This window comes from Sorex araneus, chromosome 6 (assembly GCF_027595985.1).
Source record: "Sorex araneus isolate mSorAra2 chromosome 6, mSorAra2.pri, whole genome shotgun sequence".
NCBI lineage: Eukaryota > Metazoa > Chordata > Mammalia > Eulipotyphla > Soricidae > Sorex > Sorex araneus.
Genome location: NC_073307.1, coordinates 150,587,733 through 150,659,821, shown reverse-complemented (window position 1 = coordinate 150,659,821; position 72,089 = coordinate 150,587,733). Strand labels below are relative to the sequence as shown.

Here is a 72,089-nt window from a genome sequence, read left to right as displayed (position 1 = left end):
AAGTATTACATAAACTTTGCCATTTGAACCCCTCCAACAACAAAAAATCATCTAGAGAAATGCTAATCACTGGATGAAGTGCATAAAATTTAATCGATATTTCCTATTGTTTTTTAGTTTAAATAATTATCAGGAAGATTGACCAGGACTTTTTCTATCTATCTTGCATTCTAATTCTATGTAAAGCTCTGTTTATCTTTTTATCAAAATTTACTTAATATCATTTGTTTTATATTCTTAAGCTTTGAATTTCACTTTGATAAATATCTATAATTGTGATGGGGTTTACTATGAAGTAGGGTCCATGTATTCCCTGCCTAGTAGAAATTTTAACTGCACTATGGCCCTCCTTACTCTCAATGTATTAATTTGCAATAATAACACAAATCTGAAAAAAAGTGTTATAGGTTTTATTAGTCACTATTTTAATAAGGATTTAAGAATAAAAATGTTTAGATATGCATATGTTGCTCAAATAATGATAATGCCCAAAATGTTGTCCTTAATTCAATGGAAAATACCAACTCTCTATGTTAAATAGAGGAAAGAAAATCCACTTTGTATGTTTGGAAATCCATAATTGTGATGGTGCTTTCCTTTTTTACACTTATCTGACTGTGAATCAGAAGGTTAAGTGAGGCTAGTCCAAGAATAAAATACACCGCTACTTTTTCATTTTGAGAATAAGTGCATCTGAATACACATTAAAAAAAAAGAACAAGATGAGAGCAAAATGTGAGGGTGATTATGGAAAAAATTCACACTACTTCCTTCTCCACAATGCTTACTGACATTATGAAAGCTGAATTATTATACAGAAAAAACATGATTATGGGACCTGTAGGTCACACCCACAAACTGCCTCTGGCTGACGTATATGCTCCTTAATGACCATGATCAGAGACACACAAAAGCCTCTCCAAACTGAGCAGCTCCCTGCAGAGATATCTAAAAACAGTACTTACAGGATCAGGAGGCCAAACTTGCTGCAATGCAACAACTTATGCTATTCATAACGAGCAATACAAAATAAAGTATGGGGGAGATTGTCTGCCGTAGAGGATGGATGGACGGGGGGTTGGGGGGATACTTGAGTCTTTGGAGGTGGAAGATGTGCACTGGTGGAGCTTTGGGTGACCAATCGTAGTATGACTGAAAGTGAAACAGGGACTCTTTGTAACTGTATCATGGTGAGTCAAAAACTATTAACAATAAAAAAATAATGATTTAAAAATAAAAAATCATTGATGTAAAGAGTTCGGTACGGCAGGATGATACCATTTCATCAAAACTCTGGAATGGGAAGGAATGGGAGTGAAGATAGATGGCCGGCAATTACACCACCTTTGTTTTGCTGATGACACAGTTCTCATAACACCAAACATTAGCCAAGCAGCACAAATTCTGACCGACTTCGACCTCGAGTGTGGAAAGGTCGGATTGCAGCAGAATCTCAACAAGATGATGTTCATGAAAAATGAACTGGTCCCTGAAGCTCCATTTGCTCTCAATGGAACGAACATCTTCGATTGCAGCAGCTATGTGTACCTGGGTCGAGAAATCAACATGAGGAATGACTTGATGCCAGAAATGTGCAGGAGGAAGAGAGCAGCATGGAATGCATTCAAGAGTGTCGAAGAGGTGGTTAAGAGAACGAAGAACCTCCGACTCCGGGTACATCTTTTCGATTTCAGTGTTCTTCCTGCACTAACATATGCCTCAGAGACCTGGTTCCTAAGCCAACAGGATGAGAATGCTTTTAGGGTATCCAAAGAGGAATAGAAAGAGCTATGCTGGGAATATCATGTCTCACTCAAGTGAGAGAAGGAATCCAGAGTTCTGACCTCCATCGAAGGTCAAAAATCAGGGATGGCATCTCATTTGCCATGGCCTCAAAAGTCAGATCGGCCAGTCATGTAATGCGATTCAGAGAGGACCGTTGGACTAGGCCTGTTATGGACTGGATTCCAAGAGACATCAGAAGAACTCATGGCCGCCCACCAACTAGATGGTTAGATTTCTTGGTCAAATCTCTGAATTAACGATTTGAGGATCTTCCTCTTCCTGGAGGAAGAGGTATCATTGGCTACACTTTCGCTCAACAGGGACAAATGGAGATGTTTCTGTTGCCCGCTTGAGCAATTCGAAGATCAACAGGACTATAAGTGATACAAGTGAATAAAAAAAAATAATTTTAATATACTAACTAAAAAAAGTAATGTGGAGTTCATGCCCAATTCAATCAGTTTAATCAATGACTGAATAAATAGCAGTTCTCTGACATCTTATTGCCTAGCAATCCCTCTCAGAGAATTTGGTCACGGATTCTTTCGAAGTGCAGAAGCTTCTTAGTTTGATATAGTCCCATTTGTTTATGTTTGCTACCACTTGCATGGTTAGTGCTGTTTCCTCCTTAAAGATGCTTTTAGCTGCAATGTCATGGAGAGTTCTGCCTACATTTTCTTCTATGATTCAATAAAATTTAATTTTTTTTTTAAAAGAGAACTTGGTAAGGTACCGAGAGCATTCTGTGGGCAAGGCAGAGCCTGGCAAGCTCTCTGTGGTGTATTTGGCATGACAAATACAGTACAAATGATGGGTCTCATTCCCCTTACCCTGAAAGAGACTTCATTAGGGCACCACTGGGGAAAACGAGAAAAGAGAGGCTACTAAATTTTCAGAGCTAGGATGAATGGACACGTTACTGATACCTGCTCGAGCAAATCAATGATCAAGGGGATTACAGTGATAAAGTGATAATACAACATTAAAAAAATAAAAAGCAGGATGAGGAAATTTATCATACCATAGACCCTATAAACTAACCATGTTAGATCCTATGAAAATGACCTAATTATTATGCAAAAATATTTCAAAAAAGCTTTCTTATCACAGAAAAAGGGAACTTTGGGAAATAATGAATTCAAAGAGAAGTAACTGATTTAAAAGATGAATTATTTAACATTATTAATCTAAAATCACACCAAACAATAGATACAATCTGATGCATCAGAATACATCAAAGATAATGAGTATATAGATAGATAAAAATATATCTATGTATGAATTTAACTCACTCACACTGAAATAAAGCTCGTTATTTACAGTTAATATAGAATATGCAGAACTAAAATCAATGCCTCTACAAAGAAAATGGGAATGGGTTGCCAAACAAAAAGTGTTTTCTGTCTCAGAAGTCTAATGTTTCTTTCTAATTGCAGTAAGAAATCTAATTGGCATTTCAAAAAATATAATGCCTTAAATCAGACAGGAACTTTTTCAGAATATTTTAATTTATTGCTTTCTTTTACATTTTGTGTGCTTTTAGGGGAGGGGCAGAAACATGCGAAAGGTCTGAGGGTTTATTCCTCACTTTGCACTAAGAGATCAATCTGATGCAACAAAGTTACATTTAACCTTTTTTCAAATATTAAGACTTTAGTTTTCAACAGAAACAATAAATAACCGGCTGCACAGTTTGCTAATGGCATTTTTCACCTCCTTATTTCTGAAAGCATAAATCAAAGGATTGAGTAAAGGAGTTAGGATAGTGTAGAATATTGCCACGATTTTGTCAAAGGAGAAAGAAACTGGAGGCCGCGCATACTCAAATATACATGGAATAAAGAACAAAACCACAACCGTAATATGAGTTCCACATGTGGAGAGGGCTTTCCTCTGTCCTTCAGTGCTGTGATTTCTCAGGGAGAACAAGATGACCCCATAGGACACAAGCAACATGGAGAAGATCAGGATGCAAAAGAATCCACTGTTGGCCACTATCATAAGGCCAAAGGCATAGGTATCAGTGCAGGCAAGCTTCAGTAATGGGTACAATTCACAAATAAAGTGATCAATAACATTGGGACCACAGAAAGGAAGTTGTACAGTAAAAATAATCTGTATAATGGAATGCAGAAAGCCCCCAGCCCAGGCTACTCCAATCAGAATGCCACAGAGTCTTGGGTTCATGATAGAAGTGTAGTGCAAGGGTTTGCAGATGGCCACATACCTGTCATAGGCCATGGATGTGAGGACAATCACCTCTGCTCCAGAAAACAAGTGTTGAGCAAATATCTGCACCATACAACCTCCATACGAGATGGTTTTCTTCTCATAGAGACAGTCTATGATCATTTTAGGGCCAATTGCTGAAATAAAACATGCATCCAGGAACGATAGAAAAACCAGGAAGAAGTACATCGGGGAGCCCACAAGTGCTGGATTGCTGATGATGGCTGCCACAATCAGCAGGTTGCCACAAATGGTTGCAATGTAGACAAACAAAAATATGACAAATACAATTTTCTGAACATCTGGATTCTGTGAAAATCCCAGGAGGACAAACTCAGTGACAAAGCTTTGATTTTTCATGATTTTCCAGAAAACACTCAGAGCTGCCACACAGATCATCTCAAACTGCAATAAAACTGACAAGGTTACATCAGATTTGTTTGTTATTATAGGCACTCACAATTTTGTTCTTTCATGTGGTTCTTTCTATTCTGTGCTTCTTTTTTTTAAACCAAAACAAAAAAATACCAGAATGTTCTAAAAAAACAATCATGTAAGATAGGGTCAAATTCAATTTTTAAGATATAAAATAGTGCTAGCGAGAGAGCATCTCTAGAGGAACAAACCCAGATGTGACAGGATTGGGAACCTATTTTATTTCAGTTACCATCATAGAGTACTTAGTCATAGTATCCTAGAGAATGTTGTTAAAGGAGACTTTGAAGCCATATCTTAGTTCTGAGGCATCAGGACATCAATTTACTTGTCGTGTTGATCATCAAGTTTTAACAATAGCAAACACATGTGAGATGTCTGTGATCCAAAGAATTTTTTATTCACAAATGGAAAGATGTCAGTGGCATTTTAAAATCAGAATCTTCACAACAATTTCTGGATTAGTCTGAAGTGATAGGACCTTTAAGATAAATTAATCAGGCCATATGAGAGGAAACTTCTATTAAAAATATTGAGCTCTATAAATATACAGAGCACATTACAAAACATGTGAGAACTCTCAATCCAGCAGGAGCCATATACTGGCTTATGCAGCAGGCCAGGAACTTCTCTTTTGGCTCAAGGCTGTTATATAAAGTGCTGTATAAAAGGCATTCGCCTGCTGGGATCCACACAACCCACAGAAGCTTGAGGTCTCTTTAGTTAAACACTGCTTCTTTACTCCTGCATATTCCAAGGGGACAAGTGGGACATTTTCACTGAACTGCCAAACTGGAATGGTTTGGCAGCCTCCTACCATACCACACTAACTCTAGCTTTAGCTTGATACTAGCCTCAATCTCCTATTTCCACAAAAAAAAAAAAATAAATAAAAATAAATAAAAACGAAGGTAACCATGGTGGTAAGAAATCCTAGACTCCTTAGCTACAGCTGAAGTAGTGTCATAGCCAAAGACATTAAAAGTCACCCTGAAATCCTTGCACAAAATTCTAAACAACTGCTCAGTGACAAACAAAGATGTTGGAATAATTCCCATAGGGGAATAACTCTCAAGGATCACAAATCACAAAAACCCCTTTAATCGTCGATTTCTCGAGCAGGCACAGGAAATCTCCATTCATTCTTTCCCTGAGATCTTAGAAGTCTCTCTCAACTTGGCCCCCCCCCCCCAATGATGTCCCACTGGAGACTCTTTCAGGGTCAGGAGAATGAGATCCAGCTTGTTACTACATTTACCATATGAATACACCATGGGATGCTTGTAAGCCTGTCCCATGTAGGCAGGAAACTCTCAGAAGCTTGCCCTTATCACCCAGAGGGAGAAGTAGGCTACAAGGCTTATCCAAACATGTGCAGAGGAGTCTCAGGAATGGCTGTAGCTAGGTTCTGGTGCCCTTTGCCGCCGGGATCTCTGTTCAAGATGGGGATGGAAGCTGGAGTCCATTCCCTCCCAGGGGCCCCAGGGAAGAGAGCCAGGCAGACTCTCTAGGATAACTGAGTTTATTAATTCTCTGGCTACTCTAGAGAGTGCCCTGGCAGGAGAGCACAGGTGATGAATTTGAAAGACTCAAATCTAGATGGCAACAGATACAATGCATAAGCTGCATAGAAATACCACCACACTTTTGAAATGAAGATAGTAGCCTGGACAACTCAATCACAAGTGGAACCTCTCACATAAAGATTATAGCTAGAATATGTTGACAATCTTTAATGAGCTCACAGAAACAGTGGTGCGAGATTAAGAAAGCATGAAAACAGACATTTCAAACTGGAAACAGAAGTGAGAGGAAGAAAGAGATTACAGAACATGAAAACTCAGTGGATGACCTTGTCATCAATAACTATTGATGAAATTGAAAGGGTAATCAACCTGTTCCCGGCCCTCCAAAAATTACTGTGGTAGATAATTCACTAGCAAGTTTTTCCTTACTTTAATTTATCTAAATTTATTTAATTGTTTTTAAATATTAACAAATCATCAACTTTCCAAACAAATCTAGAATTAAAGTTAATTAGATAACAGAGCTCTAATATAAAAATCAATGTTTTTATAAAAATCAATTTTTATGTGAAAACGCTTATGTCTTACCATGGAGTTGTTAAGTGTTAAGTCCTTGTCTAAAGATTTACTAAGCTCTTTGTTGCTAGTTCAGTCTTCTATGTTATTTTTGTTTGTTGAGTTTAATTGTTTATAATGTTACTTTGCCATCTAATTTGATGTGTTTCTACTTGAATTTTAATACAAACCATTAAAAAGAAACCTACTCCCAATCCTTTCCAGGATCTTTCAGGAAGTTGTAGAAGTAGGAATCCTCCCAATTTCAATGAGGCAAAAGTAACCATAGCATCAAAAGGAGAGAGAGATATCACAAAAAGGGAAAGCTATATCCCACTTGAACATACAATGCAAAGATTCTCTACAAACTATGAGCCAACCAAGTACAAAAAATTTTGGAAAGATCACGCAATGGAGAATTTACAGGTGCCTGCTCCAGCAAATTGATGAACAACTGGCCAACAGTGCTACAGTGAAATGCTGTAATCTATATTTATAGATTAAGCATACCTGAATTCCACACGTAATAATAAGTCCATTTACTAAACCTAAGAAATCTTAGGTAAAAAAAACGCTAACAGATTTCACTCTCCCCAACTTCAGTCTGTTTGATAAATCTATAGTCATCAAAACTAAGGACAAACAGTTGGTCAATGTTGCAGAATTGAAAGTAATGTCTCCATTGTGAGACTTTTGTTACAGTTTTTGGCATATCGAAAACGCCACTGTAGCTTGCCAGCCCTGTGGGCAGGATATTTTCAGTAGCTTGATGGGGTCTCTGAGAGGGACCAAAGAATCGAAACTTGGTCGGCTGCATGCAAGGCAAACACCCTATCTGCTCGGCTATCACTCCAGTGCAAACATCACTGTAGGTAGAAGTATTTTTTGGATTACTGAGACATGAGAAATCCAGAAAACAAAAGTACAGCTGAGACAAAGGCAAAGTGAAGAATATGTTGCATTTTACCTAACTTCAATTGAACTTGAAAATGAACATAAGTAGAGAAAGCAGGTTTAAGGTCTTGAAAGAACAGTTATTTCAATCTCTCCACCAAATTTTTCATTCTTGTACGCAATACTTATTGAGTGCTTAAAGCATCTTCAGTGCTGTCTTATTGATGCTAAATATTGTACGTCACTATGTTTTCCTTGAATTTACAAAGATTATATCTCTATTTAAAGTGAAAATCCTGAGACAGAAAGAATCTGGAGTATCCCAGTGTGCAGCTATGCTGCAGTATTTAATCTTACAACCAAATTTTAGAACGTAAAATTCTATTAAACTTGATGGTTGGATTATAGCATCTATAGTTTTAAGTCCTAATTTTCAATTTGAATTTCTTCCTTAAAATATAATAGTGTAATTATAAATCCTACCATGTTTCAGTTTTTGGTCCTGGCAATCTCTAATTCTCCATTATGTGACCAACAAGTGACTGTTGTGTCCACATCTTATTTCTTCATCAGAGATATAGAGGAAGAGCCACCCTAGTTGAAGATGCAGAGAATGTTCTCTACTGCTTGTGCAGCACTGTGATAAACATGGATTTGGGAAGGAGAGAATAAGAAATAAACAGTTTCTTTTCAATTGATTTCCCATTGGAATTGAGGGATGTTTCCCTGAGACATCACAAACAAATAGAATTGCATCTCAATTCTCCCAAGGTTGGGAATTTCCCACCTGTATGATTTAAAGTATTTTTAATGTTTTGGTTCAAGTGTTGGCAAAATGTTTTGTGCCTGAGCAATTATATTTTTACAGCACATAGGTATCTGTGCTCGTGTTTCTATTTGAAGATCCTTTTATTACCTTCAGAAATAAAATATTTTTGATATGGAGATGGAATATAGATTTTGTGGTAAAGGACAAATCTTCTATTTGCTCATAAAAATGATAGGGTAGTATTCTGAGATAAGGACCCATAATCAATCTGTAATGTCAAAAAGAGCTAGTAGTGTGCCTTTTTATGTTTATTTAATAATAACGAAAGCTAGACATTTTGATAAGGAGTATGCATTAAATTAATAACCTCTATTTTTCTGTTTATGATTTTTATACTGCAGAACTTACAAAAAAAATATATACTTTTCCAAAGAGCAAAGCATCTTTCTTTTCAGTACTTCATATTGTAATTAATCTGGAGTTTATTCCCAGGTAAATGTGGTAGAATTAAAGTTTAATGCACCTAGTCCCTCTTTTGAAAATTAACACTGATAAATATGAGAATTTACCTCTGGGATACAGATTATATTCTTCTGATCTCTCTATTTTCATTTCAGGGCCACAGTTTTGATAATTATTACTTTATACTATAATTTAATGTCTGGGAATGTGACTAACCAATTATTTAAAGATTTGTTTGCAAGAATTTATTTTCTCTTTTAACTGTTATGGCCATTAATTTGCCTCATTGTTATTTAGGACACATGAGGTTATTTTTCTGTTTTTGGTCTTTTGCCCACAGCCTGATGTTCAGAGTTTAATAATGACTGAACTCAGGAATCACTGAAGAATTAAATGAAAATATAATACACGATTTATTTTAATATAAATACTACAAACTTTTCTAATCCAATTTTCCATTCACCAAGATAAAACTAATCTTCAAATAAAACATAAGGAGTATTCCAAATATTAGTTTAGACTAAAGAAATACAGATGCTATATTAACCTTCGTCTGCAAACGGTAAGATTTTAATGTCTTAAAACTATAAAGATTCAATTGATGGTTACAAAATTTAAATGCACTTAGTTCCTACAGAGAAATAGAATGGAAAACATTGTTTTCTTTGAGGAGAGGGGTGGTAAATCAGAGTTCCAGACTTTCTTTTAAATACTCCTTGTGTATTGCCTCTAGTTTATTTATAAATTAATATTTCATATGAATCAGATTTCACATTTGTTTTTCTTCTTCTGATAGATTTTTTTACTCTGGCACCCTCCAGTTTCCTTCAGTTTACTGAAAGGAACAAGATTTTTCTTTCATTTTCTTTCTGATATTTTATTGATTAGGTATTTCACAATATTTGATGACATTTTATATTCAAACAACAATCACACTACCATTACACCTTCCAATTAGCATGTTTCAGATGATTCCATCTGAATCTCAATTTCTGCCCCAAAGCAGAACCAAAATAACATATACTGTCTTGCTTGTTATGAAAAAAAAAAAGCTGAAAATGCTACACAAAAGGATCCTTAAAGAAAGAGAATGAAAATTGTTCTATTTTGACAGGAGCGATTAAGACCTTCTATAAGAGATCATTAAGTGTTGTAAAGGTTGAGCGATGTGTGCTTTTACATCTGTAATGTACACACACACACACACACACACACTCACAAAAACACACATATATATGGGCTGGAGCAATAGCACAGCAGGAAGGGCGTTTGCCTTGCATGCAGTCCACCCAGGTTTGATTCCTCTATCCCTCTCGGGGAAACAGGCAAGGTACTGAGAAAATCCTGCCTGCATGGCAGAGCCTGGTAAGCTACCCATGGCATATTCGAATGCTAAAAACAGTAACAAGTCTCACAATGGAGACATTACTGGTGCCCACTGGAGCAAATCAATGAACAAAGGGACAACAGTGCTACAGTGCTATATATAACTATTATCCTCTAAGTTTGGTTACCTACTACTTTGAAACCCATCATATATCTTGCGGTACTCATGGAGTACCACAACCCACTACCCAACCACTGCTATGCTCCAGGCAGATCTCTGAACACTTGAGACAAACCTCACAAATGAGTGAAGCCACACAGAACCAGGTAAGCAGAACTTTGAAACCTTGGACTCCAGCCTCAACAAGACCTGGAAACAAGATCCACTGTCTGACTCTTCCAATCTCCAGCACCTTAGGGAGGGGTCCACTCCAGATGCCCACCCTACTGAAGCCAGATAAATACCTCACAGCCAGACCCCAACTACCTCCCCTACCCAGCCACAGCCATGCTCTAGGCCCCTCTCCAGACACACCGTAAGGCACTTAGTACATATTTTCCATAATTTCTGTACCCCATAATTTGATGGGGTTCAAATATAATGTGAACCATGCGAACATCTCTAAGGGCAATTGGAGGCCACCATAAAAGCATCCAGCCTCTTTGAGAGCCTGAAAAGCTACCAAGAGTACACCGCCCTCAAAGCAAAGACTGGCAAGCTATCTGTGGCGTATTCGATTTGCCAAGAACAGTAACAACAAAGGACCTCACTCGCCTGACACCCAAAGACCCTTCAATATGGCAGCATCAAGAAAGATGAGCAAGGAGAGGCTGAAAACATCTCAGGGATGAACTAGACTGCCAAAACGAATAAAGACTAAAATAACTGTAATTTTAATGCACCTACACTGGAATCGGTAGCATCCATCCAGGACCTGATGGTGCAAGCACAGAAGATCAAGTACAACATCATTGGTCTGACTGTATGAGAAGACATCAATCACATCACGCAGTTTTCGAAACTGGAGAAGAACTATTCCTCAGAGCATGAGAAAACAGAAGCATCGGTGGCATCGGTGTCCTTCTCAACACAAACTTAGCCGTGAGCAATGATTCATTCGAATGCCTAACAATTAGAATCAGATGATTATGCTTGAATAGATGTGGCTCACTGCCTGCAGTTTCTATCTTCTTCATCTACGAATCAACATGCAACTCCAATGAAGAAGAAATTGAGAAGTTCTACATGGAGCTAGAGAAGTTCTATAAAGAAGACCACACCTCCAACAAGATCATTGTTGGTGACTTTCATGCCAAGATAGGACTGAGAAAGTTGCCCGAAGAAACCCATATTGGGACACATGGCCTAACATGGAACGAACAGGGTGAGAGACTGTCTGAGTTCATCATGTCGACCAAAACTATCCATGGTAACTCACAGTTCCAGAAGGCTGAATCTAAAAGCTGGACATGGGAGTCTCCCAGTGGACAGTTCCACAATGAAATTGACCACAACGTATTCAATTGAGGTTTTTGCCTGACTAATGTTGCTGTTTTCCCAAAATTTCAAAGGAGATCAGACCACCATCTCCTTCGGGTAAAATTCTACTCACAGAGAGAGAGAAAGTCTTCAAAGTTTAAGTTTAAGAAGAGAACACTCAAAATGAACACCAACTGGGAGCTCTTTGGCACTATTGCGACAATGTGGTGAGATGCCATCCTTGACAACATCGACAAGGCATATGATCGACTGGTTCAGCACCTCTATGACTGCTCAAAGATTGCCGAGAGTGAGAAAGCCACAAATAGATGCCTATCTTCAGAAACTCTGGAGCTCATTCGCAAGCCTCAGGCAACTGAAGTCAAGCGACCCAAATCCTCAAAGCTATCATGGTAATAATACATGATCTGCAATTATAGATGTTGGGGACTATTCAGGACCCTGAACAAAAGAGGACCCCGAAACCCTTACCCTGGACAAAACGGAAAATTCTATTACCTGCTTTGCATAACCTGAGGCACAGGTGCCCTTGTGGCAAAGGAAATAGCTAAACTCAAGAAGTAAAAGTAGCCCAGGGCAGGTAACCACGAGACCCCAAAAAGCCCGTAAAGTAGAATGCCTTCCTCTACACTAAAAGCCTTGTACATTCCTCCTGCCAGATGCTCCTGCCAGATAAACCCTTGCCTTCCTCTCCCCACTATTTCTCAACCTACTCTTGGAGAATGTTGTAAGCCCACCAAAGTACACCCCGAACCTTTGCTTATTTGGTCTGAGAAGACACTTGCCTGATGATTGACAACTTATGTACCAACCCCCTGCTAAGAAAGGTATAAAACCAGCATGGCTGTTAATAAAGACGCTCTTAATCGGTACTTATCGTCTTGAGCCCCCTTTTTGTTATCCTCACCATTTTATTTTCAGATCGGGACCGCTCATACAACCCACCCAATTAGAAGCGCTTTCCACTGTTGTCTCTCCGCGGGCCAGAGAGATCTCCGGGGGAACGTGCAGTAGAAATAAATAATGGACATTGTGCTAGCTTTATCTTAGTATTTACAATTTCATTAATTTCATTAATTAATATGAAAATGTATTTTGTGCCTCTGTCATCATATAGATACATAATCACATACTTGTTAAAGAGTGAAATATCACACAAAATACAATGGTGACATCAGAAGAATGTTTATCTACTTAAAAAATAACTAGCTAGTTTTTCAGTACTTCATGTATCATGGATCTAATTCAACCATTTATTTGGAATCCTCATTTATTAAAAGGAGCAATGGGGCCCAGGTCAGAGGATTCAGTGTAAAGGTTATATTGAGGAATGATAAAGCCAAGTATCAAATGTCCAGAGCACTGAAGTTAAGAGACCCAAATTTTAACAAACACACTTAGAAAGTTGCCTGTTGGAAGGGCAAGCTGGAGGGGTGGGAGTGATATGGGAGGGAACTTGGGAAAATTGGTGGAGGAAAGTTAAAACTGGTGGTAGCATCAGAGCTGCAATAATGTAATTTTAAAACTCAACTATAAATAATTTTGAAAATAATGGTGCTTTAGTTGAAAAAGAAAATAAAACCATGAATTAAAAAGGAAAACATAATGAAATAAACAATCAAAATAAAAAATAAGAAATGTGCATGGTAATTATAATATTTACTTAACCTAAAAACATAAAACTATTTTTGTAAAACATATATACTGTTAAATTTTACTCACCCAAGTAAATTGAGTTTCCTTTTAAAATACATTTGGATGTATGTTTATTGCAGCACTGTTGACAATAGCCAGAATTTGAAAACACCCCAAGTACCTGAGAACAGATGACTTATTAAAGAAACTTTGGTACTTCTACACAGTGGAATACTATGCAGCTGTTAGAAAATACTGGAGCAATAATACAGTGGGTAGGACATTTGTCTTGCACAGGGTCGGCCCAGGATAGATTCCTCCATCCCTCTTGGAGAGCCTGGCAAGCTACTAAAAGTGTATCCCACCCACATGGCAGAGCCTGAGAAGCTACCCATGGCATACTTGATATGCAAAAAAAAACAGTAACAAGCCTCACAATGGAGATGTTACCGGTAGCCGCTCAAGCACATTGTTGAACAATGGGACAACAATACTAACAGTGATAGAGTTCGAAAAGATAATGTCATGAAATTTGTCTATAAGTGGATGGACATGGAGATTATTATACTAAGTGAAATGTGTCAGAAAAGGAGAGTCAAACATAGAATGACAGCACTCATTTGTGGAATATAAAATACCATAATATGACACTAATACCTCAGAACAGTAAAGAAAAGAGCCAAGAGAATCTCTTTGTGGTTTGGAACCCAGCAAAATGTGCTGGAGGAAGAGGCAGTTGGGATGGGGAAGGGACATCTAAATGGGAGGGATCTCTTGAGATGGGAGATGTGGGCTAAAAGTAGATAAAGGACCAAACATGACAGCTTTTCAATATCTGTAATGAAAACTGTAATTCCCAAAAGTAGAGAGAGAATTAGAAGGAAGGTACCTGCCACAGAAGCAGGAGATATATTTGGATGGGGATGGCAGGAGGTTAATTGGTAACTTTAGTGGTGGAAAACGTACACTGGTGGAGGGATGGCTGTTCAGTCTTAATATGACTGAAACCCTGTCATGAAAGATTTGTAACTATAACTCACAGTCATTCAATACTTTTTTAAATTCCATTTTGAAATGTGCCATACTTAAATGGCAACAATAGAACTAGTAGTAAACTTATCAAAAAACTTTTAAAAAATGTTTTTTTATAAAATTTTATTTTATTATAGCACTGTAATTTACGAGGTTATTCATAGTTGGATTTTTGACACACCATGTTCTGTCACCAAGCCCACAACCAGTTTTAGCTTCCCTCCACCACTGTGCACAGATTCCCTCTCCTATCAACCTAGCCCTGCCCAGAATGTCATCATTGCAGGCACTTTTTAAATGCGATTATTAAAGGTTGGATCTCCTGATTTCAATGACATTGATTCTGTGCTTTGGATATTTAGCTCGATCATTTGAATTTCCTCTATTTCTCACTTAGAATTTAAAGAGGTTTCCCTGAGATACTGTGAGCTCATACAATTTCCTCTCAGTTCCTCCCAGAGTTGGGAATTTCCCAGAGCCTGGTTTTCTAAAACTGAGAACTTTGGTTTTGATGAATTTGTATGCTCTGAAACAATTAAATTTTTCTTTTTATTCTTTGCACACTTTTTAACTACTCCTGATTTTCTAGCTGAGATTTATCTCATTCCCTGCATATCCTTCAGGAAGGAAAGACTGGGTACCAAGGGATGGAATATGTGCCTTCTGTGTACTTATCAACTCTCCAGAAAGAGTTCTCGCATCAGCAAGAAGCATGTGACAATAAAGAAGCAGCAAAATATATCAGAATTACATGCCACTAAAATAACAATTATTATAATTAAGCATATGCAAATATGCTGATTAATTGTGTATTTTCTATTATTCCCTGTTTGTTTTTAATACTTGCACCGCACTTGATAGTGCTCTGGGTTTATTCCTGGTTCTGTACTCAGGGATCAGTCTTGCCTTGATTCCTGCCTGTACTATCACTCTAGCCCATGCTCTGTGCTCTTGACACTGATACCCCACACCATTAAATTTAAGGCATAATTTCTTTAGAAATAGAAATATTGTTTTACCAATTTGAGGGGAAAAATGACACCAGGTCTGTTTACTCTTATGGAAAGTAGAATGTGATTAAAATCTAAATCAAAACTTGTCCACCATATTTCACCTAATACCATCAGATAATGGCCTGTCTAGAGAGATGACAAGTCTTTATATTTTAATTTACCAATATTTTGCTTTAACGAATGCCAATAGAATATTTAGAGTTGGGATAATTCAGAGAAAAGCCAAAATATTTTGCTTTTCTGACCTAAGGAATTAGGTACAAGTGTGATTTCTCTTTACTTGAAATTTCTCATGAGTTAGCACTGAGAAAATCCAGGATACAGGACACATTTATGAAGATGGTTGTTGAAAATTAACACTAAGTAATAAAGCTTCAGCTACTAATTCTAGAACTTTGACTCATACTGAACACCACACCAAGCATTTTTCTACGACCTGTGTTGTAAAAAACTAAAGCTCGCAGAGGGGCGAGTGCACTCGCGGGTTCTCCGGGCGGCTCTGTCTCACCGCCCGCGTTCGGTGCCCTGGAACCGCAGTGTGTGGACTGGATCAGGAAGGCCAGTGGTCAAGGAAAGGCGAAGGAAGAACGAGGACCAAGCTAGTTGCTGATTAGTTACCATTTATTCAATCTTCCATCTTTCAAATCTCCCGCACTCCCAGCTCTGCTCCAGCCTCTCTCTGGATCAACTGCTGCTTCTTTTTGGCTTCTCTCATCTCTCCCCCTACTTGTCTCTCCCACCTTGCCCTCTAGGCTACAACCAGCCAGGTAGCCAAATCAACATAAGAAAGCCCTTCCTGAGGGCAGGGCATTCCAAAGCCCTTCCTCACTCTTAAGGCTTTTTTCTTTTCCTTATTCCAGGAACTTATTAACATCTTAATACTAGTTATTTTTGTATGGACATAGCAAGGGATACATTGAGGCTTGCAAGGCAGCTCTCCTGGCAACATCTTGCCACAGGCTCAGACCACAGCACTCAGGCTAGATTAATCATTCCTCACCCTAGCAGGGTCCAAATCTAGTTATCACTGTTTGGATCATGACAGCATTTGTCCATGATCAAGCTCTTAACTTATAGTTAAGCATTAGGCACTTTGGCCAGGCCCATCTCGATGCCAGGGTAGCACACAACTCACCTCTTGCCCTGGGTCCTTCTTGTCCCCCATCGGGACCGTGCTTTGGGGGTGCTAGGAAGTAAAGGCAGCTGAGGCTTAGGTCAAGAGAACAGATGCCCTGGAGGAAAACATCATGTAGAGTCAAATGACTCCCAGGTTACAAAAGCATAACATTTGTTAAGTCTTCCTGTGTCCATACAAAAAGGACTTGCTATGAATAAACTATGTAAAGGACTCAAGGAGAAGAGAAAAACATCATTTACAAGTCAACAGAACACTAAGAAAGAAGCTACAAATAAACAAAGAGGAATAGGAGCACTGTAATGGGAGTAACCCAATAAACCTAAACTACCTGAGGCTATGTTATCCTACACTGTGTTTCTTAATTTTTTTTTCCTATAGAGGAAACTGTCAGAATAATAATCTAATCATTTTAGAAAACTATATGTAAATTTCATCTCTCCTAACAGCTGTATAGTATTCCATGGGTGATGTGTGCCTAATGTAGATAGTGGACCAAACAAGATAACCTTTCAGTGTCTGTGTTGCAAACCATAATGCCCAAAAGTAGAGAGTTTGAGGAATATTGTCTGCCATGGAGGCAGGGGGAGGGTGGGAAAGGAGGGTATACCGGGGATACTGGTAGTGGGGAATGTGCACTGGTGAAGAGTTGGGTGTTTGATCATTGCATGATTGCAACCCAAACATGAAAGCTTGTAACTATCTCACGGTGATTCAACAAAATGTAGAAAAAAAGAAAACTATTTGTGATGAGTAATAGAATAAGCATATAAGTTCTACAAACATAGGAAACATAGCAAAATTCAGTGTTAACTATAAGCAAATGTTTATGAAAAATTAGTGAACCGACTACGTATTCATGCCTGGTGAAAGCCCACATGTATTTTTTAAAGTTTTAATTCTTTTCTGATTTGAACTTTTCTGCTGTCAGTGTTAGTTTTTTATTTGAGGTTTTAAAGAATAGTATTCCTTGAATATGAACCTTCATTCCATATTTCATCTGTAGTATGGTGTAACTCCTTGTTCATTTACAACAGTTACCTAGTTTCTTTCACTTTGCCTATTTCTGTGTTACCAATCTCTCTACCAGGTTTCATTTTCTGCTTATAGTGTCCTTCCTGTTGAAGGGATTAGTACATTTCTGATTTTTTTTGAGATCTGAGTTCAGATATCACCTCTTGAAAATCCCCTCTGCTTCTTCCTGGTGTTTTTCACTTCTGTGTTCTTCATTGTGCAACTAGTGCAACAATGATAGAGACAAAGTCAGGCCTCCTAGATCGATAAGAGAATTGTCTCTGTCTCATTTCAGTTACTATCTGTCCTTTTTCCAAATTACCTTTCACTCATGTTTAAGGTTTCATTCTAGGTAGCTTCATCTTTAAACATGAACGAAGTAAGCTGTTTTACTGTTCCTTTAAGACACAAAACAGAACATTCTTACTTCCTCTTTAACAGAATTTTCACATTGAGATAATGTAAAAACTGTGTATTCAGTACAATTTCCACTTTTTAGGTATAATTGGCTTTGTTTAATTTTTCAAAGTAGGTATGCTCAGAGTAAGCCCCAACTCACAGTTTTATTAGTATTATTGCATGAGTATAAATCCAGATTTTTAGTTACTGTTCTGACATCTGTAGAGAAACAAACTTTATCTCTTAACTATTCAGTAATAAAACTTTTCCTTTAGGCCCACCGCTGAGATGTGATCCCAGGAGCCGCACGTGTGCGGCCTCTCCGCAGCTGCACAAGCATGACTCCAGAGGCCAGCTAAACTACTTTTGGTATAAGCAGCTCCTCGCAGAATGTCTCCAGAATGAGAACTAAACCACGGCCCCATGCCTGCCCAGGAGGGGAAAGGTATTTCTCTCTCTCTCCTCTTCCTTGCCAACTGCCATATTATGACGACCACAGATGAGAGTTACAAGCTTGCAATGATCCAATATCTGAAAAAAATCTCCCTGGACTTATTTGGTAAAGTTCAGAAATCCAAAACCGCGTGGCCACTACTGTGACCGCACAATCTCATATCTCTTCACAACAGGTCTGACTCTTGTGTGGAACTCCTAACAATAATAGTGAGGTTTTTTGTTGAAATATTGAATGTAACCAAAGTAAAGATAAAGTAAAGTGAAATTTATCAGTTACGAGGGCGGGGGGTGAGGGGGGCGGGATGGGAGGTGTACTGGGGTTTTGTTTTTTGGTTTTTTTTTATTGGTGGAATATGGGCACTGGTGAAGGGATGGTTGCTTCACCATTGTATAACTGAGACAAGCATGAAAGCATTGCAATTTTCCACATGGTGATTCAATAAAATAAAATTTTTATTGAAAATAAATAAATAAATAAATAAAACTTTTCCTTTAGTAAACCAAATGCTATTTCTAATTTCATTAGTAGCAATAAGTTTCAACTAATAAAACAAATCCAAATTTTATGAAATTCTATCAAAAATATCATTAAACAAGTATTTGCACCTTCTCGGGTTATTGTAATTGCCTTTCTCTTCACGTAAGAAAGTTTCTAGAAAGAACCAGAGAGATAGTACAGCAAGTAGGGATCTTGTCATAAAAGACGCTGACACCACTTCAATCAATTCCTAGTATATGGTCCTATATGGTCCCCCCAACGATCACTAGAAATAATTCCTGATTGCATAGCCAGAAGTTTCCCATAAGCATTGCCATTTGAACCCCTCAAACAACAAGAAATCATCTAGAGAAATACTAATCACTGTATAAGGTGTATAAAATTTAATCGACAGTTCCTATTGTTTTTTAGTTTAAATAGTTACCAGGAAGATTGACCAGAAATTTTTCTAACTATCTTGAATTCTAACTCTATGCTAAAATTCTGTTTATCTTTTTATCAAAATTTTCTTAATATCATTTGTTTTATATTTCTATGCTTTGAATTTCACTTTGATAAATATCTACAATAGTTGATGTGGTTTACTATGAAGAAGGCTCCATGTATTCTGTGCCTAGTAGAAATTTAATTGCAATATAGCCCTCTTTACTCTCAATGCATTAATTTGAAATTACAACACAAATCTAAAAAAAGTGTTATATATTTTATTAGTCAATATTTTAATAAGAATTTAAGAATAAAAAATGTTTATATATGCATATGTTGCTGAAACAATGATAATGCCCAAAATATTGTCCTTATTTCAATGGAAAATGCCAACTCTCTATGTTAAATAGACGAAAGAAAATCCACTTTGTCTGTTTGGACAACCATAATTCTGATGGTGCTTTTCTCTTTTACACTTATCTGACTGTGAATCAGAGGGTTTAATGAGGGTAGCTCAAGAATAAAATACACTGCTACTTTTTCATTTTGAGAATAAATGTATCTGAATATACATAGAAAAAAAACAAAATGTGAGGGTGATTATGAAAAAAATTCACACTACTTCCTTCTCCACAATGCTTACCGACATTATGGAAGCTGAGTTATTATATAGAAAAAGACATGATTATGGGACCTGGAGGTCACACCCACAAACTGCCCCTGGCTGCTGTATATTCTCCTTAATGACCATGATCTGAAGATACACAAGAGCATCTGGAACTGAGCAGCTGACTGCAGAGATTTCTAGAAACAGCACTTACAGGAGCACGTGACGGAACTTGTGGCAATGCAACAACTTATGCTATTTATAACAAGCAATAAAAAATAAAGTATGGGTGAGATTGTCTGGCATAGAGGCTGGATGGATGGGTGGGATGGGGAATACTTGAGTCTTTGGCATTGGAAGATGTGCACTGGTGGAGGTTTGGGTGATCAACAATTGTATGAAAAAACTCAAACAGGGAAGCTTTGAAACTATATCATGGTGATTCAAAAACTAATAATAACAATAATAATAAAATAAATAAATTAACATACTGACTAAAAAAAAGTAATATGGAGTTCATGCCCAATTCAATCAGTTTAATCAATGACTGAATAAATAGCAGTACTTCAACATCTTATTGCCTATTTCTCCCTCTCAGAGAACTTGGACACTGTTTATTTTTAAGTGCAGAAGCTTCTAGTTTGATGTAGTTCCATTTGTTTATGTTTGCTTCCACTTGCATGGTCAGTGCTGTTTCATCCTTAAAGATGCTTTTAGCTTCAATGTTATGGAGAGTTCTGCCTACATTTTCTTCTATGATTCAATAATATTAAAACTTTTTTTAAAAAAGAGAACTTGGTAAGGTACTGAGAGCATTCTGTGGGCAAGGCAGAGCCTGGCAAGCTCTCCGTGGTGTATTTGGCATGGCAAATACAGAAACAATGAAGGGTCTCGTTCCCCTTACCCTGAAAGAGCCTTCACTGCTGCAACACTGGGAAAAACGAGAAAAGAGAGGCTCCTAAATTTTGAGAGCTAGGATGAATGGACACATTATTGATACCTGCTTGAGCAAATCAATGATCAAGGGGATTACAGTGATACAGTAATAATTCCAAATTTTTTAAAAAAGCAGGATGAGAAAATTTACCATACCATAGGCCCTATAAATTCAACATGCTTAGATACTACGATAAATGACCAAAATATTATGCAAGAATATTTCAACAAATCTTTCTTATCACACAAAAAGGGAACTATGGGTAATAAAGAATTCACAGAGAAATAACTAACTTAAAAGATAAATTATTTAACATTCTTACTATAAAATCAAACCAGAGGATACTATCTGACTCATCTGAAAAAATTGAAGATAATGAGTATATAGATAGATAAAAATATATCTATGTATGAATTTAACTCACACTGCAATAAAGCTCGTCATTTAAAGTTAATATTGTACATGCAGAACCAAAATCAATGCATCTGAAAAGAAATTGAGAACATGATACCAGACAAGTAGTTTTTTCTGTCTAAGAAGTCTAATGTTTCTTTCAAATTTCAGTAAGAAATTTAATTGGTATTTCAAAAAATATAATGCCTTAAAATCAGTCGGGAACTTTTTCAGAATATTTAAATTTGTTATTTTCTTTTACATTATGTGTGATTTTGGGAGAGGGGCAGTAACATGTGAAAGGTCTGAGGGTTGTTTCCTCACTTTGCACTCAGAGATCATCTGATGCAATAAAGTTACATTTAACCTTTTTTTTTTTAAATATTAAGACTTTATTTTTCAATAGAAACAAATATTAACCGGCTGCACAGTTTGCTAATGGCATTTTTCACCTCCGTATTTCTAAAAGCATAAATCAAAGGATTGAGTAAAGGAGTTAGTATAGTGTAGAACATCTCCACTATTTTGTCAAATGAGAAAGAAACTGGAGGCCGCGCATACTCAAATATACATGGAAGAAAGAACAAAACCACAACAGCAACATGAGTTCCACAGGTGGAGAGGGCTTTCCTCTTTCCTTCAGTGCTGTAGTTTCTCAGGGAGAACAAGATGACCCCATAGGACACTAGTAACATGAAGAAGATCAGAATGCAAAAGAATCCACTGTTGGCCACTATCATAAGGCCAAAGGCATAAGTATCAGTACAGGCAAGCTTCAGTAATGGGTACAATTCACAAACAAAGTGATCAATAACATTGGGACCACAGAAAGGAAGTTGTAAAATAAAGAGAATCTGTATACTGGAATGCAGAAAGCCCCCTGCCCAGGCTACTCCAATCAGAATGCCACAGAGCCTTGAGTTCATGATAGAAGTGTAGTGCAGGGGTTTGCAGATGGCCACGTACCTGTCATAGGCCATGGATGTGAGAACAATCATCTCTGCTCCAGCAAACAAGTGTCCAGTAAATATCTGCATCATGCAACCTCCGTAGGAGATGGTTTTCTTTTCATAGAGACAGTCTATGATCATTTTAGGGCCAATCACTGAGATAAAACATGCATCCAAGAATGATAGAAAAACCAGAAAGAAGTACATTGGGGAGCCCATGAGCGCTGGGTTGCTGATGATGGCTGCCACAATCAGCAGGTTGCCACAGATGGTTGCAATGTAGAAAAGTAAAAATATGACAAATACAATTTTCTGAACATCTGGATTCTGTGAAACTCCCAGAAGGACAAACTCAGTGACAAAACTTTGATTTTTCATGATTTTCCAGAAAACACCCACAGCTTCCACAGAGACCATCACAATCTGCAATAAAACTGATAAGGTTATATCAGATAAGTTTATTATTATAGGCACTCACAATTTTGTTCTTCCATATGGTTCTTTCTATTCTGTGCTTCATTTATTTTGGGAACCAAAACAAAATAATACCAGGATTTTCATAAATAACAGTCATGTAAGATCAGAGAAAATTCACTTTTAAGATATGAAATAGTGCTAGAGAGAGAGCATCTCTAGAGGAACAAACACAGATGTGACAGGATTGGGAAACTATTTTTTTTCAGTTACTATCATAGAATACATAGTCATGGTATTGTAGAGAAAATTGTTAAATAAGAATTTGAAGCCATATCTTAGTTCTAAGGCATCAGGACATCAATTTACTTGTCATGTTGTACATCAAGTTGTAATCATAGGCAAACACATGTGAGATGTCCCTGATCCGATGAATTTTTTGTCCACAAATGGAAAAAGATATCAGTGGCATTTTAAAATCACAGATCTTCACAAAAATTTCTGGAGTAGTCTGAAGTGATAGGACCTTTAAATAAATGAGGCCATATGAGAGGGAACTTTTATTAAAAATGTTGAGTTCTATAAATATACAAAGCACATTACAAAACAGGTGAGAACTCTCAATCCAGAAGAAGCCATAAACTGGCTTATGCAGCAGGCCAGGAACCTCTCTTTTGGCTTCAAGGATGTTATATAAAGTGCTGTATCAAAGCCATTGGCCTGCTGGCATCCACATAACCCAGAGAAGCTTGAGGTTGCTTCTTTAGTTACACACTACTTCTTTACTCCTGCATATTCCAAGGGGACAGTTGGGACATTTTCACTGAACTTGTGCTGGAGTGGTGTGACAGCCTCCTACCATACCACACTAACTCTAACTTTAGCTTGATACTAGCCTTGGTCTTCTATTTCCACACAAAAATGAACCAAGGTTACCATGGTATTAAGAAATCCTAGATCCTTAAACTACAGCTGAAGTACTGACATAGCCAAAGACATTAAAAATCTTCTTGAAATCCTTGCATAAAATTGTAAACAACTGCTGAGTGACAACCAAAGACGTTAGAGTAGTTCCAACAGGGAAGTAACTCTCTAGGATAAGGAATCACAAATCACGAAATCCCTGTTAATAGTCGATTCCTCGAGCGGACTCAGTAACATCTCCAATTGTCCTTTCCCTGAGATCTTAGAAGTCTCTCTCAACTGGGCCCTTGCAAGGATGTCGCACTGGAGACTCTTTCAGGGTCAAGGGAATGAGATCCAGCTTGTTACTGAATTTAGCATATGAATACACCATGGGAAGCTTGCAAGGCTGACCCATGTGGGTAGGAAACTCTCAAAGTTTGCCTATTTCTCCCAGAGGGAGAAGAAGGCTACAAGATATTGCATGGCTGCTTTGTGATTCTGGGAGCTTGGTTTTAAGTCTCTGGATATTGGCCATTGATGGAATTACACACATCTGGGTTCCTCTGCCGGTAACTTCGTGTGTGAGGCCTCTACAAACATGTGGAGAGGGGCCTCGGGCATGGCTGTAGCTAGGTTTCAGTGGTCTTTGGCTGCCAGGAGCTCTGCTCGGGGTTGGGAGGGAAGCTGGAGACCATCCCCTTCAAGGGACCCCAGGGAAAACAGCCAGGGGTGTGGCTAAGAGACTCTCTAGGAGAACTGAGTTTATTAATTCTCTGGCTACCCTAGAGAGTGCCCTGGAAGGAGAGCATAGGTGATGAATTTGAAAGACTCAAATCTAGATGGCAACAGACACAATGCAAAAGCAGAATAGAAATACCACCACACTTTCGAAATGAAAATAGTAGCCTGGACAACTCAATCAGAAGTGGAACCTCTCACATAAGGATTATAGCTAGAACATGTTGAGGATCTTTAATGAGCTCAAAGAAGCAGTAGTGCAAGATTAAGAAAGCATGAAAACAGACACTTGAAGCTATAAACAGAAGTGACAGAAAGAGATTACAGAACATGAAAACTCAGTGGAAGAACTTGTCATCAATAACTATTGATGAAATTGAAAGGGTAATCAACCTGTTCCCGGCCACTCCAAAAATTCCAGTAACTAGATAAATTCACTAGCAAGTTTTTTCTTACATTAATTTATCTAAATTTATTTATATATTTTTATATATTAACAAATCATCAACTGTCCAAACAAAACTAGAATTAAAATTAATTAGATAACAAAGCTCTAATATCAAAATCAATGTTTTTATAAAAATCAATTTTTATGTGAAAATGATTATGCCTCATCATGGAGTTGTTAAGGCCTTGTGTAAAGATTTACTAAACTGTTTGTTGCTAGTTCAGTCTTCTATGTTATTTTTGTTTGTTGAGTTTAGTTGTTTCCGATCTTACTTTGCCATCTATTTTGCTGTGTTTCTACTTGAATTTCAATACAAACCATTAAAAAAAGACCTACTCCCAATTCTTTCCAGGGTCTTTCAGGAAGTTGTAGAAGCAGGAATCCTCCCAATTTCAATGTGGCAGAAATAACCATAGCATCAAAAGGAGAGAGAGATAGCACAAAAAGGTAAAGCTATATCCCTCTTGAACATACATGCAAACATTCTCAACAAAATATTAGCCAACCAAGTACAAAGAATATTAGAAAGATCATTTTTCATTTTTTTCAAATAAGATTCAGGGTTTAATATACTCAAGTCAATCAACATAATAAACCACATCAATATAAGAAAAAACAATCATCTAGTAATATCAATAGATGCAGAGAATCAAAAGGGTTCAAACCCATTCATGATGTGAACTCAATAAGGTGGAAAGTGAAAGAATTTTCAATATAGCTAAAGCCAATTACCACATGCTCACAGCAAATATTGTGCATGATCCTGAAAAATTGAAAACCTTTCCTATAAAGTCAGTCACAAGACAAGGATGTCCACTCTCATCACTACTATTCAATTTAGTTCCGAAAGTCCAAACCATAGCAATTAGTCAAGAAAGAGATATTGAAGGCACTCAGACTATAAAAGATGTCAGTCTTAGTGTTTTCAGAGACATGAAAGTACACTTTGAAAATGTTAGAAACTCTACAAAAAAAAAACCCTAGAAAATATATATATACCATTGAGTAGCAGACTACAAAATCAATAAACAAACTTTGGCTTCTTTTTACATGCAAATAGTAAAACAAATGAGAGAGAGGTTAAAAAGTTAATCTCATTTAGCAGTTGTTCCTCAGAAAATCTAAAACCTGGGAAGCAACCTAACAAAAGAAGTTAAAGACTTACAAGGAACAAAACCATGTTACTATAAAATAAAATATAAAGACACAAGGAAATGTAAACATTCCCTGTTCATGGATAGGAAGTATCAACATTTGTCAAAGTGGATATCTTCCCAGAACACTGCATATACAATGTATTTCTACTAAAAATACCCATGACACTTTTAAAGATATTTAAAAATATATTTTAATTTATAATCTATGTTTGGACTGGAACAATACCCCATGGCCAACCTGGATTCGATTCCTCCATCTCTCTCTGAGAGCCAGGGAAGCTACTGAGAGTATCCCGCCCACACAGCAGAGCCTGGCAAGCTGTCTGGGATGTATAGGATACGTCAAAAACAGCAACAGCAAGTCACACAATGGAGACATTACTGGTGCCTGCTCCAGCAAGTTGATGAACAACTGGACAACCGTGCTACAGTGCAGTGCTGTAATCTATGTTTATAGATTAAATATACCTGAATTTCACACGGAGTAATAAGTCCATTTAGTAAACCTAAGAAATCTTAGGTAAAAAAAAGCTAGCAGACTTCACTTTCCAAAACTTCAAACTCTGTGATAAAGCTATAGTCATCAAAATAAATGATAGACACTCAGGTCAATGTTGCAGAATTGAGAGTCCAGAGACAGATCCTCAGGTATAAGGGACATTTTATGTTCATAAAAAGAGGGGAGCGGGGATATGAAGTGGAGCAAAAAAAGACTCTATAGCAAATACTGGTGCAATAACATTGATCACACCGTGCACAATGTCAAATCAAAGCAGATTAAGCACATTGATATCTGACCTTCTCCTTCAATTACATTGAAGAAAACATAGGTGGAACATTTTGGCATGGAAGCAGAAGCTATCTTCAATGATTCAATACCATTGGCCAAGTAAACAGAATCAAAGATAAACAAATGTGACCATCATAATGAGAAGATCTGCAGCACAAAAGAAACAAGAACAAGAGTAAAAATACAACCAATAGACATAGGGAAAATATTTTCCAACTAGTCATCAGACAGATGATTAATATCACACTATAAATAGCTCTGGTTGAATTTTACAAGAAGAAAACAAACAATGACTCAAGAAAATGCAATAGAAGGATATGGACAGTAACTCTCAACAAAGGCATAAAGATGGCCAAAAAGTATATATATATATATACACACATATATATATATATATATCACTTATCATCAGGAAAATACAAATAAAAAACAATAATGATATGTCATCTCAGACCATTGAAACTTTAACATATTACAACGAAACAAAAATAAACAGTAATGTTGTAGATGTGAGGTAGAAATTCACTGTAAGTAGGAAAATTTCTGGTTCAGCATTTTTGAAAAACAATACCCCCTCTTTAAAAAACAAGGGGTCAGTCTAATATATGATCCAGAAACTCCACTTCTTGACATCAACCCCAATACCAAAAAATAAAAAAAAATTTTAGAACATTTGCCCTTCTATATTTGTTCATTTCAGCCAAATTCACAATAATCAACTTCTGGAAACAACTCATTGTCTAAGATCAGATGACTAGATAAAGAAATCATAGTACGTAAACATAATGGAATTATAAGAAAAGATGAAATCATGAAATTTGCTGCTACATGATGGATCTAGAGGGAATCATGTTGACTGAAGTAACTCGAAAGGAAAAGGACTGACTCAATTATTTCTCTTATATACGGGATATAAAGAAGCACTGTAGGGGTATAAAAAATACTGAATGGGATAAAATGAGAATTGATCTTTGGTAGTGGGCCACAAATTTGAGAAAGCAAGTGGAAGGGACAGAGAGGAATTAGCTAGGAAGGGGTTGACACTGGGGAACTGATGGGAAGGAAGTGGACAGGTGGGATGAAGGGAAGTTTGGTGAGGGTTGTGTTATGCATGAAATCCTATCATGAAGGGTAATAAACTGTGGTACCTCAAATAAAATTAAATTAAATTAAAACATAAAATCTTTGCATGAAGTACATACTGTTTTATTTAAAACTTAATATGAACCTAATTAAAATTATACTACTATCACATGCTGTCCTCATTTGTAAGAACAATAATAGCAGAAAATAATTATCGAAGGATTATTGCCTAGAAAACCACCAATGCAATATCTTTAATACATATTTAACTGTGGAAAATTATCATTTAATGTATTATTTCAAACAAATAATAGAGGTTGATCTGGAATTTAAACCTAGACCTTTGCATTTTTTACATAGCCAGTTCTTGCCTTTTGGATCAACCCAGACAGGAACAAGAATCCTTCTTTCCCAGCAAGAAAATCAGAGAGTGAGTGACTGTTCTGTTTCAAATCCACAAATAGAAGTTAAAGATGTAAGCAACTACATAGTAAGAAATACAGAAATATGTTGAATATACCTTGAATCTTGAGTTTTTACTCACTACTTATTAATTACTTGTAAGATGTGCTCCAATTTTATTTAGTACAACTTCCTTAGATATAACTGTTTGAAATTTAATCTCTTGCAAAGTACATGTGTTCACCAATTACCTGAATGTATCAACAGATTATGTTAAGGATGATTTCAAATTACTTTTCTACCAGGACAACACAAAAGTGTACCTTGTGATACTGTTCCTTCACTGGTTGAAGTTTTTATTGTTTCTCATGTAGAAAGTCAGCCATTTTATCCACAGAAATATTGTCCATTAATCATCCAGAGAATTATTTCAATAATTATTTCAATTATTTCAATTTCTCATTTCATTTCCAGCTATAACTGTGGACAACAGTTTTATCTTCAGCTGCCTTTAATACAAAAACGATCACAGATTTTATGATACTGGTGTATGCATTTGCTCTTCATTTAATATGCAGGAAACGGTAAGACTTACACTACAAATAAAATTTATTCTAAAAATGAAAAATATAAATGTAATATAAAATGAAATCCCCCAAACTCACAACGTTGATAAAAACCCTACCCAAACTGATTTTTGTTCAACTTCAATTCATTTAATCAATGCCAACACTATGACCTCTGTATCTTGCTACAATTGTCTCCAAGAGAACAAGAGTTTAAGTAAAATACAACATTGTTCCATGAGTCAAACATATATTGAAATGGAAAAAAATATCATTTTATCCTAGTGTCAAAAGAGAAGAGAATGCAATGAAATGAATAACAGTTAAGAACCAAGGCAACCAACAAAAGGGCAAGGCACTGCTTAATTGAGTTTCAAATAGAAAAGATAGTAAAAAAATGTAATGCTGTTAAAAAATCAGGCAATTCATTCACAAATATGAAATTAGTGTTCATGGCATAGTTTGACAAATATATTAGTATGATTAAATTAATCAAATAAGACTTTAATCACTATAATTAATTTGAATTAATTATTGCATTATTTTATTTCTCTGTTGATTACCATATGACATTGAAGAAACCCTTAGTCTTGGTGTCCTCTTCTAAACAGTGGTAACATATTTCAAACTGCCCAATCCACAAGTCAAATAATATTCTAATGCATATTTGTACTTAGTATGCATAAGTCAGAAAATATTGTTAAATATTGAAGCCATCATTTTTATTAAGCAGTGTATATAACAATGCACACATGACAATATAAATTAATATATTATATAATCTATAATATAAATCTCTTTTCCAGGTGATCAAGTTTGAATTTGGTTTAGGGACCACATTCAGCAGTGTTCAGCACTTAGATATTCGTGGCTCTGTGCCAGGACTCAATCCTGGGGGAACTCTCTAGCACTAGGTTGGATGCCTGGATATAACCAGTGTTGGCTGTGTTAAAGACATGCATCTTACCGGCTGTACTATCACCTGACTGAGAATGATATAAAGTGTTCTCAATTACATTATTAACCTAAAATTCATTTATTCCTTCCCCAAAGTATTCAAAGAAATATTCATAGTGCTTATGAATCATCTAATTTTCTACCTGGTAAAATGATTTTGCAGAGCTGAAACTAGCGTGCTTGTCCTGTGCTAAACACAAAATCTTGTGCTAAAGTTTTAAATATCACAAACATTCCACAAAGAATTTTATGGAACTCTAAACATGTTTCTATTCCCTTTGATCTATCACTGTCACTGAAGTCCCATTGTTCATAGATTTGCTCAAGTAGGCACCAGTAATATCTCCATTGTGAGACTTGTTGTTACTGTTTTTGCCATACTGAATACGCCACTGTAGCTTGCCAGGCTCTCCCGTACTGGCAGGATATTTTTGGTAGCTTGCCTGGCTCTCTGAGAGGGACCAAGGAATTGAAACTGGGTGGCCTGCATGCAAGGCAAACACCCTACCCGCTGTGCAAACATCACTGTAGGGAGAGATATTTTTGGATTCCTGTGGCATGAGAAATCCAGAAAGCAAAAGTACAGCTGAGACAAAGGCAAAGTGATGAATGTTACATTTTACTTAACTTGCTTTGAACTTGAAAATGAATATAAATATAGAAAATAGGTTTAAGCTTTTGAAATAACAATTATTTCAATCACTACACCAAAAGTTTTCCTTCTTGTACGAAATATTTATTGAGTGCTTAAAGCATCTCAAATGTTGTCTTATTGATGCTAAATGTTATTATGTCACTATGTTTTCCTTGAGTTTATAAAGATCATAATCCCTATTTAAAGTGAAATATTGAGACAGAAAGGTCATGTGAGTAGCCCAGTGTGCATTTAAGCTGTAGTATTTTATGTCTAACAACTTAATTTTAGAAACTAAAATTCTATTTAACTTGACGGTTGGATATTACCATCTATAATTTTAAGTCCCAATTTTCAATTTGAAATTCTACCTTAAAATAAAAAAGTGTAATTATGAATCCTACCATGTTTCAGTCTATTGAATGCTCTCGTCCTGGCAATCTCTACTTTTCGATGAACTGACCAACAAGTAACTGTTGGGTCCACATCTTATTTCTTCATCAGAGAGATGGGCGAAGAGCCACTCTAGTTGAAGATGCAGAGAATGTTGCCTACTGCTTGTGCTGCACTGTGTTGAACATGGTTTGGGGAAGGAGGGAATAAGAAATCAAAGCTTCCTTTTCAATTGATTTCCCACTGGAATTGAGGGATGTTTCCCTGAGACATCATGGACCTATAGAATTGCATCTCAATTATCCCCAAGGTTAGGAATTTCCCACCTGTATGATCTCAAGGACTTTTAATCATTTTGGTTTAAGTGTTGGCAAAATCTTTTGTCCCTGAGCAATTATATTTTTAAAGCATATAGGTATCTGTGCTTGTGTTTCTATTTGAAGATGCTTTTATTACCTTCTGAAATAAAATATTTGTGACATGGAGATGTAATATAGTTTTTGTGGTAAAGGATAAAACTTCTATGTGCTCATAAAAATCATAGGGTAGTATTCTGAGATAAGGCTCCGTAATCAATCTGTAAGTGAAATATAGCTACTAGTATGCCATCTCATGTTTATTTTGTAATAATATAGGCTAGACATTTTGATAAGGAGTATGTATTTAATTAATAACCTCTATTATTCTTTGTTTATGATTTTCATACTGCAGAACGTTAAAAATGTGATATACTTTTATTGGACAATAAAACATTTTTCCTCTCAATGCTTTATAATGTAATTTATCTGATATTTATTCCCAGTTAAATGTGGTAGAATTACAGTTAAATGCACAGTTTTAAAGTAAACTGTTACTTTATAGTATAATTTAAAGTCTGGGAACCTGACCAACCCATTTTTTAAAAATTTGTTTCCAAGAATTATTTTTCTGTTTTAACTATGATGGCCATTTATTTGCCTGACTATTATTTAGGATACATGAGATTATATTTTTGTTTTTGGTCTTTTGCCCACAGCCAGATGTTCAGAGTTTAATAATGACTGAAATTAGCAATCACTCAAGAATAAAATGAGGAAGTTATACTTTATTTATTTTAACATAAATACTACAAACATTACTAATCCAATTGTCCATTCACCTAAATAAAACTAATCTTCAAATAAAACATAAGGATTATTCCAAATATTAGTTTGGACTAAAGAAATAGAGATGGTATATTAAACTCCAGCTCCAAATGGTAAGATTTTAATGTCTTAAAATTGTAAAGACTAAATTGATCATTACAAAACTTAAATGCACTTAGTTCCTACAGAGAAATAGAATGAAAATCATTGTTTTCTTTCAGAAGAGGGATGGTAAATCAGAGTTCTATAGTTCCTTTTAAATATTTCTTGTCTATTGCCTACAGTTCATTTATAATTTACATATTTCATATGAATGAGGTTTCAAATTTGTTTTTCTTCGCCTGATGGATTTTCCTACTGCGGTATCCTGCAGTTCCCTTCAATCTACTGAAAGGAAAAAAATTTTTTTCTTTTTCTTTCTGATATTTTATCAATAGGTACTTGACAACATTTGATTACATTTAATATTCAAACACTAATCCCACCACCATTACACCTTCCCATCAGCATGTTTCAAATTTTTCAATTCTGAACTCCAATGCCTGTCCAATTGCAGAACAAAAATGATACATACTGTATTGTTCGTTATTAAAAAAAAAAACGCTGAAAATGCTACACGAAAGGATTCTTAGAGGAAAGAGAATGAAAATTGTTCTCTTTTGACAGGGACAATTAAGACGTTATATAAGAGATCATTAACATGTTTTTAAAGGTTGAGTCTTGTGTGCTTTTATATCTGTAATGTACTCACACACACACACTCACACACATATATATGTGTGTATGTATATAAGGACTGAGCAATAGCACAGCAGGTAGGGCGTTTGCCTTGCATGCAGCCCACCTGGGTTCTATTCCTCCATCCCTCTCGGAGAATCTGGCAAGCTACTGCGAAAATCCCACCCACAAGGTAGAGCCTGATAAGCTACACATGGCATATTGGAATGCTAAAAACAGTAACAAGTCTCAGAATGAAGAAGTTAATGGTGCCCGCTGGAGCAAATTGATGAACAATGGGACAACAGTGCTACACTGCTATATATATGTATTATCTCTAAGATTGGTTGCCTACTACTTTGAACCCCATCAAATATCTTGTGGTACTTATAGAGTACACACTACCCAGCCACCGGCATGCCGCTCTCTGGACACTCGGGCCGAAATTCATGGACGAGTGAAGTCACACAGAACCAGGTAAGCAGAACTTTTCAACCTTGGACTACAGGCTCAACCAGACCCAGAAACAAGATCATCTGTCTGCTTCCTCCAATCTCTGGCACCTTTGGGAGGGGTCTAATCCAGATGCCCACCCTATTGAAGTCAGATAAATACCCCAATGCCAAACCCCCACTACTTCCACTACCCAGCCACCGCCATGCTCCAGGCCGCTCTCCTGACATACCCTAAGACACTTAATACCTATTTTTCATAATTCATGCACAATATTTGACGGTGTTCAAATATAGTGTGAACCATTCGAATACCTCTAACGGCAATTGGAGGCTGCCCTAAAAGCCTCCACCCTCTTTGAGAACCCAGAAAACTGCCTAGAGTACCCTGCCCGCATGGCAGAGCCTAGCAAGCTACCCGTGGCATATTCGATATGCCTAAAACAGTAACAACAATGGACCTCACTCGTCTGACACCGAAAGAGCCTTCAATATGGCAGAGTCAAGAAAGATGAGCAAGGAGAGCCTGAAAAAATCTCGGGGATGGACTAGACTGCCAAAACAAAGATAGACTAAAATGACTGTCTTTACTTTCAATGCAGCTATGCTGGAATCGGTAGCATCCATCCAGGACCTGATGGTGCAAGCGTAGAAGATCAAGTACAACATCATTGGTCTGACTGAACAAGAAGACATCAATCACAACACGCAATTTTTGACACTGGAGAAGAACTGTTCCTCAGAACATGAGGCAACAGAGGTGTTGATGGCATTGGTGTCCTTATCAATAAGAACTTGGCCATGAGCATTAATTCATTCAAAGGCCTAATAATCCAAATCAGATGTTTACGCTTGATAGACGTGGCTCACTGCCTGCAGTTTCTATCTTCATCATCTACAAACCAACATCCAACTATGATGAAGAAGAAATTGAGAAGTTCTACATGGAGCTAGAGAAGTTCTTTAAAGAAGATCACATCTTCTACAAGATCATTGTTGGTGACTTTCATGCCAAGATAGGACTGAGAAAGTTGCCCGAAGAAACTCATATTGGGACCTATGGCCTAAAATGGAACAGATCTGGTGACGGACTGTCTGAGTTCATCATGTCGACCAAAACCATCCATGATAACTCACTTTTCCTGAAGGCTGAATCTAAAAGCTGGGCATGAGATTCTCCCGATGAAATTGACCACATCATATTCAATCGAAGGTTTTGCCTGACTGATGTGGCTGTTTTCCAAAATTTCAAAGGGGCTCATACCACCGTCTCCTTCGTGCAAAATTCTACTTCACACAGAGGGGAGAAATGTCTGCAAAGTTTAAGTTTAAGAAGAGAACTCCCAGAATGACCACCAACGGAGAGCTCTTTGCCAGTATTGCAGCAATATGGGAAGACGCCATCCTTGGCAACATCAACAAGGAATATGATCAACTGTTTCAGCACCTCCATGGTTGCACAAAGAATGCCGAGACGAGAAAGCCACAGATAGATGCCTATCTTCAGAAACTCTGGAGCTCATTTGCAAGCCTCAGGCAACTGAAGTCAAGAGACACAAATCCTCAAAGCTATCACGGTAATAATACATGATCTGCAATTATAGAAATAAATAATGGACATTGTGCTAGCTTTATCATAGTATCTACAATTTGATTAATTCATATTAAAATGTAATTTGTGTCTCCGTCATTATTTAGATACATAATCACATACTTGATCTAGAGTGAAATATCACACAAAAATATAACGGTGACAGTCAGGAGAAGATTTATCTACTTAAAAATAACTAGCTAGTTTTTCAGTACTTCATGTATCATGGATCTAATTCAACCATTTATTTGGAATCCTCATTTATTAAAAGGAGCAATGAGGCCCAGGTCAGAGAATTAAGTTGAAATGTTATATTGAGGAATGATAAAGCCAAATATAAAAATTTCTAGATCACTGAAGTTAAGAGACCCAAACTTTAACAACCAAACTTAGAAAGGTGCCTGTTGGAAGGGCAGGCTGCAGGGCTGGGAGTGATAAGGGAGGGAACATAGGAAAATTGGTGGAGGAAAGTTAAAACTGGTGATAGTATCAGAGCTGCAATATTGTATTTCTAAAACTCAACTATAAATAATTTTGTAAATAATGGTGCTTTAATTTAAAAATAAAATAAAATAACAAATGAAATAAAAAGAAAAACATAATGAAATAAAAATATAGATAAAACAAAAAATAAGAAATGTGCACAGTAATTATAATATTTACTTAACCTAAAAACATAAAACTATTTTTCTAAAAAATATATACTTTGAAATTTTAATCACACCCAAGTAAATTGAGTTTGATTTAAAAATACATTTTGAAGTATGTTTATTGCAGCACTGTTGACAATATCCAGAATTTGAAAACAACCCAAGTGTCCAAGAATCTATGACTTATTAAAGAAACTTTGGTACATCTAGACTTGTGATCTATGAACCTATAAAATTTCCTCTCTTTCCACTTCAGTTGGGAATTTCCTAGCAGTATGGTTTTCTAAGATGGAGAATTTTGGTTTTGATGAACTTGTATGCTCTTAATTAAATTTTCTTGTTATTCTTTGCACACTTTTTAAGTATTCTTGATTTTATAGTTGAGATTTATCTCATTCCCTGCATATCCTCCAGGAAGAAAAGACTGGGTGCCAAGGGATGGAATATAGTGTCTTTTTGCGACATAAGTGTGCCTTCTGTGTACTTATCGACTCTCCAGACTGAGTTCTTACGTCAGCATAAGCAGGTGACAATAAAAAACATTGAAATATATCGGAAGCACATGTTATTAAAATAACAATTGTTATATTTAAGCACATGCAAGAATGTGTTGAGGTGCTGGAGTGATAGCACAGCGGGTAGGGCATTTGCCTTGCACGCAGCTGACCAGAACTTTATTCCCAGCATCCCATATGGTCCCCAGAGCACTGCCAAGAGTAATTCTGAGTTCAGAGCCAGGAGTAACTCCTGTGCATTGCCAGGTGTGACTTTCTCCCCCCCAAAAAAATAACGTGTTCATTTATTGTTTATTTTCTACTATTCCCTGTTTGTTTTTAATACCAGGACCGCACTTGATAGTGCTCAGGGTTCATTTCTGGTTCTGTACTCATCTGTACTCAGGGATCTATCTTGCCTGGATTCCTGCCTCCTGTACTGTCTCTGTAGCCCATGCTCTGTGTTCTTGACACTGACACTGTTCTTGACACTGATATCCCACAACATTAAATTTAAGGCATAATTTTTTTTTTAGAAATAAGAATTTTGTTTTATCAATTTTGGGAAAAAAAGACACGAGGTCAATTTATTCTTATGGAAAGTAGAGTGTGATTAGAATCTAAATCAGGGGGCTGGAGCGATAGCACAGTGAGTAAGGCATTTGCCTGACACTCAGCCGACCAGGGTTCGATTTTCAGCAGCCCATATGGTCCCTGAGCACCGCCAGGAGTAATTCCTGAGTGCAAGGCCAGGAGTAACCCCTGTGCATCGCCGGGTATGACCCAAAAAGCAAAAATAAATAAATAAATATTTTTTAAAAAATAAATAAAATCTAAAGCAGGCTCTCTGCCCAGAAGAATCCTGGAGCTGCCCCACACAAACAGTCCTCTGCTCCTAAAAGACCATGATCCCGAAGGCCTACTAACTACTTTCAGCACCCAGCGGCTTCTTACAGAAATGCCTCTAGACTGTGAACTGACCTACGACCCCATGCTGCCCTGGGAGGGAAAGGTTCTTCTCACTCAGCCTTTTCTCCCCGTGGCAGTGGCACCAGCCACAGTGCGGCGGCCGCCATCTTATAGAGCCCACTTAGCGGAGTTAAAGCTTGCAGTAACGCAACTTCTGGCAGAAATTTCTCTGGACTTAATTACTAAAATACCAAAAATCCAAAACCGCACATCCGCAACAGCAGCCGCACAACCTCATATACTCTTCATTCTCAGCAATAGAAAACAAATTATCTAATGATGCCTTTTCATCAGGTCTGATTGTTGGGGAGAAATTCCAAATGATATTAGTAAGTTTTCTGTTGAAATATTGAATGTAATCAAAGTATATATAGATTAAAGTGAAGATCATTAGCCAAACAAGTTGGGGGTTGGTGGGATGGGAGGTATCCTGGGGTTCTTGGTGGTGGACCACGTTCACTGGTGAATGGTTGGGGGTTTGATCATTGTATGATTGAGACTGTAACCTGAAATCTTTGTACCTTTTTTCACGGCGATTCAATAAAAAACTTAAAATTAAAATTAAAAATATAGTAAAATAAAAATAAATTCTAAATCAAAACTTGGCCATCTTATTTCACCTAGTACCATCAGAAAATGGCTTTCCTAGAGAGATGATAAGTCCTTATATTTTAATTTACCAATATATTGTTTATACAAATCCCAATAGAAGATGGAGAGTTGTAATAATTCTGACAAAGGCCAAAATATTTTGCTTTTCTGACCTAAGCAATTAGGTACAAGTATGATTTCTCTTTATTTGAAATTTCTCATAAGTTAGCACTGAGAATATTCCTGATACAGGAAACATTTATGAAGATGACAGTTGAAAAATAAGACTAAGTAGCAGAGCTTCGGCTGCTAATTCTGAAATGCTGACTCAAAATGAACACCACACCAAGCTCTTTTCTATGACCTGTGTTTCTAAATTTTTTTTCCTGATAGAGGATATTGGCAGAATAATAATTTAATCATTTTAGAAGACAATATGTAAATGTCATGATTTCATCTCTCCTAACAGCTGCACAGAATAACATGGGAGATGTGTGCCGAAAGTAGATAATGGAACGAGCATGATGACCTCTCAGTGTCTGTGTTCAAAGCCATGGTGCCCAAAAGTAGAAAGTATGGGGAATATTGTCTTCCATAAAGGCAGGGGGAAGGTGGAAAATGGGGGGGTATATCGGGGATATTGGTGGTAGGGAATGTGCACTGGTGGAGGGATGGGTGTTAGATCATTGTGTGATTGAAACCCAAATATAAAAGCTTGTAACTATCTCACAGTGATTGAATAAAATTTAGAAAAAAAGCAGATTGTATGTCATGAGTAATATAATAAGTGTATAGGTTCTACAAACACAGGAAATATAGCAAAGTTCAGTGTTAACTATAAGCAAATGTTTGTGTAAAATTACTGAACCATCTACATATTCACACCTGGTGAATGCCCACATATAATTTTTAAAGTTTTAATTCCTTTCTGATTTGAACTTTTTTGTTGTCAGTGTTAGCTGTAATTTGAGGTTTTAAAGAACAGCATTTCTTGAATACAACCCTTTATTCCTGTACCAAAGTGTAACTCCTTGTTCATTTACAACAGTTACCTATTTTCTTTCACTCTGACTATTGCTGTGTTACCACTCTCTGTGCCAGATTTTATCTTCTGCTTATAGTGTCCTTCCTGTTGAAGGGATTAGTACATTTCTGATTTTTTTTGAGATCTGAGTTCAGATATCACCTCTTGAAAACCCCCTCTGCTTCTTCCTGGTGTTTTTCACTTCTGTGTTCTTCAATGTGCAACTAGTGCAACAATGATAGAGACAAAGTCAGGCCTCCTAGATCGGTAAGAGAATTGTCTCTGTCTCATTTCAGCTACTATCTGTACTTTTCCCAAATTACATTTCATTCATTTTTAAAGTTCCCTTCTAGGTAGTGTCATCTTTAAACATGAGCAACGTCAGCCGTTTTACTGTTCCTTTAAGACACAAAACAGAATATTCTTAATGCCTCTTTAATAGAACTTTCACATTGAGATATTTCAAAAACTGTGTATTCAGTACAATTTCCATTTTTTAACTATGATTGGCATTGTGTAATTTTTTTCATGTAGGCATGCTCAGAGTAAGCCCCAACTTACAGTGTTATTAGTATTATTGCATGAGTATAAACCCAGAATTTTTGATACTGTCCTGACATCTGGAGAGAAACAAACTTTACCTCTTAACTACTCAGTAATAAAACTTTTCCTTTAGTAAACCAAATGCTGTGTCTAATTTCATAAGTAGCAATAATGGAAGAAGGTTCAACTAATAAAAATGATACCAATTTTATGCAATTCTATCAAAAATATAACTAAGTAGACAAATGCACTTCCTCTGGTTGTTTTTATTGCTTTTCTCTTTAGGTAAGAAAGTTTCTACAAAGAACCAGAGAAATAGTACAGCAAGTAGGGATCCTGTCACAGAAGCAGCTGACCCCATTTCAATAAATTCCTAGTATATGGTTCAATATGGTCCCCTCAAGTTTCACTAGGAATAATTTCTGAGTGCAAATCCAGAAGTAAACCATAAGTGTTGCCATGTGAGCCCCTCAAACAACAAAAAATCATCTGGAGAAATACTAATCACTGTATAAAGTGTATATAATTTGATCGACAGTTCCTAATGTTTTTTAGTTTAAGTAGTGATCAGGAAGATTGACCAGAAATTTTTCTATTCATCTTGAATTCTAACTCTATGCTTAAAATCTGTTTAGTACTTTATAAAAATTTTCTCTATATCATTTGTTTTATATTCCTAAACTTTGAATTTCAGTTTGATATATATCTAGAATAGTGATGTGGTTTACTATGAAGTAGGGCCCATGTACACCATGTCTAAGAGTAATGTTAATTGCACTATAGCCCTCTTTAGTCACAATGCATTAATTTGATATTATAACAAATCTAAAAAATTGTTATAGGTTTTATTATTGTCATTATTTTAATAAGGTGTTAATAATAACCGTTTTTAGATAAATTTTGTTAAACATAGATGTTTAAATCCCTATTTAGTTAAACATAGATGTTTAGATATGCATATGTTGCTCAAATAATGATAATGTCCAAAATATTCTCCTTATTTCAATGAATAATGCCAACTCTTTATGTTAAATAGAGGAAAGAAAATCCACTTTGTGTGTTTGCAAAACCGTAATTCTGATGATGCTTTTCTCTTTTACACGTATCTGACTGTAAATCAGAGAGTTGAGTGAGGGTAGCCCTTGAATAAAATACACTGCTACTTTTTCATTTTGAGAATAAATGTATCGGAATACACATCAATAAAGAACAAGATGAGAGCAATAATGTGAGGGGTGCTTATGGAAAGGATTCACACTACTTCTTTCTCCACAAGCTTACTGACAGTATGAAAGCTGAATTATTATACAGAAGAGACAGGATTATGGGACCTGGAGGTCATACCCCCAAACTGCCTCTGGCTGCTGTATATGCTCCTTAATGACCTTGATCTGGAGTCACACCAAATCATCTCCGAACAGAGCATCTCTCTGCAGAGATTTCTACAAACACTAGTTATAGGAGAAGTTGGCCGAACTTGTGGCCACACAACATCTTATGCTATTCATAAGAAGCAATACAAAAGAGAGTATGGGGGAGAGTGGCTGCAATAGAGGCTGGATGGAGGGGTGGGATGGGGGGATACTTGGGTTCTTGGTGGTGAAAATGTGCACTGGTGGAGGTTTGGGTGATCAATCATTGTATGACTAAAACTCAAACAGGGAAGTTTTGTAATTATATCATAGTGATTCAAAAACTAATAATAATAAAAAGAATAAAATTAAATTAACATACTGAATAAAAAAGGAATGTGGAGTTCATGCCCAACTCAATCAGTTTAATCAATGACTAAATAAATAGCAGTATCTGACATCTTATAGCCTAGTTCTTTCTCTCAGAAAACTTGGCAAGATATGGAGAGCATTCTGCCACAAGGCAGAGCCTGGCAAGCTCTCCAGGGTGTATTCATTATGCCAAATACAGTAACAATGATGGATCTCATTCCCCTGACACTGAAAGAGCCTCCATTGTGGCACCACTGGGAAGAACTAGTAAAGAGAATCTGCTCAGATCTCAGAGCTAGGAAAAATGGAAACGTTACTGGTGCCCACTTCATTAATCATGATCAATGGGATTACAGTAATACAGTGATGCTTCCACATTAAAAAAAGCAGGATGAGGAAACTCACCATGCCATAGACCCTATAAATTCACCATGTTTAGACCGTTTAATAATGACCTAAATGTTACACAAGATTATTTCAACAAAGCTTTCTTATCACACAAAGGGAACTTCGGGTAATAATGAATTCATAGAAACATTACTACTTTAAAAAAAAAAGTATTACTGGGATGAAGCTATAGCACAGCGGGTAGGACATTTGCCTTGCTCGCAGCTGACGCAGATTCGATTCCCAGCATCCCATATGGTCCCCAGAGCACTGCCAGGTGTGATTCCTAAGTGCAGAGCCAGGAGTAGCCCCTGCGCATTGCCAGGTGTAACCCAAAAGTCAAAAATATATATAGTATTATTTTACATTCTTAGTCTGAAATCACACCAAACTGTAGATAAAATCTGACTCTGAATATTTCTGTGTGACAGAAACGTACACCTAAACATATCAAAGATAATGAGTATATAGATAGATAAAAATACATTTATGTGTGAATTAAACTCACTCACACGGCAATAAAGCTCGTCATTTACAGTTAATATAGAACATGCAGAACTAAAATCAATACATCTGCAAAGAAATTGGGAACGTGGTGCCTGCCAAGAAGATTTGCTGTCTCAGAAGTCTAATGTTTCTTTCTAATTTCAAGAAAAAGTATAATTGGCGTTTCAAAATATATTAATGCCTAAAATCAATTGGCAACTTTTTGGGGAACATTTTAATTTATTATTTTATTATACATTTGTGTGATTTGGGAGAAGGGGCAGAAACGTACATGAGAGTTCTGAGGTTTTACTCCTCACTTTGTGCTCAGAGATCACTCTGATGTAATAAAGTTACATCTAACCTTTATTTTCAAACACTAAGACTTTATTTTTCAACAGAAACAATCATTAACCGGCTGCACAGTTTGCTAATGGCATTTTTCACCTCCTTATTTCTGAAAGCATAAATCAAAGGATTGAGTAAAGGAGTTAGCATAGTGCAGAATATTTCCACGATTTTGTCAATGGAATAAGAAACTGGAGGCCGGTCATACTCAAATATACATGGAATAAAGAACAAAACCACAACAGCAATATGAGACCCACAGGTGGAGAGGGCTTTCCTCTGTCCTTCAGCGCTGTGGTTTCTCAGGGAGAACAAGATGACACTATAGGACACAAGCAACATGAAGAAGATTAAGATGCAAAAGAATCCGCTGTTGGCCACTACCATAAGGCCAAAGGCATAAGTATCAGTGCACGCAAGCTCCAATAAGGGGTACAATTCACAAATAAAGTGATCAATAACATTGGGACCACAGAAAGGAAGTTGTAAAGTAAAGAGAAGCTGTATAATGGAATGCAGAAAGCCCCCTGCCCAGGCTACTCCAATCAGAAAGCCACAGAGCCTTGGGTTCATGATAGAAGTGTACTGCAAGGGTTTGCAGATGGCCACATACCTGTCATAGGCCATGGATGTGAGGACAATCATCTCTGCTCCAGAAAAGAAGTGTTGAGCAAAGATCTGCATCATACAACCTTCATAGGAGATGGTTTTCTTTTCATAGAGACAGTCTATGATCATTTTAGGGCCAATAGCTGAGATAAAACATGCATCCAGAAATGATAGAAAAACCAGAAAAAAATACATTGGGGAGCCCACGAGTGCTGGATTGCTGATGATGGCTGCCACAATCAGCAGGTTGCCACAGATAGTTGCAATATAGACTAAAAGAAATATAACAAATGCAATTTTCTGAACATCTGGATTCTGTGAAATCCCCAGGAGAACAAACTCAGTGACGAGGCTTTGATTATGCATGTTTTTCCATAAAACACTCACAGCTGCCACACTGACCATCACAGCCTGCAAAAAAAATGACAAGGTTACATCAGATAAGTTTATTATCATAGCCACTCAAAATTTGTTCTTCCATGTGGTTCTTTTGATTCTGTCCTTCTTGATATTTGAAACAAAGAAACAAGAAAAACCAGAATGTTCTGAAAAAAAATAGAGTAAGATCTGACGAAGTTCACTTTTTAAGACATGAAATAGTGCTAGATAGAGAGCCTCTCTAGAGGAACAAACCCAAATGTGACAGGATTCGGAGCCTATTTTTTTCCAGTTGCCAAATAGATTACATAGTCAGGGTTTCTTAGAGAAAGTTGTTAAAAGAGACTTTGAACTCTCATCTTATTTCTGAGGAATCAGGACATCAATTTACTTGTCATGTTGAGCATCACCTTGCAATAATAGGCATACAGATGTGAGATGTCCCTGAACAGAAGATTGTTTTATCCACAGAGGGAAAAAAAATGTCAGTGACACTTTAAAATCACAGCTCTTCACAACAATTTCTGTTTAAGTCTGAAGTGATAGGACTTTTAAGATAAATTAGTTTGGCCATATAAGAGGGAAATTCTATGAAAAATATTGAGTTCTATAAATATACAAAACACATTACAAAATGGTGAGAACTCACAATCCCGCAGAAGCCATACACTGGCTATGCAGCAGGCCAGGAATCCCTCCTTCGGCTTCAAGGCTGTTATAAAAAGTTCCGTAAGAAAGAGTTTGACCTTCTGGGATCCACAGAACCCACAGAAGCTTGAAGTCCCTTCTTTAGTTACACACTACGTCTTTACTCCTGCATATTCCAAGGGGACCAATGGGACATTTTCACCGAACTTTGGCTGGAGTGGTTTGGCATCCTCCAGCCATACCACTCTAAGTCTACCTTTAGCTGGATATTACACTTGATCTCCTATTTCCACACAAAAAAAAAAATGAATAAAGGTAACCGTGGTAGTAAGAATTCCTAGACCCCTAAACTACAGCTGAAGTAGTGACATGGCCAATGACACTAAACTCTTCCTGAAATCCTTGCACAAAATTCTATACAACTGCTGAGTGACAATCAAAAATGTTGGAATAGTTCCAACAGGGAAGTAACTCTCTAGGATAACTGAGTTTATTAATTCTCTGGCTACACTAGAGAGTGCCCTGGCAGGAGATCACAGGTGATGAATTAGAAAGACTCAAATATTTCTACCTGAAAAAGACACAATGAGTAAGCAGCATAGAAATACCACCACACTTTGGGAATGAAGATAGTAGCCTGGACAACTCAGTCAGAAATAGAAACTCTCGGATAAGGATTATAGCTAGAACATATTGATGATCTTTAATGAGCTCAAAGAAACAGTGGTGCAAGACTAAGGAAGCATGAAAACAGACATTTGAATCTACACAGAAGTGACAGAAAGAAAGAGATTACAGAACATGAAAACTCAGTGGAAGGCCTTGTCATCAATTACTATTGATAAAATTGAAAGAGTGATCAACCTGTTCCTGGCCCCACAAAAAAGTCCAGTCCTAGATACATTCGCTAGCAAGTTTTTCCTTACCTTAATTTATGTAAATTTATTTATTTATTATTTAATATTAACAAATCATCAAATGTCCAAACAGATCTAGAATTAAAATTAATTAGATAACAAAGCTCCAATATCAAAATCAAATTTTAAAAAACAATTTTTATGTGAAAATTATTATGTCTTAAAATGGAATTGATAAGTCCCTGAATAAAGGTTTACTAAGCTGTTTGATGCTAGTTCAGTCTTCTATGTAACATATTTTTGGTTTTTGAGTTTAGTTGGTTCCAATGTTACTTGCAATCAAATTTGCAGTGTTCCTACTTGAATTTCACTACAATCCATTAAAAAAGACTTACTCCCAATTCTTTCCAGGCTCTTTCAGAAAGTTGTAGAAGCAGGAATTCTCCCAGTTTCAATGAGGCAAACAAAAGCCTGGCATCAAAAGCAGAGAGAGATATCAACAAATGGAAAGCTGTATCTCTGATGAACATAAATGCAAAGACTCTCAACAAAATATTAGCCAAAAAATACAAAGTATTTCAGAAAGATCATTCACCATGATCAAATAAGATTCATGGTTTAATATACTCAAATCAATCAACATAATAACCCACATTAATATAAGAAAAAGATAGTCATCTAGTAATATCAATAGATGCAGAGAAAACATTCAAAAAGACGCAAACCCATTCATGATGTGAACTCAATAAAGTGGAAGGTGAAAGAATTTTCAATATAGTTAAAGCCAATTACCACAATTTAACAGCAAATATTGTACACAGTGCTGAAAAATTGAAAACCTTCCCTCTAGAGTCAGTCACAAGACAACGATGTATTCTCTCATCACTACTATTTAATTTCGTTCCGGAAGTCCAAGCCATAGCAATTAGGCAAGAAAGAGATAGTAAAGACATTTACTATCAGACTAGAAAAGATGTCAGACTCAGTGTTTGCGGAGACATGAAACTACACTTTGAAAATGCTAAAGACTCTATAAAGTAATACCTAGAAAAAGTATATTTATCCCCTTGAGTAGCAGACTACATAATCGATGGACAAACTCTCGCCTTTCTTACATGCAAATAATAAAGCAATTGAGAGACAAGTTAAAAAATTAATCCCATTCAGCATTTGTTCCTCGGAAAATCTAGTACCTGGGAATCAACTTAACAAAAGAGGTTAAGACTTACTTAGAATAAAACTATCTTATTATAAAATGAAAGAAAAAGTCACAAGGAAATATAAACATCCCCTCTTCATGGATAGGAAGTATCAATATTTGTCAAAGTGGCATTCTTCCCAGAACACTGTAGATGCAATGTAGTCTAAAAAAATACTCATGAAACTTTTCAAGACATTTAAAACATATTTTAATTTATAATCTATGTTTGGACTGGAGTGATAGCATGCGGCCGACCTCGGTTTGATTCCTCCATCTCTGTCAGAGAGCCTGGCAAGCTACCTTTGGTATCCCACCCGCACAGCAGAGCCTGGCAAGCTACCTGGAGCATAAAGGATATGTCAAAAACAGTCACAAGTCTCAAAATGGAGACACTCTGGCAAATTGATGAACAAATGGATGACAGTGGTACAGTGCAGTGCTATAATCTATGTTTATAGATTAAACATGCCTGAAATTCACAGGGAATAATGAGTCCCCTTAATAAACCTAAGAAATCTTATGTAAAAAGAATATAGCAGACTTCATTTTCCCCAACTTCAAACTGTGTGATTAAGCTATATTCATCAAAACAAAGGACAGACACTCAGGTCAATGTTGCAGAATTGAACGTCCAGAGACTGATCCTCTGGTGTAAGGGACATTTAATGTTTATAAAAAGAGGGGTTGGAGACATAAAGTGGAGCAAAAAAAAAAGTCTCTTTAGGAAATGGTATTGGAACAACTTTGATCACACTGTGTACAAAGTCAAATCAAAGCAGATTAAAGACCTTGATATCCAAACTTCCCCTTCAATTACATTGAAGAAAATATAGGTGGAACATTTTGGCATGGAAGCAGATGCTATCTTAAATGATTTAATACCATTGGCCAAGTAAGCAGAATCAAATTTAAACAAATGTGACCATCAAACTAAGAAGCTTCTGCACCACAAAAGAAACAAGGACAAGAATAAGAAGACAACCAACAAATATAAAAAAAATATTTTCCAAGTAGTCATTAGACAGATGACTAATATCACAATATAAAAAGCTCTGTTTGAATTTTACAAGACCAAAGAAAAATGACACGAGAAAATAGAATAGATGCATACAAACAGTAATTCTCAATGGAGACATATAGATGGCCAAAAAGTATAGGTATATATGTATATATGTCACTTATGATCAGGAAAATACCAATAAAAAACAAAAATGGTATGTCATCTCAGACCAGTGAAACTGTAACAAAGAAACAAAAACAACCAATAATATTGTAGATGTGAGGTAAAAATTTACTGTTAGTAGAAACATTTCTGGTCCAGCATTTTAGGACAATCAGCAGACATTCTTTAAAAAACAAGGGATCAGACTATTATATGAAACAGCAACTCCCCTTCTTGATAGCAACCCCAATACCAATATATATATATATATACATATATATTAAGAACATTTGCACTCCTATATTCGTTCATTGCAGACAAATTCACAATAATCAACTTCTGGAAACAACTCCCTGTCCAAGATCAGATGACTAGATTAACAAATCATAGTACGTAAACATAATGGAATTATAAGAAATGATGAAGTCATGATATTTGCTGGTACATGATGGATCTGGAGGGTGTCATGTTGACTGAAGTAAATTGAAAGGAAAAGGACTTACTCAATTATTTCTCTTATATACAGGATATAAAGAAGCACTATAGGGGTATAAAAAATACTCAATGGAAAAAAATGGGAATCGATCTTTGGTAGTGGGCCACCAACAGAGAAAGCAAGTGGAAGGGACAGAGAGGAATTATCTAGGAAGGGGCTGACACTGGGGAACTGGTGGGAAGGAAGTGGACATGGCAGGTGGGATGAAGGGAAGGTTGGTGAGGGTTGTGTTATGCATGAAATCTTATCATGAAAGGTTATAAGCCGTGGTACCTCAAATTAAATTAAATTAAAACAAAATCTTTGCATGAATTACATACTGTTTAATTTAAAACTTAAAATAAACCTATTTAAAATAATACTACTATAAAGTGCTGTCCGCATTCGTAAGTTCAATAATAGCATAATAATAATTATCGAAGCATTATTGCCTAGTAAACTACCAATGCTATATCTTGTATACATATTTAACTCTGGAAAATTATCACTTAAAGTTTTATTTCAAACAAATAATAGATGTTGATCTGGAATTTAAACCTAGACCTTTGCATTCTTTACATAGCCAGTTCTTGCCTATTGGATCAACCCAGACAGGAACAAGAATCCTTCTTTGCCAGCAAGAAAATCAGAGAGTGAATGACTGTTCTGTTTCTAATCCACATATAGAGATTAAAGATGTAGCAAAACTACAAAGTAAGAAATACAGAAACATGCTGAATATAGCTGAATCTTGAGTTTTTACTCACTACTTATTAATTACATGTAAGATGTCCTCCATTTTTTTAGTACAACTTCCTAATATATAACTATTTGAAATTTACTCTCTTACAAAGTACATGCTTTCAGCAACTATCTGAATGTATCAACAGATTATGTCAAGAATGATTTCCAGTGGCTGCAGCAATAGCACAGCGGGTAGGGTGTTTGCCCTGCATGCAGCCAACCCGGGTTCGATTCCCAGCATCTCCTATGGTCCCCTCAGCACCGCCAGGGATAATTCCTGAGTGCAGATCCAGGAGTAACCCCTGTGAATCGCCAGGTGTAACCCAAAAGGCAAAAAAAATGATTTCCAATGATTTTTCTACCAGGACAACACAAAAGTGTAACTTATGATATTGTGCTTTTACTGGTTGAAGTTTCTATTGATTCTCATGTAGAAAGTCAGCTATTTTATCCACAGAAATATTGTCCTTTAATGACCCAGAGATTTATTTCAATAATTATTTCAATTATTTCAATTTCTCAGTGCATTTCCAGCTACAACTGTGGACAACAATTTTAGCCTCAGCTGCCTTTAATACAGAAACGATCACAAATTTTATGATATTCGCATATGCCTTTGCTCTTTAATATGTAGGAAACTATGAGGCTTACAGTACAAATAAAATTTATTCTATAAATATAAAATATGAATATAACATAAAATGAACCTCAAAACTCACAACGTTGATAAAAAATCTTACCCATTCTCATTTGTGTTCAAGTTTAATTCATTTCAGCAATGCCTGCACAATGACCTCTGTATCTTGCTACAATTGTCTCCAATACTGCAAGAGTATAAATAAAATACAACATTGTTCCATGAGTCAAACTTATATTGGAAGGGAAAAAAAATCATTTGATCCTAGTGCCAAAAGAGAAGAGAAGGCAATGAAATGGATAACAGTTAAGAACCAAGGCAACTGATAAAAATGCAGGGCACTGCATAATTGAGTTTCAAATAGAAAAGATACATATAGTAGTAAAAAACTGTAATGGTGTGAAAAAAGTGATGCAGTTCATTTACAAGTATGATATTATTCTTCATGTCATAGTTTAACAAATATACTAATTTGATTAAATTAATCAAATAGACTAATCACTATAATTAATTCGAATTAATTATTGCATTATTTAATTTATTTGCTAAAAACCATGTGTCACTGAAGAAACCCTTAGTCTTGGTGTCCTCTTCTAACGAGTGGTAACATATTTTAAACTGCCCAATCCACAAGTCAAAAAAATATTCTTATGCATATTTAGTATTTAGTATGCATAAGTCAGAAGATATTGATAAACATTGAAGTCATCATTTTTATTAAGCAATGTATATAGCAATGTATGCATGACAATATAATTAAATTAATATATCATATAATCAATAACATAAATCTCTATACCAGGTGATCAAGTTTGGATTTGGTTTAGGGACCACATTAAGCAGTGTTCAGCACTTAGATATTTGTGGCTCTATGCCAGGATTCAATTCTAGGGGAACTCTCTAGCACCAGGTTGGATGCCTGGATATAACCAGTGTTGGCTGTGTTAAAGACATGCATCTTACCGGTTGTACTATCACCTGACCCAGAATGATATAAAGTGTTCTCAATCACATTATTAACCTAAAATTCATTTATTCCTTCCCCAAAATATTCAAAGGAAAGATATAGTGCTTATAAATCATCTAATTTTCTACCAGGTAAAATGATTTTGCAGAGCTGAAACGAGAGTGCTTATCCTGTGCAAAACACAAAACCTTGTGCTAATGTTTTTAAATATCACAAACATTCCACAAAGAATTTTATGGAACTCTAAATATGCTTCTATTCCCTTTGATCTATCACTGTCACTGTAGTCCCATTGTTCATCGATTTGCTCTTGTTGGCACCAGGAATGTCTCCATTGTGAGACTTGTTACTGTTTTTGGTATATTGAAAACGTCACTGTAGCTTGCCAGCCTCTGCCATGCTGGCGGGATATTTTCAGTAGCTTGCTGGGCTCTCTGAGAGGGACTGAGGAATCGAAATTGGATCGGCTGCATGCAAGGGAAACACCGTACACTCTGTGCTATCGCTCTAGTCCAGTGCAAACATCACTGTAGGGAGAAATATATTTTGGATTCCTGAGACATGAGAAATCCAGAAAACCAAAGTACAGCTGAGGCTAATGCAAATTGATGAATATGTTACATTCTACCTAACTTGTATTGAACTTGAAAATGAACATAAGTAGAGAAAGTAAGTTTAAGCTCTTGAAATAACAGTTATTTCAGTCAGTCCACAAAAAGTTTTCCTTCTTTTTGCAATACTTATTGAGAGCTTAAAGCATCTTGAACGCTGTCTTATTGATGCTAAATGTTGTATGTCACTATGTTTTCCTTAAGTTTACAAAGACTATAATCTCCATTTAAAGTGAAAATCATGAGACAGAAAGGTTATGTGAGTATCCCAGTGTGCAGTTAAGCTGTAGTATTTCATCTTACAACCTAATTTTAGAACCTAATATTCTCTCAAACCTGACAGTTGAATTATACCATCTATAGTTTTAAGTCCTAACTTTTCATTTGAATTTTTTCCTCAAAATACAAAGGTATAATTATGAATCCTACCATGTTTCAGTTTATTGAATCCTCTGGTCCTGGCAATCTATAATTCTCCATGAAGTGACAAACAAGTGAGTGTTGGGTCCACATCTTATTTCTTCATCAGAGAGATGGAGGAAGAGCCACCCTAGTTGAAGATGCAGAGAATGTTCTCTACTGCTCGTGCAGCACTGTGATGAGCATGGTTTGGGAAAGAGAGAATAAGAAATCAAAGTTTCCTTTTCGATTGATTTCCCACTGGAATGAGGGAGGTTTCCCTGAGACATCATGGACCTGTAGAATTGCATCACAATTCTCCCCAAGGTTGGGAATTTCCTACCTGTATGATTTCAAGGACTCTTAACGTTTTGGTTCAAGTGTTGGCAAAATCTTTTGTCCCTGAGCAATTATATTTTTACAGCACATAGTTATCTGTGCTCGTGCTCTATTTGAAGATCCTTTTATTACCTTCAGAAATAAAATATTTGTGATATGGAGATGGAATACATTTTTTGTGGTAAAGGTCAAAACTTCTATTTGCTCATAAAAATGATAGGGTAGTATCCTCAGATAAGGTTCCATAATCAATCTGTAATGAGAAATATAAGAAATAGTGTGCCATTTCATGTTTATTTAATAATAACAAAAGCTAGAAATTTTGATAAGAATTATACATTAAGTTAATAACCTATATTATTCTTTCTTTATGATTTTCATACTGCAGACTTCAAAAATGATATATACTTTTTTAAAAAGTAATACATTTTTCTTTTCAATGCTTTATACTATAGTTTATCTGGAGTTTATTCCCAGGTAAATGTGGTAGAATTAAAGTTTAATGTACCTAGTACCTCTTTTGAAAATTTACACTGATAAATGTGAGAATTTTCCTCTGGGATATAGATTATATTCTGCTGGTCTCTCTATTTTTCTTCCAGGGCGACAGTTTTGATAACTATAACTTAAGAGTATAATTTAATGTCTGGGAACATGACCCACCCATTTATTAAAAATCTGTTTGCAAAATTTTTTTTTGTTTTAACTATTATGGCCATTAATTTGCCTCACTGTTTTTAGGACACATGAGATTATATTTTTGTTTTTGGTCTTTTGCCCACAGCCTGATGTTCAGAGTTTAATAATGACTGAACTCAAGAATCACTCAAGATTTAATGAGAAAATTATACTTGATTTATTTTAATATAAATACTACAAACATTACTAATCCAATTGTCCTTTCATCTAAATAGAAGTTATCTTCAGAGAAAATATTAGGATTATTCACAATATTAGTTTAGACTACAGAAATTGAGATTCTATATTAATAACCTTCAGCACCAAATGTTAATATTTTAATGTCTTATAACTATAAAGACTAAATTGATGGTTATAAAACTTAAATGCACTTAGTTCCTATTAAGATAGAATGAAAAACATTGTTTTCTTTGAGGAGAGAGGTGGTTAATCAGAGTTCTAAAGTTTCTTTCAAATATTCCTTTTCTATTGCCTCTAGTTGATTTATAATTTAAATATTTCATATGAATGATATATCAAATTTGTTTTTTTTCTTCTGATGGATTTTAGTACTCTGGTATTCTACAGTTTCCTTCAGTAGAGTGAAGGGAACAAGAATTTTGTTTTCTTTTCCTTTCTGATATTTTATCGATTAGGTAGATTACAATATTTGATGACATTTAATATTCCAACACCAATCCCAGGTGTTGGTGTAAACCTTCCCATCAGCATCTTTCAGATTTTTCCATCCTGAACCCGAATGCCTGCCCCAATGCAGAACCAAAATAACACATACTGTATTGTTAGTTATGAAAAAAAAATGGAAAACCACTGAAAATGCTACACAAAAGGATCCTTAGAGGAAAGGGAATGAAAATTGTTCTATTATGACAAGGACCATTTAGACGTTCTATAAGATCATTAAGTGTTTTTAAAGGTTGAGTCTTGTGTGCTTTTACATCTGTAATGTATACACACACATACACATATGTGTGTGTATATATATATACATATATGTATATATATACATATATGTATATATATATCGGCTGAGCAAGAGCACAGCAGGTAGAGCTTTTGCCTTGCATGTAGCCCACCTGGGTTAGATTCCTCCATCCCTCTCAGAGAATCTGGCAAGCTACTGAGAAAATCCTGCCCACAAGGCAGAGCCTGATTGGCTACCCATGGCTTATTCGAATACTAAAAACAGAAACAAGTCTCACAATGGAGACATTACTCATGCCCCCTGGAGCAAATTGATGAACAATGGGACAACAGTGCTACAGTGCTATATATATGTATTTTCTCTAAGATTGCTTGCCTACTACTTTGAACCCCATCAAATATCTTGTGGTACTCATAGAGTACCACTACACACTACCCAGCCACCGCCATGCTCCAGGCCGCTATCTGGACACTCGGGCCAGACATCATGGATGAGTGAAGTCACACAGAACCAGGTAAGCAGAACTTTGTGACCTTGGACTCCAGTCTCAACCAGACCCGGAAACAATATCATCTGTATGCATCCTCCAATTTCTGGCATTTTAGGGAGGGGTCTAATCCAGATGCCCCACCCTACTGAAGTCAGATAAATACCTCAATGCCAACCCCCCACTACCTCCACTACCCAGTCACAGATAGATGCCTATATTCAGAAACTCTGAAGCTCATTATTCGCAAGCCTCAGGCAACTGAAGTCAAGAGACTCAAATCCTCAAAGCTGTCATGGTAATCATACATGATCTGCAATTATAGAAACAAATAATGGACATTGTGCTAGCTTTACCATAGTACCTACAATTTGATTCATTCATGTGAAAATGTATTTTGTGTCTCTGTCATCATTTAGATAAATAATCACATACTTGTAAAAGAGTGAAATATCACACAAAAATACAATGGTGACAGTCAGAAGAATGTGTATCTGCTTAAAAAATAACTAGCTAGTTTTTCAGTACTTCATGTATCATGGATCTAATTCAACCATTTATTTGGAATCCTCATTTATTTAGAGGAGCAATGGGGCCAGGGTCAGAGGATTCAGTGTAAAGGTTATATTGAGGAATGATAAAGCCAAGTATCAAATGTCCAGAGCACTGAAGTCAAGAGACCCAAACTTTAACGACCAAACTTAGAAAGGTGCCTGTTGGAAAGGCAGGCTAGAGGGGTGGGAGTGATATGGGAGGGAATTTGGGAAAATTGATGGAGGAAAGTTAAAACTGGTGGTAGCATCAGAGTTGCAATAATGTATTTCTAAAACTCAACTATAAATAATTTTGTAAAAAATTGTGCTTTAATTTAAAAAAGAAAATAAAACAATAAATTAAATTAAAAGGAAAACAATGAAATAATTAAAATAAAACAAAAAAGAAATGTGCATGGTAATTATAATATTTACTTAACCTAAAAACATAAAACCATTTTTGTAAAATATATAAATTGTTAAATTTTCCTCACCCAAGTAAATTGAGTTTCATTTAAAAATGCATTTGGATGTATGGTTATTGCAGCACTGTTGACAATAGCCAGAATTTGAAAACAACCCAAGTGCCCGAGAACAGATGACTTATTAAAGAAACTTTGGTACATCTATACAGTGGAATACTATGCAGCTGTTAGAAAAGCCTGGAGCAATAGTACAGTGGGTAGGGCATTTGTCTTGCATGGTATCAGCCCAGGTTAGATTCCTCCATCCCTCCTAGAGAGCCTGGCAAGCTACCAAGAGAGTATCCCACCCACATGGCAGAGCCTGAGAAGCTACCCGTGACATACTTGATATGCCCAAAAAACAGTAACTACTCTCACAATGGAGACTTTACTGGTACCCGCTTGAGCAAATAGATAAACAATGGGACAGCACTGCTAAAGGTGCGATAGTTAGAAAAGATGAAGTCATGAAATTTGCCTATAAGTGGATGGATATGGAGATTATCATGCTGAGTGAAATGAGTCAGAAAGAGAAAGACATAGAATGACTGCACTCATACGTGGAATATAAAATAGCATAATATGACACTAACACCTAAGGACAGTAAGATAAGAGCCAACAGAATCCCCTTGTGGTTTGGAAGCCAGCAAAATGTGCTGGGAGAAGAGGCAGTTGGGATGGAGAAGGGACTACTAAATTGGACGGATCTCTTGGGATGGGAGATGTGTGCTGAAAGTAGATAAAGGACCAAACATGACAGCCTTTCAATATCTGTATTGAAATCTGTAATTCCCAAAAGTAGAGAGTTAATTAGAAGGAACGTACCTGCTTCAGAAGCAGGAGGTATATTGGGGTGGGGTAAGGCAGGAGGGATATTGGTAACATCGGTGGTGGAAAACGTACACTGGTGGAGAGATGGCTGTTCAATTTTAGTATGACTGAAACCCAATCTTGAAAGATTTGTAACTTTAATTCACAGCCATTCAATAATTGTTTAAATTCTATTTTGAAATGTGCCATACTTGAATGGCAACAATAGAACTAATACTAAACTTATCAAAAAACTATAAAATTCAATTTTTAAATTTTGGTTTATTATAACAACGTGATTGCAAGGTTATTTGTAATTGGGATTTTGACAGACGATATTCTGTCACCAAGCCCACCTCCAATGTCAACTTCCCTCCATCACGTGCCCATATTTCCTCTCCTATGTACCTACCCCAGCCTGGCCTGCCATCTTTAGAGGCACCTTTTAAATGTGATTATGAAACGGGGATAGGGGGCAAGATGAGAGGTGTACTGGGGTTTTGTTCTTTTGTTTTGTTTTGTTTTGTTTTTTGGTGGTGGAATATGGGCACTAGTGAAAGGATGCTTGATTCATCATTGTATATCTGAGACTTAAGCCAGAAAACATTGCAATTTTCCACATGGTGATTCAATAATATAAAAGCTTTATTAAAAATAAATAAATAAATAAATAAAATAAAACTTTATCTTTAGTAAACCAAATGCTATTTCTAATTTCATTCATAGCAATAATGGAAGAAGGTTCAACTAATAAAACAAATACAAATTTTTTAAATTCTACAAAAATATTAAATAGACGTTTGCACCTTCTATGGATATTGTTATTGTCTTTGTGTTCAGGTAAGAAAGTTTCTAGAAAGAACCAGAGAGATAGTACAGCAAGTAGGGATCATGTCATTAAAGAAGCTGACACCACTTCAATCAATTCCTAGTATATGGTTTGATATGGTCCCCCCAACTCTCACTAAGAATAATTAATGAGTGCAAATCCAGAAGTATCCCATAAGCATTGCCATTTGAACCCCTCCAACACAAAGATATCATCTAGAGAACTCCTAATCTTTGTAGAAAGTGTATAAAATTTAATTGACAGTTCCTATTGTTTTTTAGCTTAAATAGTTATCAGAAGATTGACCAGGAATTTTTCTATCCATCTTGAATTCTAACTCTATGATAAAACTCTGTTTTTCATTTTATCAAACTTTACTTAATATAATTTGTTTTATATTTCTATTCTTTGAAATTCACTTTGATAAATATCTACAATAGTGATGTGGTTTGCTATGAAGAAGGCTCCATGTATTTCGTGCCTAGTAGAAAATTTAATTGCAATATGGCCCTCTATACTCTCAATGTATTAATTTGCAATTATAACACAAATCTAAAAAAATGTTATAGGTCTTATTAGATACAATTTTAATAAGGAGTTAAGAATAAAAATATTAAGATATGCATATGTTGTTCAAATAATGATAATGGCCAAAATATTGTCCTTAATTCAATGGAAAATGCCAACTCTTTATGTTAAATAAAGGAAAGAAAATCCACTTTGTATGTTTGGAAAACCATAATTCTGATGGTGCTTTCCTCTTTTACACTTATCTGACCATGAATCCGGGCGTTGAGTGAGGGTAGCCTTTGAATGAAATACACTGCTACTTTTTCATTTTGAGAATAAATGCATCTGAATACATATCAAATAAGAACAAGATGAGAGCAAATGTGACGGTGATTATGGAAAAAATTCACACTACTTCCTTATCCACAATACTTACTGACATTATAGAAGCTGAATTATTATATAGAAAAGACATGATTATGGGACCTGTAGGTCACACCCACAAACTGCCTCTGGCAGCTGTATATGCTCCTTAATGACCATGATACGAAGACACACAAATGCATCTCCAAATTAAGCAGCTCGCTGCAGAGATTTCTAAAAACAGTACTTACAGGAGCAGGCAGCCAAACTTGCGGCACGCAACAATTTATGCTAATCATAACATGCAATGCAAAACAAAGTATGGGGGAGATTGTCTGCCATAGAGGATGGATGGAAGGGGGGGAAGGGGGGATACTTGAGTCTTTGGCGTTGGAAGATGTGCACTGGTGACAGTTTGGGTGATCAATCATTGTATGACTGAAACTCAAACAAGGAAGCTTTGAAACTATATCATGGTGATTCGGAAACTAATAATAATAAAAATATAATGATTTAAAAATAAAAAAAATCATTGATGTAAAGAGAGCGGTATGGCAGGGTGATACCATTTCACCAAAACTCTTCAGTGCCGCCCTAGAGAACATCATGTGAGAACTGGAATGGGAAAGAATGGGCATGAAGATAGATGGTTGGCAACTACACCACCTCCGCTTCGCTGATGACATCGTTCTCATAACACCAAACATTAGCCAAGCAGCACGAATGCTGACTGACTTTGATCTCAAGTGTGGAAAGGTCGATATTGCATCTGAATCTCAACAAGACGATGTTCATGAAAAAATGAACTGGTCTCTGAAGCTCCATTTGCTCTCAATAGAACGAACATCTCCGATTGCAGCAGCTATGTGTACCTGGCTCGAGAACTCAACATGAGGAATGACTTGGTGCCAGAAATGCACAGGCGAAGAGAGCAGCGTGGAATGCATTCAAGAGGGTAGAAGAGGTGGTTAAGAGAACTTAGAACCTCCAGACTCCAGGTACATCTTTTTGATTCCAGCATTCTTCCTGCACTAACATATGCCTCAGAGACCTGGGCCCAATGCAAACAGAATGAGAATGCTATTAGGGTATCCCAAAGAGGAATCAAGAGAGCTATGCTGGGAGTATCACGTCTCACTCAAGTGAGAGAAGGAATCCGGAGTTCTGACCTTCATCGACGGTCAAAATTCAGGGATGCTGTCTCCTTTGCCAAGGTATCAAAAATCAGATGCGGCGGTCATGTAATGCGTTTCAGAGACGACAGTTGGACTAGAGCTGTTACCGACCGGATTTCACAGGACGTCAAAAGACCTCGGGGTCGCCCACCAACTAAATGGTCAGATTTCTTAGTCAAATCTCTCAATGAACATTTTGAGGCTCTTCCTGTTCCTGGAGCGAGCAGGTATCATTGGGCTACACTAGCTCGGGACAGGGACAAATGGAGATGTTACTGGCACCAGCTCAAGCAAATCGAAGATCAACAGGACTATAAGTGATACAAGTGAATAAAAAAATAAAATAAATTTGCGGCCGGGTTTTCGGCCCAGGTGCCCATGTCTCTGCAGAGCCGGTGGATGTGGAATGAGCGGGAACCAGAGACAGCTTTTGGAATTGGGGTTCCAGCAAATGCTTGCACCCGTGTATGGAGACTGTGAACTAAGCTTTTGCCCCACGCCGGCTAATGGAGGAAATAACCTTCCTTCTTGGTCTCTCTCCCCTCCGGGAGACGGCGTGGTATCCGACATCTTGTGGGTCCGTTGAGAAGGTATGAACTTTTGGCGCGAGGAAAAAAAAAAAAAAAAATGTGTGCTTTGAACTTGAAACAGCCTCGGGATACAGGGCCAGCCCCCACCAGGGCCGGGGCTCGGCTCCGGCTGGCCGGGTTTTCGGCCCAGGTGCCCATGTCTCTGCAGAGCCGGTGGATGTGGAATGAGCGGGAACCAGAGACAGCTTTTGGAATTGGGGTTCCAGCATCTGGCAGAATTTTCCCTGGACTTTATACAGAAATCCAAAACCGCGCGGACACGGCTTAACATTTATAATTGTCAGCAATGTGAAACGGTTCCTTTTGAACAGTTCTGACTTGGGGGGGGAAACTCCAAATAATAACAGTAAGTTTTTGTTGAAATATTGAAGGTTTTTAATGTAGCAACCAGCTCTCTGGACTGTGAACTAAGCAAACTAATTTTCAAATGTAGTAGGTCTGTCTTTCTTGCTTGGAAACTCTAACAACTATAGTGAGTTTTGTGTTGAATTATGGAATGTAATCAAGGTAAAGAAAAAATGAAGTGAAATTCATTAGTTATACAGTAGGGGGTGGGGGCGGGGGGTATACTGGGGTTTCTGGTGGTGGAATATGGGCACTGGTGAAGGGATGGGTGTTTGAATATTGTATAACTGACATATAAAACTGAGAACTTTGTAACTTTCCACATGGTGATTTAATAAAAAGTTTTAAAAAAAACATGGTATATATATATGTAACGGAATATTACTGAGCTACTAAAAAAATAATGTCAATTTTTTTCTAAATTTTGGGTGAACCCAGAGGGTATTATGTAATGCAAAATCAGAAGGAAAAAGACAAAAACAGATAATTATATTCATGTATGTTATATAAAGAAACAAGCAAAGGAATTGAAAATGCCAAATAACAATAAATGCTCAAAGTCTGATGACAAAACAGAAAAAAAAATAAATAAATTTAATATATTGACTAAAAAAAGGAATGTGGAGTTCATGCCCAATTCAATCAGTTTAAACAATGTCTGAATAAATAGCAGTCCTCTGACATCTTATTGCCTAGCTCTCCCTCTTAGAGAACTTGGTCACTGTTTCTTTTGAAGTTCAGAAGCTTCTTAGTTTGATGTAGTCCCATTTGTTTATGTTTCCTTCCACTTGCATGGTCAGTGCTGTTTTGTCCTTAAAGATGCTTTTAACTTCAATATCATGGAGAGTTCTGCCTACATTTTCTTCTATGATTCAATAAAATTTAATTTTTTTTTTAAAAAACGAGAACTTAGTAAGGTACTGAGAGCATTCTGTGGGTACGGCAGAGCCTGGCAAGCTCTCCGTGGTGTATATGGCATGGCTAATGCAGTACAAATGAAGGGTCTCATTCCCCTTCCCCTGAAAGAGCCTTCATTGCTGTACCACTAACAAAAACGAGAAAAGAGAGACTATTAAATTTTCAGAGCTAGGATGAATGGACACATTACTGGTACCCGCTCGAGCAAATCAACCATCAAGGGGATTACAGTGATATAGTGATAATACAACATTAAAAAAAAAGCAGGATGAGGAAATTACCATATCATAAGCCCTATAAATTCACCATGCTTAGATCCTATGAAAATGACCTAATTATTATGCAAGAATATTTCAACAAAATTTTCTTATCACACAACAAGGGAATTTTGGGTAGTAATGAATTCACAGAGAAGTAACTGATATAAAGGATGAATTATTTAACATTCTTAGTCTAAAATAACACCAAACAATATATAAGATCTGACTCATCTGAATACATCGAAGATAATGAGTGTATAGATCGATAAAAATATATCTATGTAGGTAATTTAACTCACTCACAATGCAATAAAGCTCGTCATTACAGTTAATATAGAACACGCAGAACTCAAATCAATGCATCTGCAAAGAAATTGGGAATATGGTGCCAGATAAGTGTTTTCTGTCTCAGAAGTCTAATGTTTCTTTCAAATTTCATTAAGAAATTTAATTGGCATTTCAAAAAATATAATGCCTTATATCACTTGGGAAATTTTCAGGATATTTTAATTTATTATTTACTTTTACATTTTGTGTGAATTTGGAGGAGGGGCAGAAACATGTGAAAGGTCTGAGGGTTTATTCCTCACTTTACACTCAGAGATCAATCTGATGCAATAAAGTTACATTTAACCTTTCTTTCAAACCTTAAGGCTTTATTTTGCAACAGAAACAATCATTAACCGGCTGCACAGTTTGCTAATGGCATTTTTCACCTCCTTATTTCTGAAAGAATAAATCAAAGGATTGAGTAAAGGAGTTAGGATAGTGTAGAATATTGCCACGATTTTGTCAAGGGAGAAAGAAACTGGAGGCCGCGCATACTCAAATATACACGGAATAAAGAACAAAACCACAACTGCAACATGAGTTCCACAGGTGGAGAGGGCTTTCCTCTGTCCTTCAGTGCTGTAGTTTCTCAGGGAGAACAAGATGACCCCATAGGACACTAGTAACATGAAGAAGATTAGGATGCAAAAGGTTCCACTGTTGGCCACTATCATAAGGCCAAAAGCATATGTATCAGTGCATGCAAGCTCCAGTAATGGGTACAATTCACAAATAAAGTGATCAATAACATTAGGACCACAGAAAGGAAGTTGTAGAGTAAAAAGAAGCTGTATAATGGCATGCAGAAAGCCCCCTGCCCAGGCTACTCCAATCAGAATGCCACAGAGCCTTGAGTTCATGATAGAAGTGTAGTGCAAGGGTTTGCAGATGGCCACATACCTGTCATAGGCCATGGATGTGAGGACAATCATCTCTGCTCCAGAAAAAAAGTGTTCAGTAAATATCTGCATCATACAACCCACGTAGGAGATGGTTTTCTTTTCATAGAGACAGTCTATGATCATGTTAGGGCCAATTGCTGAGATAAAACATGCATCCAGGAACGATAGAAAAACCAGGAAGAAGTACATCGGGGAGCCCATGAGCGCTGGATTGCTGATGATGGCTGCCACAATCAGCAGGTTGCCACAGATAGTTGCAATGTAGACAAACAAAAATATGACAAATACAATTTTCTGAACATCTGGATTCTGTGAAAATCCCAGGAGGACAAACTCAGTGACAAAGCTTTGATTTTTCATGATTTTCCAGAAAACACTCAGAGCTGCCACACAGACCATCTCAAACTGCAATAAAACTGACAAGGTTACATCAGATAAGTTTATTATTGTAGGCACTCACAATTTTGTTCTTACATGGGGTTCTTTCTATTCTGTGCTTCTTTTATTTTTGAAACCAAAACAAAAAAAATACCAGAATGTTCTGAAAAAAAACAATCATGTAAGATTGGGGAAAATTAATTTTTTAAGATATAAAATAGTGCTAGAGAGAGAGAATCTCTAGAGGAACAAAGACAGATGTGACAGGATTGGGAACCTATTTTATTTCAGTTACCATCATAGATTACTTAGTCATAGGATCCTAGAGAAAGTTGTTAAAGGAGACTTTGAAGCCATATCTTAGCCTGAGGCATCAGGACATAAATTTACCTGTCATGTTGTGCATCAAGTTGTAATAATAAGCAAACACATGTGAGATGTCCCTGATCAGAAGAATTTTTTATCCACAAATGGGAAAAGTTGTCAATGGCATTTTAAAATCACAACCTTCACAACAATTTCTGGATTAGTCTGAAGTGATAGGACCTTTAAGATAAATCAATCAGGCCATATGAGAGGGAACTTCTATTAAAAATGTTGAGTTCTATAAATACACAAAGTATATTACAAAACAGGTGATAACTCAATCCAGCAGAAGCCATACAGAGTCTTATGCAGCAGGCCAGGAATCTCTCTTTTGGCTCCAAGTCTCTTATATAAAGTGCTTACAAAAACCACTGGCCTGATGGGATCCACACAACCCACAGAAGCTTGAGGTCCCTCTTTAGTTACACACTGCTTCTTCACTCCTGCATATTCCAAGGGGACAAGTGGGACATTTTCGCTGAACTTGCACTGGAGTGGTTTGGCAGCCTCTTACCATACCACACTAATTCTAGCTTTATCTTGATACTAACCTCGATCTCCTATTTCCACAGAAAAATGAACGAAGTTAACCATGGTAGTAAAATAACCTAGACCCCGAAACTACAGCTGAAGTAGTGACATAGTCAAAGACATTAAAAGTCATCCTGATATCCTTGCACAAAATTCTAAACAACTGCTGAGTGACAACCAAAGAGGGAAGTAACTCTCTAGGATCACAAATCACGAATCATGAAAACCCCGTTAATCGTCGATTTCTCTAGCGGGCTCAGTAAATCTCCATTCATCCTTTCCCTGAGATCTTAGAAATCTCTTTCAACTTGGCCCTCCCAACAACTTCCCACTGGAGACTCTTTCAGGGTTAGGGGAATGAGATCCAGCTTGTTACTGGATTTAGCATATGAATACACCATGGGAAGCTTGCAAGGCTGTCACATGTAGGCAGGAAACTCTCAGAAGCTTGCCCTTTCTCCCACAGGGAGAACTAGGCTACAAGGCCCAAACATGTGGAGAGGAGCCTCAGGCATGGCTGTAGCTAGCTTCTGGTGGTCTTTGGCCCCCGGGAGCTCTTCAGGGTGGGGAGGGAAGCTGGAGCCCATCACCTCTGAGGGGCCCCAGGGAAGACAGCCAGGCGTTCGGGCAAGAGACTCTCTAGGATAACTGAGTTTATTAATTCTCTGGCTACCCTAGAGAGTGCCCTGGCAAGAGAGCACAGGTGATAAATTTGAAAGACTCAAATCTAGATACCAACAGACACAATGCATAAGCAGCCTAGAAATACCACCACACTTTCGAAAGGAAGATAGTAGCCTGGACAACTCAATCAGAACTGGAACCTCTCACATAAAGATTATAGCTAGAATATGTTGACAATCTTTAATAAGCTCAAAGAAACAGTGGTGCGAGATTAAGAAAGCATGAAAACAGACATTGGAAACTATAAACAGAAGTGAGAGAAAGAAAGACATTACAGAGCATGAAAACTCAGTGGAAGACCTTGTCATCAATAATTATTGATGAAATGGAAAGGGAAATCTACGTGTTCCCGGCCTCTCCAAAAATTCCTGTCGTAGATATATTCACTAGCAAGTTTTTCCTTACTTTAAGTTATCTAAATTTATTTATTTGTTTTTAAATATTAACAAATCATCAACTGTCCAAACAACTCTAGAATTAAAATTAATTAGATAACAAAGCTCTACTATCAAAATCAATGTTTTTATAAAAATCAATTTTTAAGTGAAAACAATTATGTGTTACCATGGAGTTGTTAAGTGTTAAGTTATTTTTATTTTTTCTTTTTTTTTTTTTTGGCTTTTTGGGTCACACCTGGCGGTGCACAAGGGTTACACCTGGCTCTGCACTCAGGAATCGCCCCTGGCAGCGCTCAGGGGACCATATGGGATGCTGGGAATCGAACTCAGTTCGTCCGCGTGCAAGGCAAACGTTATACCCGCTGTGCTATCTCTCCAGCCCCAAGTGTTAAGTTCTTGTCTAAAGATTTAAAGCCGTTTGTTGCTAGTTCAGTCTTCTATGTTATTTTTGTTCCTTGAGTTTAATTGTTTCTGATGTTAATTTGCAATCTAATTTGCTGTGTTTCTACTTGAATTTCATTACAAACCATTAAAAAAGACCTACTCCCATTTTTTCCAGGCTCTTTCAGGAAGTTGTAGAAGCAGGAATCCTCCCAATTTCAATGAGGCAAAAGTAACCATAGCATCAAAAGGAGAGAGAGATATCACAAAAAGGGAAAGCTATATCCCTCTTGAACATACATGCAAACATTCTCAACAAAATATTAGCCAACCAAGTACAAAGAATATCGGAAAGATCATTTGCCATGATCAAATAAAATTCATGGTTTAATATACTCAAGTCATTCAATGTAATAAACACCATCAATATAAGAAAAAATAGTAATCTAGTAATATCAATAGATTCAGAGGAAACATTCAAAAAGGTGCAAACACATTCATGATGTGAACTCAATAAAGTGGAAGGTGAAAGAATTTTCAATATAGCTAAAGCCAATTACCACATGCTCACAGAAAATATTGTGCACGATCCTGTAAAATTGAAAACCTTTCCTATAAACTCAGTCACAAGCCAAGTATGTCCACTCTCATCACTACTTTTCAATTTAGTTCCGAAATTCCAAGCCATAGCAATTAGGCAAGAAACAGATATTGAAGGCACTCAGACTATAAAAGATGTCAGTCTCAGTGTTTGCAGAGACATGGAACTACACTTTGAAAATGCTAAAGACTCTGCAAAATACCTTAGAAAATGTATATTTATACCATTGAGTAGCAGAATACAAAATCAATGGACAAACTATTGCTTCTTTTTACATGCAAACAGTAAAGCAAATGAGAGAGAGGTTAAAAAGTTAATCCCATTTTCCAGTTGTTCCTCAGAAAATCTAATACCTGGGAATCAACCTGACAAAAAAAGTTAAAGACTTACCTAGAACAAAACCATGTTATTATAAAATAAAACATAAAGACACAAGGAAATGTAAACATCCCCTCTTCATGGATAGGAAGTATCAACATTTGTCAAAGTGGCAATCTTCCCAGAACACTGCAGATGCAATGTAGTTCTATTAAAGATGCCATGACATTTTTAAAGATATTTAAATATATATTTTAATTTATAATCTATGTTTGGATTGGAACACTAGTCCGACATGGATTCGATTCCTCCATCTCTCTCAGATAGCCCGGCAAGCTACTGAGAGTATCCCACCTGCACAGCAGAGCCTGGCAAGCTGCCTGGGACGTATAGGATATGTCAAAAACAGTAACAGCAAGTCACACAATGAAGACTTTACTGGTACCTGCTCCAGCAAATGATGAACAACTGGACAATAGCGCTAGAGTGCAGTGCTGTAATCTATGTTTATAGATTAAACATGCCTGAATTTCACAGGGAATAATAAGTCCATTTAGTAAACCTAAGAAATCTTAGGTCCAAAAACTTTAGCAGACTTCACTTTCCACAACTTCAAACTGTGTGATAAAGCTATAGTCATCAAAACAAAGGACAGACAGTTGGTCAATGTTGCAGAATTGAAAGTCCAGAGAAAAATCCTCAGGTATAAGGGACATTTAATGTTTATAAAAAGAGGGGAGCAGGGACATGATGTGGAGCAAAAAAAGTCTCTATAGCAAATGGTGCTGGAATAACATTGATCACACCGTGCACAATGTCAAATCAAAGCAGATTAAAGACATTGATATCTGACCTTCTCCTTCAATTACATTGAAGAAAACATACGTGGAACATTTTGGCATGGAAGCAGATGCTCTCTTCAATGATTCAATACCATTGGCCAACTAAACAGAATCAAAGATAAATAAATGTAACCATCATATACAGAAGCTTCTACAGCACAAAAGAAACAAGAACAAAAGTAAGAAGACAACCAATAGACATAGAGAAAATATTTTCCAACTAGTCTTCAGACAGATGATTAATATCACACTATAAAAATCTCTGGTTGAGCTTTTTGTTTACAAGAACAAAACAAACAATGACACAAGGAAATGGAATAGAAGTATACGGATAGTAACTCTCAACAGAGACATACAGATGGCCAAAAAGAATATATATATATATATGTATATATATATATACACACACAGATAAAGGCGTACACATATATATCACTTATCATCAGGAAAATACAAATTAAAAAAAATAACAATGATATGTCAACTCAGACCAGTGAAACTGTAATGTATCACAAAGAAACAAAAATAAACAATAATGTTGTAGATGTGAGGAAAAAATTCACTGTTAGTAGGAACATTTCTGGTCCAGCATTTTTGGAAAAAAATACAGCATACATTCTTTAAAAAATAATGAATCAGTGTACTACATGATCCAGCAACTCCACTTCTTGATGTCTATCCCATACCAAAAAATAAAAAGCACATTGAGAAGATTTGCCCTTCTATATTTGTTCATTACAGCCAAATTCACAATAACCAACTTCTAGAAACAACTCACTTGTCAAGAGCAGATGACCAGATGAAGAAACATAGGACATATGCATAATGGAATTATAAGAAAAGATGAAATCATGAAATTAGCTGGTACATGATGGATCTGGTGCGTATCATGTTGACTGAAGTAACTCGAAGGAAAAAGGACTGACTCAATTATTTCTCATACATACGGGATATAAAGAAGCACTGTAGGGATATAAAAAATACTCAATGGGACAAAATGAGATTGATTTTTGGTAGTGGGCCACCAACGGAGAAAGCAAGTGGTAGGGGCAGAGAGGAATTAGCTAGGCAGGGGTTGACACTGGGGAACTGGTGAGAAGGAAGTGGACATGGCAGGTGGGGTGAGGGGAAGTTTGATCAGGGTTGTGTTATGCATGAAATCCTATCACGAAGGGTTATAAACTGTAGTACCTCAAATAAAATTAAATTAAATTAAAAATAAAATCTTTGCATGAATAACATACTGTTTTATCTAAAACTTAAAATATACCTATTTAAAATAATACTACTATCAAGTGTGGTCCTCATTTGTAAGTGCAATAAGAGCATAAAACTAATTATCTAAGCATTATTGCCTAGTAAACTACCAATGCTATATCTTTTATAGATATTTAACTGTGGATAATTAGCACTTAAAGTATTATTTCAAACAAATAATAGATGTTGATCTGGAATTTAAACCTAGACCTTTGCATTCTTTACATAGCCAGTTCTTCCCTATTGGATCAACCATGACAGGAACAAGAATCCTTCTTTCCCAGCAAGAAAATCAGAGAGTGAATGACTGTTCTGTTTCTAATCCACATATAGAGGTTAAAAGATGTAACAAAACTACATAGTAAGAAATAGAGCTATATGTTGAATATAGCTGAATCTTGAGTTTTTACTCACTACTTATTAATTACATATTAAGATGTCCTCCAATTTGTTTTAGTACAATTTCCTTAGATATAACTACTTGAAATTTACTCTCTTGAAAAATATATGAGTTCACCAATTACCTGAATGTATCAAAAGATTATATCGAGAATGATTTCATATTATTTCTTTACCAGGAAAACAGAAAAGTGTAGCTTATGATACTGTGCCTTTACTGGTTGAAGATTCTATTGTTTCTCATGTAGAAAGTCAGCCATTTTATCCACAGAAATATTGTCCTTTAAGATGCAGAGAATTATTTCAATAATTATTTCACTTATTTCAATTTCTCAGTTCATTTCCAGCTACAACTGTGAACAACAGTTTTACCCTCAACAGAAACGACCACAGATTTTATGATATTGCCATATGCATTTGCTCTTTATTTAATATGTAGGAAGCTAAGAGGCTTAGAGAACAAATAAAATTTATTCTATAAATATAAAATATAAACATAATATAAAGTTAACCCCCTAAACTCAAAACGTTGATAAAAAAAACCCTACCCATTCTGATTTTTGTTCAACTTTAATTCATTTCAGCAATGCCTGCACAATGACCTCTGTATCTTGCTACAATTGTCTCCAAGACAGCAAGAGCATAAATAAAATACAACATTCTTCCATGAGTCAAACTTATATTGAAAGGGAAAAAAACATCATTTTATACTAGTGTCAAAAGAAAAGAGAAAGCAATGAAAAGGATAACAGTTCAGAACCAAGGCAACTTACAAAAAGCAGGGAACTGCGTAACTGAGTTTCAAATAGAAAAGATACATATAGTAGTAAAAAAATGTAATGGTGTGAAAAAAATCAGGCAATTCTTTCACAAATATATATTAATGTTCATGTCATAGTTTTACAAATATACTAATTTGATTAAATTAATCAAATAAGACTAATCACTATAATTAATTTGAATTAATGATTGCATTATTTAATTTTTTTGCTGATAACCATGTGTCACTGAGAAAACCTCAGTCTTGGTGTCCTCTTCTAAACAGTGGTAACATATTTCAAACTGCCCAATCCACAAATCAAAAAATATTCGTATGCATATTTAGTATTTAGTATGCATAAGTCAGAAGATATTTTTAAATATTGAAGTCAACATTTTTATTAAGTAATGTATATAGCAATGAACACATGACAATTTAATTAAATTAATACATTATATAATCAATAATATAAATCTCTATACCATGTGATTAAGTTTGGATTTGGTTTGGGAACACATTCAGCAGTGTTAAGCACTTAGATATTCCTGGCTCTGTGCCAGGACTCAATCCTGGGGGAACTCTCTAGCACCAGGTTGGATGCCTGGATATAACCAGTGTTGGCTGTGTTAAAGACATGCATCTTACCTGCTGTACTATCACTTGGCCGAGAATGATATAAAGTGTTCTCATTTACAATATTAACCTAAAATTCGATATTCCTTCCCCAAAATATTCAAAGGAAGGATATAGTGCTTATGAATCATCTACTTGGCTCCCTGGTAAACGATTTTGCAGAGCTGAACCTAGATTGCTTATCCTGTGCTAAACACAAAATCTTGTGCTCAAGTTTTTAAATATCACAAACATTCCACAAGGAATTTTATGGAACTCTAAATATGATTCTATTCCCTTTGATCTATCACTGTCACTGTAGTCCCATTGTTCATCCATTTGCTCCTGTGGGCACCAGGAATGTCTCCATTGTGACACTTGTTGTTACTGTCTTTGGCATATTGAAAACGCCATTGTAGCTTGCCAGGCTCAGCCCTGCGGGCAGGATATTTTTGGTAGCTTGCTGGGCTCTCTGAGAGGGACTGAGGATTCAAACTGAGTAGGCTGCATGCAAGGCAAACACCCTACAGGCTGTGCTATCACTCCAGTGCAAACATCACTGTAGTTAGAAATATTTTTTGGATTCCTGAGACATGAGAAATCCAGAAAACAAAAGTACAGCTGAGACAAAGGCAAAGTGATCAATATGTTACAATTTACCTAACTTGCATTGAACCTGAAAATGAACATAAGCAGAGAAAGAGGTTTAAGGTCTTGAAATAACAGTTATTTCAATATCTCTACCAAAAGTTTTCCTTCTTGTATACAATATTTTTTGAGTGCTTAAAGCATCTTGAATGCTGTCTTATTGATGCTAAATATTGTATGTCACTATGTTTTCCTTGAATTTACAAAGATTATAATCTCTATTTAAAGTGAAAATCCTGAGACAGAAAGGTTCTGGAGTATCCCAGTGTGCAGTTAAGCTGCAGTATTTCAACTTACAACCAAATGTTAGAACCTAAAATTCTATTAAACTTGACCGTTGGATTATACCATCTATAGTTTTAAGTCCTAATTTTCAATTTGAATTTCTTCTTTAAAATACAAAAGTGTAATTATGAATCTTACCATGATTCGGTCTATCGAATGTTCTTTTCCTGGCAATCTCTAATTCTCCATTAAGTGACCAACAAGTGACTGCTGGGTCCACATCTTATTTCTTCATCTGAGAGATAGAGGAAGAGCCACCCTAGTTGAAGATGCAGAGAATGTTCTCTACTGCTTGTGCAGCACTGAGATGAACATGGTATTGAGAAGGAGGGAATAAGAAATCAAAGGTTTCTTTTCGATTGATTTCCCACTGGAATTGAGAGATGTTTACGTGAGATATCATGAACCTGTAGAATTGCATCTCAATTCTCCCCAAGGTTGGAAATTTCCCACCTGTATGATTTAAAGTACTTTTAATGTTTTGGTTCAAGTGTTGGCAAAAATCTTTTGTCCCTGAGCAATTATATTTTTACAGCACATAGGTATCTATGCTCCTGTTTCTATTTGAAGATCCTTTTATTACCTTCAGAAATAAAATATTTGTTATTTGGAGATGGAATATATTTTTTGTGGTAAAGGACAAATCTTCTATTAGCTCATAAAAATGATAGGGTATTATTCTGAGATAAGGCTCCATAATCAATCTGTAATGTGAAATAGAGGTAGTAGTGTGCCATTTCATGTTTATTTAATAATAACAAAAGCTAGAAATTTTGATAAGAAGTTTGCATTAAATTAATAACCTTTATTATTCTTTGTTTATGATTTTCATACTGCAGAACTTAAAAAATGATATATACTTATTTAAAGAGCAAAACATCTTTCTATTCAATACTTTATATCGTAATTTATCTGGAGTTTATACCCAGGTTAATGTGGTAGAATTAAAGTTTAATGCACCTAGTCCCTCTTTTGAAAATTAACACTTATAAATATGAGAATTTACCTCTGGGATATAGATTATATTCTGCTGATCTCTCTATTCTTATTCCAGGGCCTTAGTTTTTATAACTATCACTTTATAATATAATTTAATATATGGGAACATGATCAACCAATTTTTAAAAAATATGTTTGCAAGAATTTTTTTTCTGTTTTAACTATTATGGCCATTAATTTGCCTCACTGTTAGTTAGAACACATGAGGTTATATGTTTGTTTTTGGTCTTTTGCCCACAGCTTGATGTTCAGAGTTTAATAATGACTGAACTCAGGAGTCACTCAAGAATTAAATTAGAATGTTATACATGATTTATTTTAATATAAATAGTTCAAACTTTACTAATCCAATTGTCCATTCACCAAAATAAAACTAGTCTTCAAATAAAACGTTGAGGTTATTCCAAATATTAGTTAAGACTAAAGAAATAGAGATGCTATATTAACCTTCGTCTCTAAATGGTAAGATTTTAATGTCTTAAAACTATAAAGACTCAATTAATGGTTACAAAATTTAAATGCAGAGAAATAGAATGGAAAACATTGTTTTCTTTGAGGAGAGGGATGGTAAATCAGAGTTCCAGAGTTTCCTTTAAATATTCCTTGTCTATTGCCACTGGTTCATTTATAATTTATATATTTCATATGAATGAGATTTGAAGTTTGTTTTTCTTCTTCTGATAGATTTTTTTTCTCTGGTATCCTCCAGTTTTCTTCACTTTACTGAAAGGAACAAGAATTTTATTTTCTTTTTCTTTCTGATATTTTATTGATTAGGTAGTTCACAATATTTGATGACATTTTATATTAAAACGCCAATCCCACTAACATTTCACCTTCCCATCACCATGTTTCAGATGTTTCCATCTGAACCTCAATGCTTGCCCCAAAGCAGAACCAAAATAATATATACTGTATTGCGTGTTATGAAAAAAAATAATGCTAAAAATGCTACATTAAAGGATCCTTGGAGGAAAGGGAATGAAAATTGTTCTATTTTGACAGGGACGATTAAGACCTTCTATAAGAGATCATTAAGTGTTGTTTAGTGTTGAGTGTTGTGTGCTTTTACATCTGTATTGTATACACACACACACACACACACACACACACACACACATGATCACATATATGGGCTGGAGCAATAGCACAGCAGGTAGGGCGTTTTTCTTGCATGCAGCCCACCCAGGTTCGATTCCTCTATCCATCTCGGAGAAACTGGCAAGGTACTGAGAAAATCCTGCCTGCATGGCAGAGCCTGGTAAGCTACACATGGTGTATTCGAATGCTAAAACAGTAACAAGTCTCACAATGGAGACATTACTGGTGCCAACTGGAGCAAATCAATGAACAGAGGGACAACAGTGCTACAGTGCTATATATAGCTATTACCCTCTAAGATTGGTTGCCTGCTCCTTTGAAACCCATCAAATATCTTGCGGTACTCATGGAGTACCACTACCCACTACCCAAACACTGCTACGCTCAGGCCATTCTCTGAACACTCGAGACGAACCTCACGCATGAGTGAAGCCACACAGAAACAGGTAAGCAGAACTTTGCGACCTTGGACTCCAGTCTCAACCAGACCTGGAAACAAGATCCACTGTCTGCCTCCTCCAATCTCCAGCACCTTAGGAAGGGATCTACTCCAGATGCCCACCCGACTGAAGCCAGATAAATACCTCACAGCCAGACTCCAAATACCTCCAATACCAGCAACAGCCATGCTCTAGGCCGCTCTTCGGACACACTTAAGACACTTACTACCAATTTTCCATAATTTACACACCCCATAATTTGATGGGGTTAAAATATAATGTGAACCATGCGAACATCTCTAAGGGCAAATGAAGGTTGCCCTGAAAGCCTCCAGCGTCTTTGAGAGCCTGGAAA

At 36.3% G+C, this 72,089-nt stretch overlaps 4 protein-coding genes across 4 annotated transcripts; all 4 read right to left on the bottom strand.

Annotated features, from left to right (window-relative positions):
• Positions 1–3,438: 3,438 nt before the first annotated feature.
• On the bottom strand, positions 3,439–4,374 carry LOC129405728 (olfactory receptor 4C15-like). Its single transcript, XM_055142925.1, has one exon. It carries the CDS (start codon positions 4,372–4,374, stop codon positions 3,439–3,441), a length of 936 nt encoding a protein of 311 aa, XP_054998900.1.
• A 17,046-nt stretch (positions 4,375–21,420) lies between these two features.
• LOC129405986 (olfactory receptor 4C15-like) lies at positions 21,421–22,356 on the bottom strand. The gene has a single exon (XM_055143713.1). The coding sequence runs from the start codon at positions 22,354–22,356 to the stop codon at positions 21,421–21,423; it is 936 nt and encodes a 311-aa protein (XP_054999688.1).
• Positions 22,357–41,605: 19,249 nt separating this feature from the next.
• On the bottom strand, positions 41,606–42,541 carry LOC101548098 (olfactory receptor 4C15-like). Its single transcript, XM_012935848.2, has one exon. It carries the CDS (start codon positions 42,539–42,541, stop codon positions 41,606–41,608), a length of 936 nt encoding a protein of 311 aa, XP_012791302.2.
• A 17,617-nt stretch (positions 42,542–60,158) lies between these two features.
• Positions 60,159–61,094, bottom strand: LOC101540796 (olfactory receptor 4C15-like). Its single transcript, XM_012935882.2, has one exon. It carries the CDS (start codon positions 61,092–61,094, stop codon positions 60,159–60,161), a length of 936 nt encoding a protein of 311 aa, XP_012791336.2.
• Positions 61,095–72,089: the final 10,995 nt, after the last annotated feature.

Bases quoted from the DNA above. Each gene is read 5' to 3' on its own strand.
- LOC129405728 (XM_055142925.1), bottom strand. From the start codon at position 4,374: ATGAAAAATCAAAGCTTTGTCACTGAGTTTGTCCTCCTGGGATTTTCA.
- LOC129405986 (XM_055143713.1), bottom strand. From the start codon at position 22,356: ATGAAAAATCAAAGTTTTGTCACTGAGTTTGTCCTTCTGGGAGTTTCA.
- LOC101540796 (XM_012935882.2), bottom strand. From the start codon at position 61,094: ATGAAAAATCAAAGCTTTGTCACTGAGTTTGTCCTCCTGGGATTTTCA.
- LOC101548098 (XM_012935848.2), bottom strand. From the start codon at position 42,541: ATGCATAATCAAAGCCTCGTCACTGAGTTTGTTCTCCTGGGGATTTCA.